At 41.1% G+C, this 72,089-nt stretch overlaps 3 protein-coding genes across 4 annotated transcripts; 1 reads left to right on the plus strand and 2 right to left on the minus strand.

Moving 5' to 3' along the window:
- Positions 1 to 13,573: 13,573 nt before the first annotated feature.
- Positions 13,574 to 33,953, minus strand: vstm4b (V-set and transmembrane domain containing 4b). 2 transcript variants are annotated; one of them, XM_075457896.1, is made up of 8 exons: positions 33,809 to 33,953; positions 28,099 to 28,506; positions 18,603 to 18,656; positions 18,298 to 18,405; positions 18,128 to 18,161; positions 17,893 to 18,017; positions 17,586 to 17,650; positions 13,574 to 17,109 (listed from the first exon to the last, which is right to left on the minus strand). In XM_075457896.1, the coding sequence occupies exons 1-8, from the start codon at positions 33,855 to 33,857 to the stop codon at positions 16,984 to 16,986; spliced, it is 969 nt and encodes a 322-aa protein (XP_075314011.1). In that variant the 5' UTR covers positions 33,858 to 33,953; the 3' UTR covers positions 13,574 to 16,983. The 2 variants fall into 2 exon arrangements, with proteins under 2 accessions (XP_075314011.1, XP_075314012.1); XM_075457897.1 differs by lacking the exon at positions 18,298 to 18,405.
- Positions 33,954 to 58,153: 24,200 nt separating this feature from the next.
- LOC142374205 (uncharacterized) lies at positions 58,154 to 67,297 on the plus strand. The gene is made up of 3 exons (XM_075457750.1): positions 58,154 to 58,317; positions 58,397 to 58,497; positions 59,973 to 67,297. The coding sequence occupies exon 3, from the start codon at positions 60,096 to 60,098 to the stop codon at positions 66,321 to 66,323; it is 6,228 nt and encodes a 2,075-aa protein (XP_075313865.1). The 5' UTR covers positions 58,154 to 58,317; positions 58,397 to 58,497; positions 59,973 to 60,095; the 3' UTR covers positions 66,324 to 67,297.
- Positions 67,298 to 68,706: 1,409 nt separating this feature from the next.
- On the minus strand, positions 68,707 to 70,796 carry LOC142373504 (bone morphogenetic protein 2). The gene is made up of 5 exons (XM_075456794.1): positions 70,496 to 70,796; positions 70,133 to 70,272; positions 69,805 to 69,921; positions 69,432 to 69,618; positions 68,707 to 69,119 (listed from the first exon to the last, which is right to left on the minus strand). Exons 1-5 carry the CDS (start codon positions 70,794 to 70,796, stop codon positions 68,707 to 68,709), a joined length of 1,158 nt encoding a protein of 385 aa, XP_075312909.1.
- Between the last annotated feature and the right edge of the window lie 1,293 nt (positions 70,797 to 72,089).

Below are 72,089 nucleotides of genomic sequence, written 5' to 3' on the forward strand. Positions count from 1 at the left end.
TGTTTAGCGTTGAGGTGATATTTGAGGCTTGATACGCAAATTCCTTGTTGCATAATCTGCACACAACCACGCTCTTGTCGACGCTTCCATCCGTCTGTATTTAAAAAAAAATAAAATAAATTATAGTGTGCGATTAAAATGCGTTATTTTTTTTAATGCGCTAATATGTGTGTAGTTAATTAATCGAAATGAACGCGCTAAAGTCCCAGCACTAATATTAATAGTGATTTGACCTGCGACACATGTGACCGGCTTCAGCCTTTAACTTCCACATGTAAACAGTTTTCAGTCTGACCTATTTCCCAAGCTTTGACATGATACACATACACGCAGACCTCTGTCAGCTGTGGGTTTAATGTATCACATGCTGTGGCTGCAACACTCATTACTCAGCTGTGGCTAAATTTAGTCTCAGTTGATGCACTTTTACTTGACATGAATACCATCAGGACCTGTCCAGGGTGTACCTCGCCTCTCTCCCAATGACAGCTAGGATAGGCTCCATCACCCGCGCGACCCCCGAGTTGGATTAAGTGGGTCTAGTAACAAAGCCCCAGGACCAGATGGTTTTCCAGCTGAGTTCTACAAAGGATTTTGGACTGTTTTGGAACCTACATTTCACAAAATGGTTTTACAAGTCAAGGAGAATCAAATCAAATCAAATTTATTTGTATAGCACATTTCATGTACAAAACAATTCAAAGTGCTTTACATGAAATAAAAGCATTGCAGCAGGAAGTGGAAGAAGCATTAAAAATGCATAAAAGAATATAAAGAGAAACAAATAAAATCATTTAAATTAATTTAAAAACAAGCAACAGTCAAGATAAGTTAAAAGATATTGTTCAGATTTCATGCATAGACACATGAGAAAAGAAATGTTTTTAACCTGGATTTAAAAATGTCTCCATTTGGTGAAAGTTTAATCTCCACTGGCAGTTTGTTCCACTTGTTTGCAGCATAACAGCTAAATGCTGCTTCTCCATGTTTAGTCTGGACTCTGGACTGGACCAGCTGACCTGAGTCCTTGGATCTAAGAGCTCTGCTGGGTTTATATTCTCTGAACATATCACAGGTGTATTTTGGGCCTAAACCGTTCTGGGATTTGTAAACCATCAGCAGGCTTTTAAAGGATAAGACCGGTTTTTTGACATTGGGCCCTTGATTTCACATTATAACATGATGTTCTACTCACCCCTGCTTGTTGTTGGTCATTTGGAGCTGTTCCGAAGATATTCGCGAGGCGTCTGGCGGCTCTCTTGAGATATTCGGCCATGAAACGGTTTCCTATGGGCAAGCTTATACAGGCACAAACTATGCTGTTTATAATTTATTAATTACTCTACACTAGCACTGATAACGTGGAGGTGCGTCGCTTACTTAAAAAAATTCGGGTTACTAATTTTGAATTTTAGCCGAAGGAATAAATAGGCAGCAGGTCTGTGGGCTGTCTGTGGTAGTAGCACGACGAGGACGTCAGTAACACCCACTTTACGACAAAAAAAAAAATCAAAATTACAGTAACCCGGATTTTTTTAAGTAAGCGACGCACCTCCACGTTATCAGTGCTAATGTACAGTAATTAATAAATTATAAACAGCATAGTTTGTGCCTGTATAAGCTTGCCCATAGGAAACCGTTTCATGGCCGAATATCTCAAGAGAGCAGCCAGACGCCTCTCGAATATCTTCGGAACAGCTCCAAATGTTCAACAACAAGCAGGGGTGAGTAGAACATCATGTTATAATGTGAAATCAAGGGCCCAATGTCAAAAAACCGGTCTTATCCTTTAAAATCTATTCTGTGACTGACTGGAAGCCAGTGTAAAGATTTTAAAACTGGTGTGATGATGTGTTCAGATCTCTTAGTCCGGGTTAAAACTCTAGCAGCAGCGTTCTGGATGAGCTGCAGATGTTTAATGCACTTTTTGGGAAGTCCAGTTAAAAGAGCATTACAGTAATGGAGTCTACTAGAGATGAATGCATGGATGAGTTTCTCCTGGTCTTTTTGGGAGAGGAAACCTTTAATTCTGTTGATGTTTCTGAGATGGTAAAAAGTTGCCTTGGTGACAGCTTTGATGTGGCTGCTGAAAGTCAGATCTGAGTCTATCAACACTCCGAGGTTACGAACTTGGTCAGTCTGTGGCAGGTCCCAGGAAACAGGGGTGCCTATTGCAGCCATTATATGGCTGCCCTCTCCGGGGGATCCTCTTCCCCCCGGTCTTCTAGATCCCCATACCCCTCTCCCTTCTGGCTCCTGTAAACAGCACACATTCACACACGTAGGGTTTTCAGGGCGGGTGTGTTCTGTGGGGTGCAGCGGATGGGTCCACGTAGGTGGTCCCCTTTGCTGCACTCTGCAGCCCCCGTCCTTGTTTTAATTACACCTTAGACATCACTACTCATGAGACACACACACACACATTAGGTCTTGGGGAGTGGTATCACTGAGTGGTATCTGGTGGGCGGGGCTCTTTGGGTATGTAAGCTGCCCGGAGGGCCACGCTCCCAGTTCCACAAGGTTGCCTGCCCCTCAATTTTAAATGCTCACTATTAGAAAATATCAAAGAGCCAGAGGGGCGAGGGGAGGGGTCTTCCCGCACCCCTGTTGCCTGGTTGCTGCCTGGGGTGGGAGGGGCCAGGAGGAGGAGTTGTCCTGCTGGTTCGGGGTCTGTGGTGGCTGGGGAGCTGCTGGTCCCTGGATGTGCCCGCTGCGCCACACTCCAGCGGAGTTGGGGGATGGATGCATGTGCTGTGCGAGTGTGTGTGGATGTGTGTTTATTCATTTTTGTATTTTTTTTTTATTATTGTCAGTTTTTTTTTTTTCCTTATACTATTTATGGGGTGACTGGGTCTGGGTCTTGCTGTCCTCTGGCCTACTTGTGCTGTTCCTGATGGGGGGTGGGCATTGCCTCTCCCCGCTGCTCGTGGCTTCACCCACCGGTGGGCACGTCTTGACTCCCGGGCGCTTGCCCCAGTGCCCTGGGGCGCCTGGACCTCTCGGGTGTTGAGCGGGGCCTCTGCCGGGGGGTTTGGTGGCGCTCTGGCTTGCGGGGACCGGTTCCAGCGCACGGCCCATGTCTGGGTGGCAGGGGCCTGGCGGGGCTGGTAGGCTGCCACCCGGGGGGCCTCTGCCCTATGCTTGTGGAGGCCCTGTCCGGAGGCTTCCTCTGCTGTCTTCTGGGTGGATGCGTGGTTGTCCCTACGGTGGGCTTCCTGGGTTCTGTGCTCCTTGGGGGCTGTTGGTGGCCTGGGTCTGGGGGCCCTCTCGGCCTGCTTCTGATTGCTGGGGGGGGGGGAGATTGTGGCCCTATACACTTATACACTCATAATTAAGCATGGTTATTATGTGGGATCTATGTTGGACCATCTATGTGTATTGCATGTTCATGCACACACACACACACACATTCATTAGCCCAGTAGCATGCTCCCTAAGCAGTTGTTGTGTTGTCCTGTGGTTTAAGGCAGGGGTTCTCAACCTTTTGCAAACGGGCCCCCCCTAAGATGGTTCATTGCAGTTGGGGCCCCCCCTCCTCCCGACACGACCCCTCCCCCTTCACGGCCCCACCCCCACGACACGTTGCGTGACGTGACGTTACGTTACGTGACGTGACGTGACGTGACGTGACGTGACGTGACGTGACGTGACGTGACGTGACGTGACGTGACGTGATGTGACGTGACGTGACGTGACGTTACGTGACGTCGCAGGCTCAAAATACTACCCCCTGGTAAATTTGAAATGAAACTAGTCAAACAATAGTCCAACTTCTTGCATTTTCGAGGAGGGAATTTTTGTGATTTTCTTTTTTTTCCGATTTTTTTCCGATTTTTTTTTTTTTGTTTTGTTTTGTTTCCGATTTTTTATTTTTTATTTTTCCTCATCCTGTAGTCTACTTGCGCCCCCCCGGGAGAGTGTCCGCGCCCCCCAGGGGGGCGGGCCCCACCGGTTGAGAACCACTGGTTTAAGGTAATCTGTAATCTGTATTATATGAGATTGCTGCTTGTGTTTTTTTTGTTGGTTTGTTTGTGTGTTAGTTCTCTGCTTGCCTGCTTACAGGTGCTCCTGGTTCCTCTAAGGCTGGATTCCCTACAAAAGCCGTGAATTGTCTTCAGTTTCGTTTTTACAGGTGTAGCAGCTGGTTGTCTGATTTTTCATTGTTTTCTATGTTTGTCTCTTCATATTTCTGTTCCTTTTTTTTCCTTCTTCGCTCTCCCTCTCTCTCTGTCCCCCGGTCCGGTTCGGTACTATCACATGTTAAGTATTGTAACAAAAATAAATAAATAAATAAGGAGTTCATGGGCATCGAGGGGAGCTTTACATTCATAAAGCTTCCCTTGGCATAGCAAATGTGTTTGGCATGAACGGTATTCAGATTACAATTCTGCTGCCATAATGCTGGACAGGACAAGGGGTTAAAAAAAAAAAAAAAAGGATTAAGCAGGTATAGAAAATGGGTGGCTGGATGGTTGGATAAATATCAGCAGTAACTTCCTTTGGCCAGCAGGTGGTGCTGTGCGATTGGACCATTGAAAAAGATCCTCCAAGGCGAAAATGTCTCTACATTTGATGTTTGCAACAGTAATGCAAAGGTACTGTACACTAACAACTACACAGAAAAGGGGGTAGAAAAAAAAGGCTCAAGTGCCTTTTAAGTAGAAAAATTGATTAGACCACCAGCGTGAGCAACTTTTTGTATTCAAAAGATATTGCTGATGGTCAGTCAGAGCAAATTATTAAGTAGAATTATGCCATTAACATGCGGTGAGGAGCTTCTCACTTGTCAAACAACCATGTCAGGGCTCAGGCAGATAGACAGACATATATCTTGTAGTTGTGGAAAAGATGCCACTCTGTTAGTCTTCATCAAGTAAACAAAACTAAGGTGTTTTGCTGAAACGACTAAAACTGGGTGAAGAACTTTCCAGTGCGTTGGTAAACCCTCGAAGGATGTGGTGAACCATCAACTTTGAGAAAGAAATGGGGTCGGAAAAAATGTTGAACGATGGAGCGAACCCGAGGTACGGGGGGGGGACAAAGGGACAAAACTGTTCCGTAGACGCAAGCGAACTGATAGTCAGAAAATCAGGGTTAGAAAAATCACCCGCATTCATAGTCGGGTCATTTATTTATGGGGTTTACAACCATCCAGAGGAAAGAGGGAAAATCTGCTTCGGCTTCATTCTGCTGCTGTTGCAGACTGCGGAAACACACCAAGCATTTGTTAGTAATTTTAAACCACAGAGAAACCCATTTTTTTTTCACCTTTGCCTTTTGAATTTGTTTATTTTAAAATCTGCTGAGACAGCAGTGGAATACGAGTCATTTCCTCGTCCAGTGTGAAATTCAGGTCAAGAGACCTGTTGCTCACAGGGGAGAGAAATGGTGCGGACCTGACTGAGTGAGGTAGCGCACGAAAGCTTAGATTACGTCCAGTGATTACAAATATAAATATAAAACTGCTATAAATACTGCTTTTTTTCACTCATCATTTAACTTCCAAGAACAGCCTATAAACACATTCAGTGATGACAATGTCGATGTGGCTTTGCCTCAGAAAGGAGGGAATTTAAATCTCTAGCTCTAAAGACGGTCACGATGGCAGACTGAGTCAATGGTTTTCCTGGTTTTTAAGACGGTCGAGTTGAACTTTTCACAATGGTTGAACATAGTTACTCCGCCTCATCCACCTCATCCACCTTTAACAATTCTCACCCAAGAGCTGAACTCAGAAGTGGGCCGCTCTGTCAAGCAAAGTAAGCATCAAGTTCTAATATAAATGGGATAAGCTGCTTTATCTAAGAAGCGAAGAAGCGTCAGTGTCAGGGCTGAAAAGTTTCCACCAACAACTTTATAAAGACACATTCGTTTTGCACTGCACGGAATCCATTAGTAACCACCATAGTTGTCATTTAACAGGTGTTTGTTAAATGCATTTGGCAACAATGCTAACTGTTAGCTAACATGCTGGAGGTCGGAGCTCTGGTGCCAACAGATAATGAAATATGAAATGTACCAAAATGTGTGAGATATATCATTTTTTTTACTAATATACACTTGCTAATTTACTTGGCTCCAAACATTTTCTGAATGTTTATATGCCGCCCATAAATTCTAAAAGGGAGTTACTCTTAACATGAAAGAAGAGGAAAACACTTTAAAGCACAGAGGAGTGTCACCATGAACCATCGGGAAGGCGAAAGAGAAAATTAAACACATAATGACACAAACAGCTGCAGGTGATTAAGTGAGCTAAAGGCTCAGCAGTGAAGCCAGGCATGTCATCATAACTTATGTTTAAGCTTTCCAGCAAGGATTTCCTTTCTTTCTGTCACAAATTTCCCTCTTTCCTGTCTTCTTCTGCCGTTTAACAGCAACTTTTCCTGTTTTCCTGTTGGTTGCCGCCATGGCTTTAAGCACAACGTTATCATTAAAGTGTCTGGGTTTCAGTAACTGATTCATTTTTCATTAACAACTACTCAACTTTTACAGGACCCAACCTTCTTTAATCTTCTTAATGCTGCCTGAAGGATGTGGTATCTTTCTACTGATCAGATGGAGAATTCGTTGTGAAGACTTTGTGCGTCTACATTATTTGCCTTCTTTGCTATCCTTCAAACCTTCTGATTCAAAACAAAAGTGAAGCTGCTTTTGTGCAGAGATAAGTGATGGCTTGTTCGACATGTTTGGGAAAGCTGGCACCGCGGGGGCAGAGGCATTTGTGTGTTTATTTACACTTTGAATGAACGTGGGTTTCCTTTCCTTAAAACTGTGTGACTGTTGTGCTGTCCGTGCCGCATGGCTGCAAGTTCAAAGGGCTCCTTTTTTGTTCACGTCTCGCTCGGGGAAGCTGAACAAAGACTTGACAAAATGTTCACTGGGGCTTGAGAATGTGTTTTTGAGTGGTCGCATGGAATCCTGAGGTCAGTATTAGTTCGCTGGCACTGTGTACACTAATATCTTACAGTGATCCATATCCTTAGTTATTAGACATTATCAGTTTATAGAAAAAAGGGCCCGTCTCCTTTTAATTGATGTCATTTATTTGGGGGTATTGCAGCAAGCTGTAAACACTGTTGAGATCAGCCTAATAGGGGGTATGCTTTTAAGTCACTTCCGCCAAGTCAGAAGATGACTAAGATGGAAAAACGAGTTTATGTGTGTGTGCTTTTTTCCTCGACAACCATTCATCCAGTGTACTTCAAACTTGGCATTTTTATTGCTGAGTTGCTGGAGATGTGAGGAAGCACTTTGCAGAGGGAGCGTGAATGAATTGATCCCAAGAAACACAGCACTTTAAAGGACAGTTGTTGACCACATTAGTGACGAGGAGAGTCATCATAATTAAGGTTATCAATTTTGACAGCTGTGACTGTTGAAAATATGAATTCCCACTGAAAACAATTTTCTGAGTTCTTGAGTTTCTAGGTTGCTAATTTTGTCCCATTTTCATGCTAAAACAGATGATTGATGTAGCTGGACCTGACGAACAATATCCCGTTGATGTGTATCTACTGTATAAGCATGGACAGATTATTGGACAATGGCTCCCTGGGTACAGACACGTTAAAAGATCCCAAAGGAAAGACACACAACTGGCAGCAGGAGTGTCATGACATTTATTGCTCAGTTCTGAGTCATTTTCTGGCCCATGAAGCTCCTTAACTCCGTAGACTGGGCAGCTGCCAGTAGCACTGTTCAGCATTCCTTCTGATCATTTGATCCATAAATAGATGATACGCAGTCCAATGTAAAATAGACTAAATACACATGGACTTGTCCAAACAGAGCAAAATGTTCCAACTCCATGATCAGGCAGCTCTCTTTCTGACTTCACTGGTTTCATCATTTTACAGCTTTCCCTTCTTGCTCTTTCTTCTTTTGACCACCAATCCTGAAAATCATTGTCGTGTGATCTCATCATTCTGTGAAGCCTAAAGAGGGCTACTGGCAGCTGGTAGGCGAGCTGGAGTCTGACGGTCTGTTTCTCATTTGTCCTACTCCCCCTGCAGCTCCGCACAACAGCTGGATGACTCACAGCACCGACAGATGACAGCCGCCCTCACTACAGAGTAATAAATCTCTTTGTGCAAAGTCTCAGTCTGCTGCATGACTGTCAAGCACATACAAGTGCAAGATGAAAGCTGCGGGATCAGAAACAATACGAGCAGATACAAACGGATGTCTTTCCTTCTTTGTGATACAATAACAGAATGAGGGGTATGAGTCCGTCTCCTGATGTTTTCATTCACCGTCATGGACTGAGACCCTGGAAAACAGGCAGCGTCCCTCCAAATTTATGAGCTGACTGACATTGGGTCCTAAGAACGCAGTCCTAAGAACGCAGTTCTAAGAACGGTCCTCCTCGAACTGCGTTCTAATAACTGTCCTTCCCCAGGGGAACTGTTTCAGTTTGCATTCGCACATGAGTCGGGACCCGATAGAGACTGATGCGACGCAACCGTCTGCGACAGTGACGTGTTACTTTAGCGCCACATTCAACAACAAAACAAAACCCGCGAAAAGTAAGGAGAGAAGAAAAAAACACCACCCAGAAGCTAATTTGGAGAGCGGGGAGGTGGTATGATGCATGATGGTGATATTTATCATGGTCGATCACATCGGGCGTCTAACATCGAGGCTGGAAGAGCTCACAGAGAGAGTCAGGAGACGAAGGATCGAGCGCAGGCCATACTTCTTCATTTCATGAAGGAAGGAGAGCAGAGCACCGCAGACAAAGGAAACAACGTGTGAGTTTAACTTATTAAACACGCGCCGGTTGTGTCCGTGTCGCATGAGTAAACATTTCAGCCCTGACAACATGACAAGGGGCGAACACCTCCGTCAGATGTGTTCCTATAGAACCCAGAACAGACCCAGCTGAGGAGAAGGAGCTAAAATGGTTAAAGGAACTGAGGGCCGTGGTCCCGAGTTCCCGTGCCCCGCGGATTAAATGGTTATAGGAACTGCCAAAGGTTCCTACAGTGCGAATGCGGCTAAAGTTTGTATTTTCAAACTGGCTGGACTTGGAGGACAATGAGAAAAATCTGGGTGAACTTGTTAACCTGCAGGCCAGTTTGTTTTAGGGCAGTAGGAGTCCAGCGCTCTGCCAGCGGCGTCCAGTGTCTTTCTATGAAATGCAAACAGTGGGAGGGTTTGGGGTTGAGGTTTGGAGACTGGTTGGTACTGTGACAGAGGACACACTGTCAACATGGACTGACTCTGCCGGAGAGTGGATCGGTAGTCTAGTTCCTCATTCCTGTGATCTCCTCTTGCTGAAGTCTTTCATTATTTTGTTTTTCTGCCCCGAGGCCAGTGTAGCTATGCATTACTGTGACCGCGCAGGATATGTAGGCTGGAGACTGAGTATTTACTATGCATTGTGTTTTTATGGAGCGAAATGATGAGACAGAAAGAGTGCAGAGACATGCAGCCTTTTCAGATTTAACAATAGGTTTTGTTTGGCTGTTCTTGTGGTGACATCATTTTAACTTTTAAAGGCAGCTGGTGAGAAACTAGCATCAATTTGTCCCACACCTCCAAGTCCATCTGCCTCTTTTACCCTTTACCCACTTATTTCTAATCACTCTTTTCCTACTTATGCCTCTGTTGCCATTTCTTTCCTGCAGTCCCACCCACTTAAACAATTTAGAACTTTATTTTTCTCTCTTATTGTATTTTATTGCTGTTGGACCACTTCCCTCCACTGACCAGTTTCTTTCTGTCAACCTCATGTGTTTTCTTTGTGGGTGAGACATTTTCATAAGACCTCTTGGGCTCCATTTGTGCCTCACACGCTGTGAACTTCATCTCTTTTCCTTTTTGAAAACAATTTGGAGGCTACAAGTAAACTAAAACTAACATTTAAGCCTCCTCGTCTCTCATTACGGATCTTTCACCACCACAAGAGGACTGACACCCACAACGGCTGCAGCAATTTCGCAAACACTTTTTTGTAATTGGCACGGAGGAAAAAATCTGAGCAGTAATGAGCTCTTTTACTGACTCCTAACTGTGATTATAAACATAAACAAAGAAGAAGAAGAAAAAAATAAAAAGGATCTAGTTGATCTGTAACATGGTTTGCTTTTCCTGCTTTTCTCTTTGGAAAGGATTTGAATGTGGAGCATGCGCAACTTAATCCTTCATGTATATATCACAGTGCCAGGTTGAAACCATTTGGAAGGCTGCAAACGTCCAAGATTTTGGTGCTGGATTATTAAAAAAATGTACCAAATATTTTCACATAAGAACTTACTTGCATACTAGTCTGAAACAGGGCAGAAGTGGCCAACTTGAGGCTTCATCTGCTTTAACTATAAAGGTTATCGTCACGGCTAGTGCCGAGCTGACTCACAAAAGGACCCAAGAGCAGAAACTGAAACGGCAGACGTTGAGTTATTCAGGGGTTTATTCAATAAGCGGTGGTGTGGAGAGCCAGAGGAGGTATCCAGGTTCGAGTGCGAGATGAATCCAGGTTATTGATCTGGTTAGTTCTTACAGAGTCCAGGAGGGTTTCAGTGCAGAGGAGCATTGCTGGCTGTGGTGCAGAGGTTCTGGGTCCGTGGTGCGGCGAGTGACAGTTAAAGCTTTTGTTCAATCTCTGATAAATAATATTTGGTTTAGCCATGATAAAGAGCACAATAGTAAATGTCTCGATTCTATAAACAATGCTGCAATGCAGCATTTGCATAGAAATAAAAAAAATAAACAAAGGTGTATGAGTTTGACATTTACAACATTCCTTTGAATTATTACTCTGCCATAATTTTTATTGTAAATGTGTCTTTTTTTATCTACTTGTTGCTGTGCGACTTGGTGCCATAAAGTAAAATAGGATGTTGCCAGACCAGAGTTGTAAAGTGTGGTTTGCAGGGCAGGCCTGGGAATGAGCGTAATGAATGTCAGTGTGCCATCAAAAGAAGTCAGGAGCACATAGTTTGAAGGTTTGAAAAGCACAAATTTTACTTCTAACACCTCTAGATGAGAAATTGTATTGTCACGCTAAATCAGTCCCGCGTCGTATATCTGAGTAACAAGGCTATAAAAGGTCGAGTGACACGCGAGCAATGCTTTGAGCTGAATGCTAACATGGGGCATACTAAAATGAAATGAAAGAAAAGATGCTGCTGTAAAGTGGGTTTGACGTTCAGCGGCTTAGCTCAGCTTGTTAGCATATGAGCCTGATGGGAGGGACGTAATTTTGCCGGCATTCAGTCATAAAGTTCAGTGTTAAACTACCAAATAAATCACTAAAGGTTTCTTCCTCTGGCAACCACGGATGCTTGTACAAACAAATTTCCAAATAATAGTTGGGTGCTTGTTATAAGAAATACAAAAAGCAATGACTTCTAAATAGTTGCATGTCTGTGTTTCTTATTTTTTGCATATAATAATATATATATAATAAATCAATTGCATCTCCATTTACTTCATATTTGTCCGTGGTTTGACAGACAACACTCCCAATGAAAAGTAAATACATATGTATATATATATGTATGTATATATATATATATATATATATATATATATATATATATATATGTATTTATGTATTTATATATGTATTTATATATATAAATACATATATGTCTCCCAGTCTTCGCTCAGTCGCCTTCAACTTGTGCAGGACGCTGCTGCCCATCTTTTAACCAACACTAACAGACGTGTGCACATCACTCCTGTTCTTAACTCCCTCCATTGGCTTCCTGTCCTTTATAGAACTGATTTTAAACTTTTAATGTTTGTTTTTAAAGCTCTTAAAGGCCTCGCCCCATCATATTTATCTGAGCTTTTAACAGTCCGCAATCCTGGTAGAACTCTGAGGCCAACAAATAAATTTTTGCTGGAAGTGCCCAGGTCAGAATACAAACCCTGGGGTGAGCGAGCCTTTTCCGTCGCTGCCCCCAGGCTCTGGAATAAGCTCCCCGTCCAGCTGCGTCTTATTTCTGACCTGGGCCTCTTCAAATCTATTCTTAAAACCTACTTATTTAGGATTAATTTTATTGCTTTCACTGTTCTTTTATTGTTTTTATTTGTTTTTACTTATTCTTCTCTTTATTTCTTACCTGCTGTAAAGCACTTTGATACATCGTAATGATTGTCTGGAAAGGGCGGTATAAAAAAAGTACATTTATATTTACATATATATATATATATGTTAAAAAAAGGTTGTGATTTCATCTTGTTTCTTCACTGGATTACCAAACTGGCTGCAAAACCCTCTAGCTCCATCCCAAGCCATCTTGGTGCTACTTCACTAACATAACTAATATTTTTGCTTAGCAATGTTTCATTTATTTAACACCATTTAGATTTCTGCGTATCCCCACAAGTAGGGAGCAGAAGGGAGCCATAGAAGCTTCATTCAACTACAGAGGAACACACAGCAGTAGTGTCAAGCGAGTTGCTATTCCTTCCTAAAACAAGTTGCTCGTTTGAATAAGTACAGCTTCAGTTCACCTCGTGACCTATAAGTTTATGATATTATCATTTCATTTCATTTGCACTGTTAAAATATGTACAAAAACTACTTTTTAACTGCATTTAAGATTGATTATGGTCGCTTGTTTCTTATGTAATGACACCTTCAAGTACACTCAGCGGTCATTTCCTGAAAAGTTGCATTGTTGGACGTGGGAAGGTTTCAGCCCGACAGTGATGATTTATGGATGGAGCGACAAACTGTGTTCAGACTGGTTTCAGAAGTACTCCCGTTTCCACCATTAACTTTTCTGTTTTTAATGCAGATTCCTCTGGATTATCTGGATCAAAACTGGTGTGAACACATCACACCAGTTTTAAAATCTTTACACTGACTTCCAGTCAGTCACAGAATAGATTTTAAAAGCCTGCTGATGGTTTACAAATCCCAGAACGGTTTAGGCCCAAAATACATCTGTGATATGTTCAGAGAATATAAACCCAGCAGAGCTCTTAGATCCAAGGACTCAGGTCAGCTGGTCCAGTCCAGAGTCCAGACTAAACATGGAGAAGCAGCATTTAGCTGTTATGCTGCAAACAAGTGGAACAAACTGCCAGTGGAGATTAAACTTTCACCAAATGGAGACATTTTTAAATCCAGGTTAAAGACATTTCTTTTCTCATGTGTCTATGCATGAAATCTGCACGATATATTTTAACTTATCTAGACTGTTGCTTGTTTTTAAATTCATTTAAATGATTTTATTTGTTTCTCTTTATATTCTTTTATGTATTTTTAATGCTTCTTCCACTCCCTGCTGCAATGCTTTTATTTTATGTAAAGCACTTTGAACTGTTTGTACATGAAATGTGCTATACAAATAAATTTGATTTGATTTGATTTGATCCCTTCATCAGATTATGCACTGTATTCACAATTTTCTGTTGGAGAAACATTTGTCTTAAGTTTCTTAAACAATTTCCCCTCACAATGTTACAGAGTTAAACCTCTCCACATCTTTGCCTGAGTCCTTCTGCTCAGTCATGTTTATCGATTGTGTTGCTGATATGTAGCCGGCATCGCCATCCAAAAGGCCATGGCCGAACCACTTATCTCACACAAGGTACTCTTTAAATCCACCTTTATTTCACTTATCGATACACACAGTGTGCATCTGAAAAACGACATGCACATGAGCAGAAACACTCGAATGTTGATGAATGCAGAGGACAGTGGAGGGCAGAGAGGGAAAAGTGGGAGGAAAAGCACAATTCACATATGGTTTCCATTAGTGGATTCCCAGTAAGGACAATTTGGTCTGGGAGAAAGTTTACATTTCACAGTCTAAAGGCATTTCTAAGACACTTGTACCCACTACAGAAGGTTCACTCGCTTATTTCACTTCGTTTAGGGACGCCGAGCATCTGACACCAACAACCGAGAGCAACGGTGGGAAAATGAATGAACAAATGCAGAGGTTCAGATTGGTTTACTTTGAAATGGAATATACAGTAAAAGGGGAATAAAAAAGAAAGTGCATTTTTCTGACAAGAGATGGTGTCATCATATCAGTCCTATTATAGTGATTACACTCACTCAAACTATTCATCTAAAACTGGAAAAGGATCAACAGCTAGTTTTGCCAACCAAACTGCCACTTTAAGATCAAGTTCACAAGAGTCCCAGCAAGCAGGCAGCAAAAAGTGTGAGCTGCACTCCGCCTGCATGAATAACTCCACATAAGATAGTGAAAGTTACAGGGCAAGGGAGGGTGCCTTTGTGTCTGGGTTTCAAGTTTGCCGTTTTAGAGAAAGCTCCTTTTTGCTTTTCCATGCCCGAGTCCAAAGGATCATTAAATGGAAAAAAAGAGTCCAAAGTGCTTTCACACTCAGAGTCACGGAAAAGGAAAAAACAGGGAGACTGTAGCAAAGGTATTTGGGATGGCGGCCAATGTGGCCTTTGGTTCTTAAGCAACAAAAATCACTCCTGAATTTGAAATAAACTGTGACAGACGTCCACGTAAAATCACTGAAATCAAACAAAGGTCTTGGTCTGTCCCTGTTCGTGGATCAGGTGTCACGGTTGTTTGCAGCTTTTTAGGATTTACGGCATGTGCCTTTCCCTGTGACTGTGTTTAGCCTTCATGTAACTCCACCCTTGTGTGTATGTATGTGTCTGCATTGCTTACAGACTGTTAAAGTTGATGTTGGCGCCAGATGAAAGAGCTTGCATGATCTCACATATTGGCTTTTAAGGGAGGTGGGGGGCTAATTGCCGGTTTTGGTATCAGCTTCGTGGCACTGTGGTCATTATAAACTGCAGCCAGATATACAGTCTGAACTGAGATGATTAGAAGCAGATAATGCTGCTAACACAGTCCAAGTAAATCCCATCTGATAGTACAATAGTTCACATTCATAACAATGGATGTCTTTAATTTGCTTTGACACTCCTTAATAAATCTGCTCACATGACATATGGTTTCCTGCAATGTGAATGAGTTCAGTTTGATAAAGAAATAACAGACGCGAGGTTGAACAGAAGCCCCCTCGTACAAAATGTAATTTGGTGTTCATAGACTTAACTTAAAACTCCTATTCCAGAAATAGGTTGAGATGCTGTGCAAAATGTAAATAAAAACAGAATGCAATGTTTTAGAATTCTTAGAAACCAATATTTCATGACCAAAAGAACATAGTAGACACATCAGATGTTGGAAGTGAGACAATTATTAGATGGAAAATATCATATTCAATTTGAAGGCTGCAATATGTCTCAAAAAGTGCTGGAACGGGGGTGGGAAAAAGCTGGAAAAACAAGTGGTATTCATAAAAAACTGCTGGAGAAACATGTTACAACCAATTGGCTTATCTGGCAACAGATCCGTAAAAAAAGAGCACCTTAAGAGAGGCAGAGTCTCTTAGAAGTAAGATTGGCAAAGGTTCAGCAATCTGCAAAAAACTATACCTTCACAATGTTACATGAGGAACATTACTATGGAATTGCTCTTCAAATATTCTACACTACTCAATGTGATCAAAAGATTCAGAGAATCAGGAGATATTTCTGTGATCTTCAGGCCCTCAGGAGGCATTGCATCAAAAATGGACCCCATTCCATCTGTCTGTGAACACAGTTCACCGTGCTAGCTGCACATGCAGGTTAAAGCTCGACCGGACAAAGAAGAGGCCATATGCGAACGTGATCCAGAAACACTGCTGTTTCCTCCGGGCGAAAGCTTTTTGAGAATGGACTGAGACAAAGTGGAAAATAGTTCTGTTGTCAGATAAATTGAGATTTTTCTTTTTCATGTTCTCGTGAAAAGTTCAAAAGCCTGCATCTCTGTTGGAATGGGGGTTGCATTAATACCTATGAAACTGCCGAATTACACATCCAGACACATATGCAAAAAAAATTTTATGAAATTGTGAAGGGTCTTAATTTCAATCTGTGATATGTTTTATTGTGAAACAAATCCTGGTGTATTCTTTTTCATTTCCACAGTGCCCCAACTTTCCTGGAATTAGGGGCGTAACTTTAAAATGAAAGCGTTTAGAATTGTACGTTTATGAATCTGAAGGAAAAGTTCAACATTTTCCCTATTTTTAACAAAAGTAAAGTTCTTAAAAAGCATCTTGTCTAAAATAACAACAACAACAACCAAGAGCCATATATCAACAATATGGGTCCAACCGTAAAATATAACAAGTTGGTTGGTTAAGGAAAAAAAAAATCAAGTGTATGTGGGATGTTGACTTTCTGAAAAATCAATAATGAAATGCTATGGCAGATGATCCTATGGACCATCACCAGAGCAATTGCATGTAATTTCAGTTTGATTGATGGCTTTTAAAGGTTTCAGAGGTTTGGATATTTGGAAAAGACTTGAAGGAAGTAAACAGAAGCCGAATGGCATCCGGGTGTGCAAAAGATCTGCTGGTGCTCTTTCGCTGACTTTTTTGCTACAAGCTGAAGAGGAAGATTTTGCTGTCAAAGGTTGTACCTTTTGATGCCAGACATTAAAAAAAAAAAAAAGCTGTGAAACTACAAGGATGGTGTTTCTTCTCCCAACAGTCTGATGATACCAGAACCAGTGGCATTGTTAAAAATCTCCCTTTACTGCCAGAGTTTTCCTCACTGTCACTTGGCCTCAGCAAAGTCAAACAGTATTTCCTCCCGCTGAAATCGAACAAATAAAAATACCACAAAAATACACTTCCCTTCCGATTGTCATAATGGACAAATCCGGTCTAAAACGGCACAAAAGTCATCCGTTATGTTCTCTGCTATGGGCTGTACAGTTTTCAAGCATGGCTGCAAAAAGAAACCCAAAACAAATCTCATGTATGTATAGAACATGTTCTTTTGTATGTTTAGTAAAATGAAGTGGCACTAAAACTCATATAAAACACACATGTACAATTTTCTAATACTTTGGAGAATTTACACACTCTCCTCCTTGCACACAGTTTGGATACAAAACAGTACAACGCAGACTATAAATAGAGAATACTATTTACATAAGGCACAGTTTTTAGTGGTATGTGTTTCTCTCATAGCTGTTGCTCCCCAAACAGTATCTGAGCGTACACGGTTCCGCTCCGCGATGCCTTCGTCTCTGGAACTGGCCTCACCAGATCCAGCTCTGCGTACGTCAGATTCTCCTCCACTATCCTCGGCTAAAAGGGAGGCGAGAGAGAAGATTTAAACATAGTGGCAAGACAAGAAAGCTTGAGAAAAAAAAAATAAATAAAGTTTCTGAAAAACCCCATTAAGCTAATGACAAGGCTGAAGATGCCGTGGATTTACTGTTTGCATAAACCTCTGGCTTTGGTAAACGTACGCAGGCTGTGCACACAGGCCACCTAAGAAGAGTTCTGAGTTAAAAGGGAAAAAAACTGCATTTTGTATCATTAAAATACCAAATATCTGTTAAATTTCGGACAACATTTGGTCTTTTTCCTTTGTATTTGGGCAGCAGAAAAGGTAGAGTGTGACAATGAATGCCTTGCAAGATACAGTAATACATGTTCCAGACATGAAAAGGTATGAGCACAAGAAAAGTCAGAGGTTTACTCCAGTTAAACACATTCAATTTATAGAGAATAACCTGCGAAAAGAGGCTAAAAATGTAAAAGAACACTATTGTACTCACCAATACTACTTTCCTTGGTTGAGGTTTTAAAAGTTTGGGTTTGCGTGATTTGTCTCCAATGGGAGCTGCATGTGCGAAACGCAAACAAGTGATTTTACAAAGGTTTAGTAGCCAGGTGAATGTACATATGTTTTAATGTGTACAGCAAGTAGCAGTCCTTTCCATCACAGCCACAAACATCGTCTTTATGAAGGCCATTCTACATGTAATGGGTTTAAGGAATTATCTGTAGATTTGGGAAAAATTGCAACAGAGAGAACTTTACCCACAAGTTTTACAGCATATGAATGCACGGCAGAGTGTTTACCCTTTGCTGGTATCTCTGGCGGTATCTCCTCCTGGTAGTCTCTGCTCCTTTTCTTTCTGTACCTCCTCTCCTTCTTTGGAAGAGCAGGAGAGACGCTGACCACACTGGTGACTGTCTCTCCTGAGCTGGAGTTGGACCAGATTAGCAGAGCTTCAGTGCATTTGAATGCTTGTATTGAAGCTACTAACAAAAAGGGTTGTTCGGGATTAAGCTGCCCTGCCCAAAAAAATCTTACCAGTTCTGAGGACTTTTGACCAAATGGTAATTATCTGTAGAGACACAACACATTTTTGAAGTTAAGTACTCGTAGAAAAAGGGAGAGGGCATAGTAAGAAATGTGGATAAAAGAGGAGAGTAGGTTGGAGACGTGTAATACAGTGTTGATAAAGACCACGATGAGCTTACCTTTTAGCCTCTGCTTCCTCTGTATGAACTGGCAGGTTACCGTCACAGTGAACATGCACATGCACAGCAGACCCACGGAGCAGATCAGCACTGCACACAGGTACACATCTGAAATACAGCACAACATCCACATGCCTAAACATTACTTCATTGTGTGCTAAAATTGGAAGAAGAAGAAAAAAAAAACACGTGTCTTGCCATGAGCTATTTTAAGCCACGTTAGTATATTGTTTGGGTTGGGCTATTTTTGTCAAGTCCACCGCAAATGTGCACACACAAAAACTAAAAATATCCTGACGACTTACCTTCAAACAAACTCCACAGCCTTTCTTTGGCCTTGGAGGCCGGTAGAACATGCACTGCACAGGAAAAAGGAGAGAAGACAAACACGTGAAGGCCATAGTCATCACTGTGGCGTCCCTGCTGCCTGATTACACACTGTCGAGAGTTTAAAGAAAGCTAATTGTAGGAAGACAGGCCCCCAAAGCTGGTCTCCTCCCTGCATGATTAAGTCTCTGATTCACAATCCACATGGCTTAAACTTTGCTGGATGAAAAGAGTAAATATCTCATTAACTTTGACATCATTGTAAACTTTTAACCCACACCCAGCCATACTCATCCTTCTCTTTTTGGCGTTGATAAACTGCTGTTGAAGTAAATCTCTGAAAATGTTGCACCTTTGAATTGTTTGTTTTACCACTTGATTTATTTTCAGAGTGGTTTAAACATAAAAATATTGCAGTTGCTTCAGTTCTGGCCCTACTTTTATTAAATTTATGACTAGAAACATTCTTTCTCACAGATTTATTGCGTAAACAAACGTTGTAATTTATCAACCTATTGCTAGCAACTTTAGAATAACAGTTAAGCTATACAGTTTAGTTTTACGGGTTGCATCCCGCCATTCCGACAAGGCTTTCCATATAAGGAAATGAGCGTTACTCAACAGGTGAGTCCCTTCTTTCAGTTCATGCATTTTACATGTTTTAAGACATGTGTACAGATGTGATACAGTCTTTAAAAGCGTAATTAAAGCCTCTCCCTCTCTCTCTCTGCCTGTTATTCTTCAAAGCGTGTGATGTTTGAATGATATTAAATTGATACTGAATGATGATTTAAGGGTCACATCTACAGTCAGAGGGGAGGATCAGGTGGATGTGGGCTTATTTCGGATTTTAAAAATAAAAATAAAAGATGATGGCACTCAGGATCCATCCATAAGGGCTGTGTTGTTGTTACTATTTCACTATAAATCTGGTGTGTGTGTGTAACAGCTGTCATGTAGGTGTGTCGGATACCGTCAGATCCTGACAATGTCATGAGTCTGTGGTCATTTTCAAAACGCACTCCAAAAGCAAATCAATGATATTCAGATAGTTAATAACATAAAAAGGAGCGACAAACACGGTTCACTTATTGATTTAAAACTAAAAAAACTACTAAAAATAATAATAATAAAACATTTTGGGGAGCCTAATATATGAAATTGGTTTTATTTACAGCACCAAGACGTCCGACACAGGTGAGCTGCCATTGATATCTGCGATTGCAATTATTATTGTTGCATATGATGACAGCGTGCTAAAGACGCATTGGCTCTGTGGAGAGCTCCGCTCCAGCTGGCTGCTGTGACAGGTCACTGACACTGTTTCTGCTTCATCTAACATGTTTCAGACTCGCCCCATTTACATTAATACCTGTATTTTGATATTTGAAATTTCAGGGGATTTTGATAATAATTTATGATAGTTGGTTTGCGAGGTTGTGGAGTTCCTCTAAAAAAGAAAAAAGGCTTCAATAGGCTATTAAAGGAACTATTGGAATGGCAGGATGTTTATAAAAAATAAAACATCCCGCATTTCCGACAATGGGAGGAAAAAGGTGTCGGAATGAAATAAACAGCATAATCGAGATTTAAGATGAGAAGTAATGCCTTAAATCTACATTAATGTTCCTAATTTGGACCATCACTGGCAGATTTGACCGGAAGCAGCTAACGGGATAATTTACGTTAGCATTACAGTAGCTGGTGAGAAAATCAGTCTGTAGCTAACATTTTATTTTTTGTCAAAGCCAGTTCATAGAAGAATAAAACTCTAAAATGTACTGTATTTCCACAAAGATTTTTATCCTACATGCTTGATAGGCTATTCATGAAATGAGACAAATCAAGACTGTTCTCCAGTGTTAGCTTAGGCCTTTTTCAAAGTGCATTTTAATGTCTAGCGATTTATTACTAAAATAGATTTTAGTGGAATAAATAAAGTCACCTCTTCAATTTCCTATATTGGCTTTTTTGTTTTGGCATTTATCATTTTTTACCATGAAAATTATGAGTTCTATGAATTATATATGGGTTACTTGACATCATGGGATACAGCAAGCAGGTAGGAACTTAAATTTAATACCCTAAAAAAAAAAAATCAAAAATCCAATACTGTGTGATGAAAATCCCAGTTATGTGCTGTCAGTGTCCAAGTGACAGTGAAAATGTGTTTCCCATGCTCACTCATTTCTCCACCCTCTCTGACCACAGGAGTCTTAACACCGCTGTACTCTTGCTGAGGTGGTAGCATGAAGCTTGTGAAGTGACACCCACCAGGACATCTTTAAATACCCAAAACCACCACCAGCTGACGACGGGCAGGCTCGCCTCTACGCCCACTGGAGTCTTTCCCACAGGCTGACTGGCTGACTGACAAACCAACAAGTATGCCAGCAGTCATGCCTCCCATGATGCATAAGCTACCATATCTGAAGGTGGATGGATGGCGGAAGAGTTTGTTTCTGCTGGTTTGGGAGGAAATGTGTATACTTTTAAAGAAACCGACACACCCCGAATGGTAAGAAACAAGTTGAACATAGCCTCCCAATCGCAATTCCCATCGCTGAAAAGGAAATTAGATTTGTAGCCAATCTCGTAAAGTAGAGCGTCACAGCCTAAGTAAGAATTAGAGGGCGTCAAACATCACATAAGGCAGTGGGATGTTTATTGAAAAGCCTCGTTCTGAGAGAGCTAAGAATGAATCCGAGGAAAAATGTTGATGCAAAATGCAACGTTGTGCTTTGGAATAAAATAATTCATTTAAAATAAGTCTCACTTTGAATTTGTAAGCGTGTGTGAAACCAAAACCCTCCACTGTCTGTCTGTGACACTACATTCTACTTTTTGGGAACACTGGTACTCATTTTTAAAGAAAAGACTAAGTAACTATGGGGTTTTGAAGTATAATCTGCGAACCCGTAAGTAGATTTGCAGGTTAAAATGTTTAAAACTGAAGCCTAGACGTAATTACATGTCAATCTAAACCTGGAATGAAAACAAATTAGATTTACTTTCCGGATTACATACTACTTCAGTTCAAAAATGGTTTAGACTCATTTATTGTTTATTGACAACAAATGTAGTCACATAAATAGTTTAGTGGCTGCTCCCAAGGGTTGCAGTGAGCTGCACATCCCCACCTTCAGGACAGAATTGATAACAAATCACAATGAACTGTACGGTTAGTTATAAATAAGAAAAATGTGTCAGTGATAGAGCAGCAGATGCAGCAGTGAGCATAATAACTGTATCTTAATAGTTTCTTCAGCTGTTTCAAATGGCAGACGGTCGGATATATATTTCTTTGAATGATTGACAGTGTAAATCACGACAACATCTTTGACATTTATGTGTTGCTTTTGCTTCGGGTTCAGTGTAGCTCTGTCAGTGCAGCAGCTGTACATGCTGGAAAACTTACAAAGTGGATAAATCTGCTGTGCTGTTTGCCATGAAACTGTCTTTTATCCTCATGTGGAAAAAAAATGTCTCCTTCCGACTGCAGCTTTTGAAAGGCTGAAGAGGACACAGGGCTACTGTGGACGGATTCATTAAACTCCGTTTTGTGCTACAGAGGCACAGAGTTGTCTTCAGTTTCGCACTGTGTTTTTCACTTGTGGTTTTCACTCTTTTTTTTCTTTTTTTCTTGCCCCAACAAACCCAAGACAGTAAACATCAGTACACAGATGAGGTCTGGAATGAATAGTGATCCTCTGTGACTGTATTGTAAATGACTGCAAATGAATGCAAGCACACAGCGACATTAACAAAGCTTTTAAGAATCAACCCTCTAACTTCCTGTTGCGTCTCTGAATCATTTCTTCTGGGAATCGGCATCTTATTAAATGAGCAATTGTTCGAAATGTCTCTTTGATGCATTTACCCACAAACGAATCCATTTTGTTGAACTGTAAGTCAGTTGTTGCCACTTTCTTAAAGGGGAAAAAAACTCAAAAGAGACACGTATAGTTCAATTTCCCTTTTAGTGTCCTTTCTATACTTAAACCCACGCCACATGCGGCACACGGATGTGGCGTGTGCGTCTTGCCCACGTGGGTCAGTTTGCTTATGCCAACAGGAGGCTATATTTTCCACACTGCCCTCTGTCTCCAGTGAACCTCTTTGTTGAAGTGTTTATTGTTGTAGTAGTAAGAGGAGTGAGAGGTTTTTGTGAATGAGATGGAAACACCTCCTCACCTGATGCCGCCCCGCCCCCCAGCACAAGAATTCCATTAGTTTGATGTCCAAAAAACACACACAAAAACAAATGTGCACGTAAAGTTTTGGTTACACGGTGTGTCTCATCTGAAGTTGAGACCAGAAGCAAAGGTCTCCTGGGTGGGTTTAACCCCTTAAAAGCCCAGCTGAAGTTTGTCCTTGCTGTCAGAGTGTGTAGGGCAGATGGTGGGTAGAAATCCCCCTCCCTCCAGGCCAGAAGGAGGGCAGTTTTCCTGTGTTTACACATCAGAATTACAGTAACCCAAGATGGATGTGGTGCTGCTTATTTGTTCTCCAAAGCTACTAATAGGTCTTTAGTCAAGTGATAGTTTGCCAGAGTTTCTGTTTAGTAGAGATGGGACCAAGTCACACATGTGCAAGTCTCAAGTAAGTCCCAAGTCATTTTTTCTTGGGCAAGTCAAGTCAAAGTCAAGTCAAAGTCAAGTCAAGTCACCTTATTATTGCAATTTTACTTGCAGAATATGATCTTAATAAAGTGCAAAGACAAGATATAAGTAACTGTCAGTAAACATTAATGGCCAATGTGTCCAACCTGTCCACCCCGTATCATATCAAGCTAACGTTAGCTAACTACCGACTAGGCTAACAGGATAATATTAGCTAATTTGACAAGCACTCACTGGTCAGAATGGATCTTCAAATGACGAACAAAGTTGGAAGTTGTCGTCTGGCTGTCCGAGATGTTGATGCCGCATGTCTTTGACTGTGCTGTTCGTCTTTTGCCGTCAAAATGCTAATTACGAAAGCCGAAGACAACGACTCTCGGTCCTCCTCCCGCTGACATGTTGATGCATATCTGATATAAGTTTATTCTCTCCAATAAACACGTAAGGTATGTAGAGAGGGCATGGCTGATTGACAGGGTAGGGATCCAATCATGACGCCATTCTCAGCCTACCGGGTAATCGATATAATTTTTTTTATTAATTTATTAATTTTATATTCAAACTGAAAACATGAACTGAATAACACTCAAGTCATTCAAGTCATCGTGTCTCAAGTCAAGTTGTGCCGAGTCTTTAACTTCCAAGTCGAGTCTCGAGTCTTTTATTTTTTGTCAAGTCAAGTCACAAGTCATCAAAACAGCAACTCGAGTCGACTCGAATCCAAGTCACAGTGACTTGAGTCCCCATCTCTGCTGTTTAGTAAAGTGTTACTTTGTTTAGTTTTGAAGCTGAAAAATTGGTTCAACTGTTAAAGAACGTAGCTACATCTGACGCTGCTCTCTGCTTTCGTACATAAACAAGAACCTCGTGAAATAATAAATGAATAAGAAATGGAAACAAAACATCAGCCACCAGCTAATAATGTGGCGTATTAGTTCTTCTAATTAGGATAAATCCAACCAGGCAAAGTGCATATTGGCATTGCACTGGAACATTCCGGTCAAAATCTCTCTCTTTTTATCTTTAAAACCTAGGTAATAAACCAAGGACAGTTTTAGTTCATTAACAGCTCCACAGCAGGGTTCTATCGATAAGATGCCGCTGGGAACATTTGTCATCACAAGGCCCAAAAGTTAGATCTGAAAAACGTGAGCGACAATGACATTTTTCTCTGCTTACTCGAAACTGTGCATCAGTAGGCAAATCCCAGACATATAACAAAGTCAAAGGATAAGGTTACCAGCCCTGATCTAACAGGAAGTAAATGAGGGTTAAACAGAAAAGACAACAGTGCTACACCCACTGAAGTCTGCACAACAAAGTAAACGAGATTAGTTTTCCCAAAGACACTTTGTAATTCAAAAAAGAGCCCTTATTTATGGCTACAAACATTCAGATTGATGCAGTGCTTGTTCATTGTGTTTTGACTACTAAAAAATTGGAGTTCCCTGCCAGCTATTGTGGGATGTGACAGAGGAAAGACTTGAGGAAGGAAAACTGCAGGCAGATGTGCATGGTTAATGGTAACAAGGCTAAATGCAGAAGACACGATGTGCAGGGTCTGTTGTGTGACGGATGTGATGCTCGTCAGCTCTGATTCTGCTGGTGCTTTAGTCTTCGAGTTTGGAGTTTCGACCATTAGTCGCGTATTGACTGCAGAGTTTTTGCTAGTCTCCCACAACAATTTGCTTCACAAGGCATTAATCAACATGAGGCTTTGCCTCTTGTCAGCTTTCTATACATATTGTACTTTTGTATGACCTGAAAATGTGTCCATTGGAATCCATTGGACACATTTGCCCAATTTGTACAGTTGGATGAGGCCTTCTCTTGTCAGCCCTCTATACATAGTGTACATTATTCTTTGTGGCCTTATTTCAGTATCCATCCAAAAATGCTGCAGTAGGCTTTTTTTATTATTAACACTGAAACCATAATGGACCGGCGCTTCCTTGGATGAAAATAGCTTCCCACTTCCTCGACCACAGTGTGTTAAGAGCCACCACGACACAACTTCCCACTCAACTGTCACTGCAGACAAACGTTCCAGCTTTACCCTCCTGAGCACAACTATCTCTTGTTCCTTTTCTGCTGAGTCTCTCTAAACTTTTTCTGTTCTACTTTTGGGAGGAAAGCTCCACATTGGGGCCAGTGTTAGCAGTTCTTTGTGGGGACCGCGTGAGGGCTCTGGCCCATACTCAGGTGGGCTCGACACCCTGAAAGTTGCAGCCTGTAAGGAAGCTGTGAGGAAGCATTTATGTAAGGATTTAGGAAGGATTTACATCAAGTTGATGCAACAATGTAAATATGCTTTATCTTCAAATGTATGTGAAGATGTCCTCATATTATTATTTCTAAAATGTTTTTAAAGGTGTTACTTAGGGGTGGGACGATATGCTTTGGTCACGATTCGATTGTATCCCGATTGTTGATAATTGCGATTCTACAAGTATCGCGATTCGATATAATCAGTAATTGCAATTTTCTTCCTCCTTAAAAAAACAAACAAGTTGAATCATACACTTCTAGAATGAATGTCGTTCCCATAAACGATGCACATCAGTATGTGTCAGTCAGTCCAGCAGCTGACATTTATTTAAACTCAGACAAAAAGAGGTACTTAACATGTACAGCATTTTTTAAAGTTTACAGTTACAAAATGAATTCAAATGTCCACACAACACAAATGTGGGCTAGTTTTAACATAACTTAATGTAATGAATTGATGAAGTTTTTCTGTACACGGATATGACGTAATAGAATCGATTCTGGGGAGAAAAATCCATTTTTAAAATCATCCCATTAACAATCGCGATATGTACATGAATCGATTTTTTGCCCACCCCTCGTGTTACTGCTTTTTATCTCTGTGCAGTATCTGGTACCAGTAAATGTCATCAGTTCCATTCTGCGAATGTTTCTGGTGCCAGAGGTGCCAATGAAACCTCAAACACTTTGCTCGCTTTCCAAGATCACCTTCGGTTAGAGCCGCAAACTTACTGAGACGCAGGACCCTTTCATCTCCAGGCTTGTCTCTAACCGATGACATTTCCCTCCTCAAATGAAAAGCAGGACAGTGCTTTTGCTCACTGAAGCCACTCAGCAGCTTCTGGAGCCATCTGAATTACATCACCCAGTTGTGGTTAGCAACTGCAGCTCCCGGAGACACATAATTGCTCCACTGAGACAAATAGTTTTCACAGTTTGAGTTTATTTGGCCTTCTTTATTCCTTTAATACCATGCGCATATGAGCATCTCCCCATATACTTTAAATTCCTACATGAGAGCATGTGACCAAATGAAATGAAAACGTGGCGGCAGAAGAGCTCAACATGCCCATTCCCTCTTCAGTCGAACACAGTCCTTTATTTTGAGGTATAAAATACTGCGGAGAGCTCTTTTTTTCTGTCTGGAAAAAAAAACTAAAAGTTGGAAACTGCTTACCATCAGCTAAAGTTTTCTGTCTAGAATATCCTTGCAGACAAAATCATGTACTTAAGGCCTGTTTGCAGTCTTACTATTGTCAAAAGTGTTTCCGTCCTACCCATTAAAAGAAATCCCATCATTCTGTCACACACAGTGGAAAATACAATATTCCCAACTTCTTTTTTTTCAGTACAGTTTCTTTCAAGCCAGTAAATTAAAACGACTACTAGTTTAATCCTAAATGATCGATGAGTCATCCTATCGACACGACCAGATAGGCCATCTTTTGATACCCATCAAACCCATGACGACTTGAACCAATTGTGGGGTGGATGCATCTTTTCTGTGTCATCTAGATTGTAACAGCGGTTTGATTTCTAGCTTCAAACAAGTAAGGGGTGTCATGGAACAGTGCTGCATGAAAAAACAAGATGTCACCCAAGTGGACAAGGTGCTGTGGACTAACATGGCTTGTCCACATTTTAAGGTGAGACAGGGTCGTCTAATGCACTTATTGTCCACTTAAGCAACTACCTCCTTTTCTACAGCTTATTTCAACTTGGTTATAAGATTCGAGGCAATGCTTTACTTTTGTGTGACCTGAAAATGTGTCCATTGGAATCCATTGTAACTCAAATGAAGTTGACCTCGGCCTCTTTCTGTGGAGGCCATTGATCCATCAAATCTATAAGCACAAGTATGGAAGTTTTTCTGTGCCATCAGAGTTTGAATACGAATTTCTAATATTGAATTTTTACAGCATCAAAATCAGACTTTGAATTTGAAAAACCAACAGTCTAAAAAAAAAATCTCTATTCTATTGGGCATCAGCCATGTCCACCAACGCAGGTGATGGTGCTTCGGTGAGTGAGGTTACTTTATTTGCCTTTTGTGTTAGTAAAATTGAGTAATAGATATTACTAATATCTATTGAGTCGATCTGTCCAATGGAGCATAACTTGTTTGGTTGCCGTTGGATGAATTGAGAAGGGGATCGATTGCTTCTCCCTGTTTACCCGGATGTTGAGTCTGGTTCTTTTTCCACTGAATTTTTGAAGTTGAATTTTTTTCCATTGAATTTTTAGATGTAGAATTTTTTTTTTTAGATGTTGAATTTTTTTTACACTGTTGGTTTTTCAAATTCAAAGTCTGATTTTGATGCTGTGAAAATGCAATATTAGAAATTCGTATTCAAACTCTGATGGCACAGAAAAACTTCCCTACACAAGGCTCACGGGGATGAGGGCTTGTATGTTGTCCCTTGCATTGCTTCAAAGGAAACAGGGAATTGAAACTGCTAAAGGGATCTTGGCCTCGAAAGCCCCTTTTCCAAATCAAACATGAAGCATGGTGAAAACAAAGCGTTGGCTTGGCAAAGAAAAGAAAAGGACAGGGAAAAGACCAGACAATGCATGGGGCTCTCACCTCTGAGCTCAGTAGCAGCAGTGCAGTTGGATGAGGCCTTCCAGCGGTCCTGGTTCTTTTTAAACTCCTGCACCCGACACATGTAGAGCCCACGGTCCCCTTCAGACACACTCAAGATCAGCAGCTCAAAAATCTTCCCCTGCTTTACCACCGTCAGCTTCAACTTGGGCCACGGGAAACTCTTTGTGTAGTTGCCGTAGAAACGAGCTTTCCTCATGTTGACACGGGCAATGAGGAGTTCGTCCTCTGGCCGATCGGTGCCCGCAGGCAGGAAGGTCCACTTAACAACCGGTAAGGCTGCGTTGCGCCGTCGCTGGGACACGACACAAGTGAGTGTGATGTTTTGACCCTCCTCTGCAACCGTGAATGGGGACGGAGTGATGGTGGCGTTGATGGCCAAGCATAAATCTGGAGAAACAAGTTATGGTTTGGACAATTGATGTTCTCCGTCATACATCCGTATCAGACGTTCTTAACAGAACATGTGAAATCACAGTCACAAATCACTGTTTTTTTTGTCTTTACTTTAATCCTCAATATGTTTTTCTCACAGTTGTCAACAAGGAAGACGCAGAGGATTTTTTTTTATAATGAAAACGTCACTGGATCAAACATACCAGGGGCTATTTGTGTGTTAGACTGCTTCTAAAGACTGATTACATGACAGCCCCCCCAGAGATGAAACCAAAATATATCTGCCGTCCCGTACTGGGTGATTGGGCTATAAGTCCCTGTGGATGGGACAAATGTAAATGTAAATGTACTTTATTTATGCAGCCCTTTACAGACACACCTTACGGTGTACCAAAGTGCTTTACAGCAGGTAATAAATAAAGAGAAGAAGAAGTAAACAATAAAAGAACAGTGAAAGCAATGAAATACAACAAAATCAAATAAGATAAAATGAGATAAAAGTGTCATCATACTACTGGGTATTAAAGCTGCAGTCTGCAGGATTTGTTGTTGTCATACGTAAAGTCCTAATTTTTGGCATTTTAAGAGTTTACATGATCTATCAGAACGCTTGAAGTTGAAAACGGTGACCTCCGTAGTCGCAAAATGCAAGAAATGCTTAATTTTTTAACCGAAAAATAAAAAGTTATTCAACTTCCTGTCCCGCCCCATCAAAACACATGAGAACTCGTGCACGTCTACGTGCACGCCAGATTCGCGTACACGGCTCCTCATTCATCAACTCACCTGTCATTTGCGATCATGGAAGACACAGTAAGTAGACTAGCCCGTAATGAAGTTCAATAGTCCAGATAAATAAGCGTGGGGACAGCCTACCTTGTATCGCGCGTGCACAATCGGTGATTGACAGGCAGCAGAGCCCAGCTCGTAAACCTGATTGGTTGCCTTTTACCGGTCCGGTCTGCAATTTTGTAAACAAACCTGCTGGCTTTGGAGGGACCTAGCGGGACATATAGGGGACCTAGAGAACTAATTTTTTTTTGTATTGGGGTATTTAATGTACAACTTTCAGAATCCCCGGACAGTTCCAGGCATTATACTTGAAAAAGAGTTGCAGACTGCAGCTTTAAATGCCATACTAAATAAGGAGGTTTTTAGCCTAGATTTGAAGAGGCCCGGGTCAGAAATAAGACGCAGCTGGACGGGGAACTTATTCCAGAGCCTGGGGGCAGCTTTGGGAAAAGGCTCGCTCACCCCAGGGTTTGTATTCTGACCTGGGCACTTCCAGCAGAAACTGATCTGTTGACCTCAGAGCTCTACCAGGATTGCGGACTGTTAAAAGCTCAGATAAATACGATGAGGCGAGGCCGTTAAGAGCTTTAAAAACAAACATTATTATTACAAATGTCTGGGAATTACTCATAAGAACATGTGTACGTGTATTATAAAGGGACAGAAGGGTTGACATGTAGCTAGCTGGCATTGCAACAAGCTATCACAAAATTACAGGCATACACATCCATTCACAACAGCTCGAGAAAAAAAAACTGTGACCGCCCAAAGGTTCAAGGTGTTTCCTCACATAAATGTAGTTCAATCCATTTCTGTTGTGAAATGAACTGAAATGTCATATTTTCATCTCTATTTCCCACCATTTCCTTCCCTTTCGTTTGAGGGGAGTTTTAGGCCCAGGAATGTGCATGACACATGTCACTTCAAAACGAGTCAGACGCACACAGACTCTTTACAAAAGCAAAAGGTTCACAAACTTCTCTCGTGTTGCTTTAAGGGTCAGAAATGAACTGGTCATTAAAACTGTCGGTTCGAGGCAACGTGGCCGAGAGGCCCGTATCACTTTTATCGCTTGCGTTCGGTATCAAATCCGGTACAGAGCAACAGAAAAAGAACAAACTCCCTTTGTTAAAAATTTAAAAAATAATAGGGACACGAGGAAACTTTTAGGTCGTATTTTTCTTGAGTTGAGAGTAAGATAAAAGGGTTTAGAGCCTTTTTGGTTCCACATCTGACTTTAGCCGCTTTCGGACAGACCGTTCTAAGAAAGTAGTTATCAGAACTACCCTCCTCGAATTTCGTTCTGATAACTATCCTTCCCCAGCGGAACTGTTTCAGTCTGCATTCGCACATGAGTCGGGACCTGATAGGGACTGATGCGCCGCGCGCAGCCGTCTGCTTCAGTGACGTGTTAGCCGTTAGCCGTTTAGCGCTACATTCAAACACAAAACAAAACGGTAAAAGTAAGGAGAGTAGAAAAAACACCACCAAGAAGCTAATATGGAGAGCGGGGAGGCCACTGTGTTTATGGTCTGCATGATGGTGATATTAATCATGGACAATCACATCAGGCGTCTAATATCGAGGCTGGAAAAGCTCACAGAGAGAGTCAGGAGACATACCTTTCCATTTCATGAAGGAAGAAAGGAGAGCAGAGCGCTGCAGACAAATGAGACCAGTGTAAGTTTAACTTATTGAACAGGCGCCTGTTCTGTCTGTGTTGTATGAGTAAACATTTCAGCCGTGATAGCATGACATGGGGCGCAGCTACCGACCACCACACACCTCCGTCAGATTAGTTCTATAAGAACTATGAAAAGACCCGACCTCGGAGAAGGAGCTAAATAGTTATAGGAACTAAGGGAGAAAGCCCCGAGTTCCTGTATGTCCGAACACGGGAGAAAACGGCCCCGCGGGTTAAAAGGTTATTAGAACTGCCAAAGGTTCCTACAGTCCGAAAGCGGCTTTTCACAATAGCCGCAACGGTCCTCCTCGAATTTTGTTCTGATAACTGTCCTTCCCCAGGGGAACCGGGACCAGGTCGGGACTGATGCGACGCAACCGTCTGCGACAGCGACGTGTTACTTTAGCGCCACATTCAACAACAAAACAAAACCTGCGAAAAGTGAGGAGAGTAGAAAAAAACACCACCCAGAAGCTAATATGGACAGCGGGGAGGCCACCGTGTTCATGGTCTGCATGATGGTGATATTAATCATGGACGATCACATCGGGCGTCTAACATCGAGGCTGGAAGAGCACACAGAGAGAGTCATGAGACGAAGGATCGAGCGCAGGCGATACTTCTTCATTTCATGAAGGAAGGAGAGCAGAGCACCGCAGACAAAGGAGACAACGTGTGAGTTTAACTTATTAAACACGCACCGGTTGTGTCCGTGTCGTATGATGAAACATTTCAGCCTTGATAGCATGACAAGGGGCGTAGCTACCAACCACCAAACACCTCCGTCAGATGTGTTCCTATGGAACCCAGAACAGACCCAGCCTCGGAGAAGGAGCTAAAATGGTTATAGGAACTGAGGGCCGTGGTCCTGAGTTCCTGTATGTGCGAATGAGGGGAAAAACGGCCCGTGTAGGGCTGTCGCGATAACCGCAAAATGCAATCACCGCGGTGCTGAGAGGACCTCCGCGGTGCGTGTCCAGGCCACCGCCACCACCGCCCACGCAAGCAAGCTTGCACGCGCAGAACAACTCGAGAAACTGAACGAGTTTTTAAGACTGCACAGTAGATACAAAGCGACTGACAGAACTGATACTTTTTAAAGCCAGCACAGTAATAATGATACATTGTATATTCCCCTCAAGGCAGGAGAAACACATTAACACAGCTTGGTGCCGCGTTTCTGTCGTCACCTTTGCATATAGGCACCGCACACGCACACACGTCTGCAGGCCACTCGTTGTGGTCTCATTCTCCCTCGGCAGCTGACATTACAAGAATATGCCTACTCAGTGTCGTAGCAATAGAAGTTAAAATAAAATGCAGTGGCCTACCTTTATCTCGGCTTTACTCCTCTGCCTAGTCCGGACACTTTATGGCTTTGAATCTTCCCTTATTATCCATGTTTACCGTTGTAAATGCGACCGTCTAATATCAACAATAAACTAGCTTCCACAGAACCACAGCTTGGTGTGCACATTTGCTGTTGGGAAATACCTGATCATTTCAACAAAACTGTGTAGGTGAAACTATTAAATAAAAAAAATAAAAAAAAAAAGTTTAAAAAATGTGCCGGGGTTGGTTGGTCGTCGGCAGTCTGTTTAAAAAAAACTGTATCCCGGACACCTGAGCTCAACTGCTGCCCTAATCTGCTTCGTTTTTCTCCGTCATTACTAAACGAAACGTGCCCAGGTCTGCAACAATGTTGATATTTGCCATGTGGCACTGGCAACAATGTTGCAGAACTGGGGTATGCGCTGCTTGATCTCCGCTATGTTGGTCTGTGAGCGAGTAAATGACAGGCAAAGCAAAGTGAAATGTCAGAATCGCTGGGAAAAAAGCCGGATTATGCGCTCGATTTTCATCTAACATTGCATGTCGTGGAAAGTAGCCTAATGAAAAAAAATGCGATATCACCGCATACCGCGCTGTTTAGCGGCTATGAGTCACCGCGGTGGGAATTCCCTCACCGCGACAGCCCTAGGCCCGTGGATTAAAAGGTTATAGGAACTGCCAAAGGTTCCTACAGTGGGAATGCGGCTATAGATGATGAGCGCGTTTCTGACTGACTTGTCTCTCTATAAGCCAGTCACTGTGACAGAAAGGGAGCCAGTGTTACTAAATCAAAGTCACTAATTATGTGTGAAATCCCTGAAAGTCCAGGACCCGGAGTGAGTCTGCTGTTGCCCGACAGTCGTCTTCCCTCTCACACCGACGGCCGTGTTGTTTTTGGCAGTTTTTGACGACATACTCGGATGAGCACAGAGGGACAAACCTAACTGCTGTGGCTGCACATTTATTACGCATCTGCTTCTCCAAGGTTAGGCAGCATCACAATGCGCTCCTTCCGTGACGCGCCGTCATTTCACTGTCACCAAAGTTAGACGCTGTGAGCACAGCTGACTCTTGTGCAGATTAATCTTTTATTTGTTCTCCAGTGACAGAATAAAATGAGCAAATAGTGACAAGTTGGAAGTGTTGCTGCTGTAACAAATGACTGAACTAATTCTCGAGAACTGCGGCCACTGTTTTACTTTAGAACACTCACAGAACAACACAGTTTTACTGTAGAATCCCCACGAGTGCAAACACGTGCCACTTGGATAAACTTGCAATCTCCCGAAGCTCAATTTTTTTGGGCAGACTCATAAGTTCCGGGTCTCCAAACATTCTTCATCGATCTACAATGTGTTTTTCTCCATCTCTTCAGCCCTCTCCCCAACATCCTCTCCGATTCTCAGATGTTTTCCCTGAGGACCGCTGGGAAACATTTTAGCCTCCGACACATCCACCTTTTTGCGAAGCAAAATAAGCTTTTCATACCTCCAAACAGTGCTCGGGTCAGAAGAGCGAAGACCAGAGAGATCTTCATTTTCCGCAGCTGCAGCCCCCATAAACTCCAAGTTAACTGTGCCTGAAGAAAAGTGGCTGTAGGTTTCCTCCCCCTCTTCTTCTACTCTATTTTTTTTTCGTTTTGCCAGCTGAGAAGTGTAATATGAAACATTGGATGCTCTGTTTCTACTCAGAACCTCCCTCCGCCCCTCCTCCTCCTCCTCCTCCTCCTCCTCCTCCCCACTCACGCAGTCAAAGCACATTTGGCAAGCTCCTGTGCGCGCGCGCGCGCATTCTTATGCACATGCATGGAGCAGACTGAAGCAGACAGGTGAGCAGAGTGAGGGCACACACACAGACACACACACACACACACACACAACCTCTGATTCTGGTGAGGGAGTGGGAAATGTAATTTCCTGTGCAGGATAGAGGATGCGGAGGGTTGTGTTGTTGAGATTGACGCCCAGCAAATCACACTTCCAGCTGTGGGAGACAGCGGGCGCAGACCTCAGTCAGGGCTGTTATTTTGGAACACACACATAGGCTGACACGAAAAAGGAGGGTTACAGTCTGCGCATTTATCACTCTTAGCCAATGGTAACCAGTCAAAACTAGCCAACTATTATGTCTTTGTGGGTCTGTGTGTCACCCATCGTGTTTTTATGTCATGTAACAAGATCCCACAGTGAATCTTTGTACAGCAGTCTTTCCACTCAGGGTTTTTGGGACACTTTGTGGTCTTTTTATCAAACCTCAGACAAGAGTGCTGTGGAGTTTTGGGACACTTTTGATCTAGAGATAAAGGAGACTGTCTGCAGAGGCCTCTTAAGTGCTTCTCGTCTGGCAACAGTTTGACAAACATGGATGTTTCCTTCACAAAGAAGTCCCCACATTACGGAAGATCTATAACCTTTAGCTTTTCTTAATGTCTTACATCAAAGAAACTTGTTTTTTTCTGTACTAGTTTGGCCGGAAAGTGATTAAAAGATAAAAGAGGCACCTTGAAGCGACATAAAGAGATTTTTCTAGAAGACAAATTCCACACAAACTCTGCTTTGTCCTCCTTCAGTTCCTAAGAGAAAATGCCCAGCTTGGCCCACTCTCTGAAAACTCATCATATGAAAGATTATCGCATATATAAGAAAGGTCTGGCGCCCTTGGAGTCACATTTCAACTCAGGGGACCCGTTTCGTCCTGTTTTTCAGCACGCTTGGGAGCCTAATAGACTTCAATACTTTCCTCAACAGGAAATCTGCACAATGAAATTGTTGCCAAATGTTCTCTGCTCAGCCATCGAATGCAGAAAAAGGAGAAATTCTTTGTAAAAAGGGACGTGCGCTCTTAGTGTGTTGTAAGCTAAACCGTCATGATGTTTTCCTAAACCTAACCACATCATTTTGTTTCCTAAATCTAATCATGTAGTCTTAGTTTCTAAACTTCACCAGAAACTGAGAATGAAACAGCAAATAAAAGTTCAATGTAAGTCTAGAGGTAAAGTTTCGTACAAGAGTTCCGTATTTAGTCCCCCCGACCTCATCTCCAAATGTGTTTCTTCACAGTAAAACATAGAAAATATGTTTGAGAATGGAGTTTTTCCAGCAGTTAAATCACAACAATTAACTCCTGGTCTGGAGGTGATAGAGATGAGAGGAACTAAAGAGTTCCTGAGTTCCTCTTTACAACCTCTTTAGCACCTCCCAATGTGTCCTGTTTCTTCAGCTACTGAATTCTCACCTGAGTAGACCAGGTGATCTCATGTGTCTATGCAAATTTCATGCATAGACACATGAGAAAAGAAATGTTTTTAACCTGGATTTAAAAATGTCTACATTTGGTGAAAGTTTAATCTCCACTGGCAGTTTGTTCCACTTGTTTGCAGCATAACAGCTAAATGCTGCTTCTCCATGTTTAGTCTGGACTCTGGACTGGACCAGCTGACCTGAGTCCTTGGATCTAAGAGCTCTGCTGGGTTTATATTCTCTGAACATAATCACAGATGTATTTTGGGCCTAAACCGTTCTGGGATTTGTAAACCATCAGCAGGCTTTTAAAATCTATCCTGTGACTGACTGGAAGCCAGTGTAAAGATTTTAAAACTGATGTGATGTGTTCAGATCTCTTAGTCCGGGTTAAAACTCCAGCAGCAGCGTTCTGGATGAGCTGCAGATGTTTAATGCTATTTTTGGGAAGTCCAGTTAAAAGAGCATTACAGTAATCGAGTCTACTGGAGATGAATGCATGGATGAGTTTCTCCTGGTCTTTCTGGGAGAGGAAACCTTTAATTCTGTTGATGTTTCTGAGATGGTAAAAAGCTGCCTTGGTGACAGCTTTGATGTGGCTGCTGAAAGTCAGATCTGAGTCTATCAACACTCCGAGGTTACCAACTTGGTCAGTGATTGTAAGGTTCAGAGTCTCAAGATATTTACCAACGCTGACCCTCTTCTCTTTGCTACCAAACAGAATGATCTCAGTTTTGTCTTCATTTAATTGTAGAAAATTCTCTCTCATCCAGGTGTTTACTTCCTGACACTGACACAGTACGTCTGCTGGGCTGCAGTCGTCTGGTGACAGAGACACATAAAGTTGTGTATCGTCTGCATAAGTGTGATAATTGATGTTAAAGTTCTGTAATATCTGACCCAAAGGGAGCATATACAAGTTAAACAGAAGAGGTCCAAGAATTGACCCCTGGGGGACTCCACAAGTCATGGCCACTCGCTCAGATTCATAGCTGCCAATTGTAACAAAATAACTCCGGCCTTCTATGTAGGACCTGAACCAGTTAAGGACCGCTCCAGAAAGTCCAACCCAGTTTTCCAGCCTGTGCAACAGGATTCTGTGATCTACAGTATCAAACGCAGCGCTGAGGTCCAACAGAACCAGGACTGAAACATTACCAGAATCAGTATTCAACCTGATATCGTTTAACACTTTGACCAGAGCTGTTTCAGTGCTGTGATGACGTCTGAAGCCTGATTGAAAGTTATCAAGACTTCCATTTTCATTCAGAATGTCGTTGAGCTGGTTAAATACAACTTTCTCAATAATCTTGGATATAAAAGAGAGGTTAGAGACAGGTCTGTAGTTGTTCATCATAGAGGCGTCTAGAGTTCTCTTCTTTAGGAGTGGCTTAATGGCAGCTGTCTTTAGTGACTCACTGATGCCAGTGAGCTGTTAACTATTTGTAGGAGATCACTTTCTACTGAGGTAAAAACAGTTTTTAAAAAGGCGGATGGTATTATGTCCAGACTGCAAGTTGTTGATTTCAGATGCCGAACTGTTTCTTCTAAGATTTTTAAATATTTTAATATATAGATAGCAACAAGATAATTGCAGGTTTTTTTTCTTCTTTTTTTAAATGGCGCTGTGGTTGTGTTAAATTATGTTATTTAGGGCATTGTGACTGTACCTAAAGTTGAGGGGGAAGTAAAACCATATAAAAAATGCCAGTGGAGCTGACAGAATATAAAAGTTCTCTGTGAATTCATGATTAAAACCATTTTCACATTCCAAAAAAATGTATCCATTGTCAGTTGTAGAAATTGTGAGATGTGTCAGGTCACATGATTAAAGCTGTAAACAGTAAGTATTAAACTGTGTAGTATTAGCAAGTATTTAGTTTTTAACAATGAAAACTAGCCATGTACATCATTTCTAGCCCTAACCAGCAGCTGTCAACATCACATCCTACACCTCACTGAGTGATACTGCTCCTCGCTCTACCACAATTCAGCCGTGTTCTTCTCCTAGCATAGCGTCACCTCAGCTTCCTAGCTTTTCATTAAAAAAAAATCTTTATTTTTTATTTTTATGTTTTGTATTAAAAAAAGTCCAACTTTACAGAATTGTTGTCTTGGCACCTTTTGCCACTGTCAGGGTGGAAAATCAGTTTCGAAAGGAGCCAATCCAGTAACACCATGCTCTAACACAGCATCCTGACAAGCATACACATGACAGCACTACACTACCCAATATGACTTGGGGTCATTTAAAAAAAAAAAATCATGAAATTCAAATTCTATGTTAACATTTTTGGTTTGAAGATCTTACCAAGCAAGCTCTGCTCTCTCTTCTAACCGCGATGATGGTCGCTGATGTTGGAGTGATTCAAATAAGACTTGGAAATACTTTGGTGGAATCTGATTCTCAGATAGAATTCAGCATCTTAACTCTGTGAACTTTGTTAAATTTATATATGTAAGATTGAGATTCTGTGAAGTGTCAATTTGCTTAAAAAAGCCAACCAGCTTCATTCGATCCTGAGGAGAGTTGCAAAGAATCAGGCACGTTAAACAAATTTTAAAGTTTTTTCTTCTAAGTCTATTTGGTCTCTCCTTAGTTCACATAAACCTTGCAGTCTATTCCCATGCATCTTCTGAGAATGAGTATTTTATTAATGTAACAAAATGTGTGGAATATGATGATAGCAGGTTTAAGATTTTAGAGCTTGTGAGCTTAAAGGATAAGACCGGTTTTTTGACATTGGGCCCTTGATTTCACATTATAACATGATGTTCTACTCACCCCTGCTTGTTGTTGAACATTTGGAGCTGTTCCAAAGATATTCGAGAGGCGTCTGGCTGCTCTCTTGAGATATTCGGCCATGAAACGGTTTCCTATGGGCAAGTTTATACAGTCACAAACTATGCTGTTTATAATTTATTAATTACTCTACACTAGCACTGATAACGTGGAGGTGCGTCGCTTACTTAAAAAAATCCGGGTTACTAATTTTGAATTTTAGCCGAATGAATAAATAGGCAGCAGGTCTGTGGGCTGTCTGTGGTAGTAGCACGACGATGACGTCAGTAACACCCACTTTACGACAGAAAAATCAAAATTACAATAACCCGGATTTTTTTAAGTAAGCGACGCACCTCCACGTTATCAGTGCTAGTGTACAGTAATTAATAAATTATAAACAGCATAGTTTGTGCCTGTATAAGCTTGCCCAAAGGAAACCGTTTCATGGCCGAATATCTCAAGAGAGCAGCCAGACGCCTCTCGAATATCTTCGGAACAGCTCCAAATGTTCAACAACACGCAGGGGTGAGTAGAACATCATGTTATAATGTGAAATCAAGGGCCCAATGTCAAAAAACCGGTCTTATCCTTTAAGTCAGTCATTTTCTTATAAAATTCCATATTTCTCTATAGTTTTTATGTGAAGTAAAGTTCTGAAGGAGTTCAGCGAATGCAATAAACAGTAAAGCTTTGAAAATGACTACATCTGTTAGTTATTCTTCTACTAACAGATGTAGTCTGTATGGGGTCCCCCGGATAGCAGTGAGGATTTTCCTTGGATCGTCTTGATCGGTCTCTAGCATGGAAAAGGCGGTCTCATTAACTTGGCCCAGGGCTCAAACTCCCAATGTGGATGATATAGATCGTATGGTGTGGAGGTAGAACAGCACCAAAAAACTGCATCTACTCTGAGTTTTATCGCAGCACAATTGACACCAGTGGTCTTGTCATATCAAGTCAAATGGATGTATGAACATGTTTAATAACTGTGTATGAACACAATCCAGATATGGTATATAAGACAGAGAATTGTACAAATATAGTTTACCTATTTAAAAAAAAAAAAAAAAACAAAAAAAAACACATGTTGTTAATGCCATGGTTACACTGCCCCAAATAAATCATGTTGTTAGGGACTATTTTCAACATTGGATAAACCCTGTTTGCTGCTCTGTTGTCTCTTTACAGGACCAAGATGGAGAATGTGGGAAACAAGAGTGTGTACTCATGAAATGTTGAATCTGAAAATGAGTACATACAGTACTTTCGCTACAGTCTTGAGTCTTTATTTCTTTATGCATTGCCAGGAAAACAGAAAATAGATGCAACTATTTATTAAAACATTTGCAAACGTACAGAAATATAGCATGTATGACAAAAGTAGTTTATACAATTCTAATGACTTTGAAAGTTATTTGGTATGACGGCATACACAGATATACAGTGTGCCATATTAACATTTAACTATACATTTCTACACTCACTTCACTCTAATAATGGGAAACTGAGACACACTGCCATTATTCTGTAGCGATTAATTGTTCCACAAGTCATTTTTGTTTATGTTCCGGCATAGTTCCAACTAATGAGAGGGCAAAGAATTTTTTTCAAGGCTTTTCTTGCTCTTTAAACAAAAGGGTAAGTCAAAGGTAAATGCCGCCCTCTTGTGGAACAAGAATCAATGACTCCCTGTGTGTCAGTAAAATGGTTGGTTTTACCAGGGAAAGAGTGAAAGAAAGCACAAATACAATCACATATTTCAAGCTCTTTTTCTTTTTCATCCATTTTTAAACAGGATAACCGTCCACAGCCAATTTTCGATGCATTATAACAGATCCTCTTCAGACATTTCCTATCAACCTCCATTGCGACACATGTTATTGAAGAGGTAGAAAATGTGAAACAGTTAATTGTTGATGTTTGTGCAAGGAACAAGAGGAGACATGGGCCCACACGACTGACCCTTCACCCAGATGCCAAGTTTGCACTCTGCCTGACCTTTAACACCGCACGTCATTGGACACTGCCGCCATCGGCCATCAAATGTTCTGGTTGGTTGAGATGATTCAAAACGACCAAGTTAGGCTGTGGTTGAGAATAAATAAAGGTTAGGGGAGAGTGTGTCTTTTGATAGGTTTCCTGTAATCATTATAAATTCATACTGGCCCATGATTGTCATTTATAAAAAGAGACAGAGCTCAAAAACATGTAACTCTGAGTAACATTTTGTGATAATGACAAAGGAAAAAAAGGTATAAAAACATATTTTTAAACAAGTACATGGAAGAGGAAGTATGTTAACGGATGACGATGAGGGATAAATATATGAATAGAATAGGGTTAATTGTTATATTGTAATTTAATTAGTATATGGTATATATGGTATATATTTATTTATGGGGATAGTTATATATATATATATATTCATATTTACATTTATTTTTACAAGGATATGTGTGTATTTATTTTTTTGATTATATATTTATTTAGATATTTAGGAAGTGTATATATGGCATGTATTTATATAGGTGTATTGTAGTTAGGATATTTACAAACTGAAGAGTAGTTAAAAAGGGGTGGGAAACTAAAAAAGTATTGTACTTCTTCTCATTCCTTTTTCGAACAATGCGCAGTGTTTTGTTATGCATTAGCACTTTATGTGATTGAATTTTTTTTTTAATTTATCTATCTATCTATCTATCTATCTAACAATTAACAGCCTTTTCAAAAGTTTAACAGCTTACCTCTGATGGTCTCTTCGTGCTATAATCTGAAGTGAAGAACAATTAGATATTAGATAAACCATGGGGTTTATATTTCATGAAAATGCTTATTTTGTTGGGGAAGAACGTTTTAAGTTCATACAGTAAACTGTGTAAGTATGAGCTCACGGTCGATCATCTCACCTGTCCTGATTTCACACACTTGCTTCCTCATGATGCAGATATTGGTGATAATGAACATGGCGGCTAAAAACAGGCCGATCCCACCGCCGATCAAGATGTACTTAATTTCTGAAAGGAAAACAACAAGCTGCCAGTAACAAACACGAGGCAATGCAACACTTGTGACAGAACATCAGTTTGGGGACAGCCAGCTCATGTTTATCCCTCCTGAAATGCCAGGCGGTATGTGTGTGAGTGTGTATAAGAAGAGGGGGAAGGAAGAAAGAAGACGTTTGATTTCACAACTTGTTTACTCTGCTGAGGATGCAAGTCCGAGTCATGGTGTCATGCTCCTTTCCGCAAAATATGTTTGCAATCTGAATCCGGGAATCATCGAGGGCAGGAAGTTACTTCAGGTCAGTCAGTATGTAGGACTGAAATACAAAATAAATACTAAAATCTATAAAGGATTTGATAAAATAAAGTGATATGCCTATAAATCCAAGAGAAATAAAACCTTGAAAAGAATTACTGCAGTAACTGATGTATAGTGTAACCTAAATTCATATTTCTGCTGTTATTTAATTTGTCATTTATTTCTCTTTTGTTGTTATTTCATTAGATATATTTACTCTTTTATCCCCAAATTTATTGTTCCATTACTTTTTGTTTGTATTTTTGCTCCATTTCCCTGAATTTATCCATGTATTTCGTGTCAATTTACACAACATTTTTTAATTAAATCGTTTTTATTTTAAAATCAGTTCTAGATTTTTTTTAGTTATCAATTATTTCCCTTTTGCATTTCCTCCCTCTATTTATATTGGAATGCCACAAGAATTCAGAAGTTGGATTTACTGTTTCGTAAGGTTTGCCAAACACTACTCCTGCACATTACAACATTCACCAGAAAGGCATCTTACAGAGAATAAATTGGTTGATCTTGATCTAATAAAGTATCAGACAATTATTTATTCACAAATTTTAAGTTCTTCAACCACCTAATTGTTTTCCATTTTTTACACATGCACTGGACTCCTGAAATGTTCTACAGGTGTCCCGGAGCGGTGACTCAAATGTCCAGAACATTCGCTCTGAATTTTCCAGCCATTTTTCAGTCCAGAAACCCCCAGAACATCAGTCGGTAAGACAAGTACTTACTGCTATTGAGCAAGTTGAGTTTGTCAGAGTTGCTGATAATACTCCTTTCTGCTGATCTGTTTCCTGCTCCCCACACACACACAGGCTTTCATTTTATGTACAGCCCTCGTTCCTCCTTGGCTTTGTATTAACACACACCTGAATGCTCCAGATCAGCGAAATGACCACACTTCTGCTTTTAAAGATGTGCTCACACCTACAGATGATCAGCTAATCAAGTCTATTTGATTGGTGGAGCCCATCCCAGCAGTCATTGGGTGAGAGGCAGGATACACCCTGGACAGGTCGCCAATCCATCACAGGGTCACACCGAGACAAACGAGACACACAACCATGCACACTCACACTCACTCCAAGGGACAATTTAGAGTCACCAATTAGCCTGACATACATGTTTTTGGACGTTGGGAAGAAGCCAGAGTACCCACAGAGAATCCACACATACACGGAAACATGCAAAGTCCACACAGAAAGGTCCCAGTCGGGATTTGAACCTGAAACCCTTTTTGAGGCGACGGTGCTAACCACCACAACAGCCCATGACTGAGGTCAAATAATTAATTATCAATTGCAAAGAAACAAAGCAAACTTGGAGTGTGAATGATACGCATCTTGAGTCACTATGCAGAAGGTGAACATATCTAATGTATCTAAATGCCTGGTTTCCTCTGACTTGTATAAAAAAGCTCTGATGGTTTGTGGGTTCCACATGTTACTGATTTATTCAGATTTCATTGCAATTTTTAACCAGCAAGACTACTACATATTTCCGCAGTGACACGCCATCCCATCTGGTTTGAACTTACATCAACAAAAACAAAAGGACAATGAGCCAAACCACACCTAGTTAGAGTAATGAAGGGTTGCATTAGATGACCTGATCCCAACAATCACCTGACCTTTACCCAACTGAGATGTTTAGGATACGTTGGAAGCTCAGAATGACGTTCTAATGAAAATAGTTGATGCAATGAAGAATGTGCAAGATTGTTTGGAAGGCAACTTATGACTTAGTGTGTGTTCCATTCAACAGGGCACATGAACACTACTCCCTCCACCCCGCTTACGCAAAAGTCTGCGAATTTGATCAAATTCCTCTATTTGGAACACCCTACAATGTGGCTGACGTGAAGAACATTCATGCATTGGTCAACCAATCACCTAAGATGCACTGTAATGCCAAAAGCATTTGCTCATCTGTCTTTACACTCATATGGACTTAAGTGACATCTCATTCTTAATCCATAGGGTTTAATATGACGTTGTCCCACCCTTTGCAGCGAGAACAGCTTAAACTCTTGTGGGAAAGCTTTCCACCAGGTTTAGGAGTGTGTTTATGGGAATTTTTGACCATTCTTCCAGAAGCATTTGTGAGGTCAGACAAAAAAGTCACAGTCTCTGCTCTAATTTATCCCTAAGGTGTTCTGTCAGCTTGAGGTCAGGACTCTTTGTAGGCCAGTCAAGTTGTTCCACACCAAACTTGTTCATCCATGTCTTTATGGACCTTGCTTTTGCAATTCTTTTATGCTTTTAATGGACAGGATAGTTGAAGAGAGACAGGGGGAATGACATGCAGCAAAGGGCTGTCCAATGTGGGACTCGAACTGGGGCCAGCTGTAGCGAGGACTGTAGCCTCTGTACATGGGGTGCCTGCTTAACCCACTACGCCACCGACCACCCCTTATGGACCTTGCTTTGTGCACTGGTGCGCACTCCTGTTGGAACAGGAAGGGGCCATCATAAAAAACTGTTTGCACAAAGTTGGGAGCATGAAAAATCTCTTGGTTCCATTCACTGGAACTAAGGGACCAAGCATCTTCAGCTGTTGTAGTAAAAAAAAGTTGTAGCACTGAAAGCTAACATTAATATTTAGCTGCACAGTTAAGCTAGCCAAACAATGTTACCTTTGCTTTCTTATAGTGAAGTATCAATATCAGCAGTAGATTGTTTTCCTAAAGGAATTGTATTTACGAGTTTTTAAATATTTTAACCTCTTAAATAACTTCAATAACAATAACTAATACTATGACAAGACATATGTAAACAGTTTACCAAAGTTTATTTTCCTTTTCCTGTTTTGTTTGAAATTCAGGCAAGCTACACTGACTCATGGGAAATCTTACTAATCAACTTATTGTGACAGTTCTTCCTAGCACGATTTAGTTTTCCTTTCAGCTTAGTATTTCTGTTCTCTGTAGGTCAGAATCTTATTTAACATGGCTGAAATACTGCTTGCTGGAGGGCTGTGGAATCACACACAAACTTATGGTTAGTGTGCCGTTTTAACATTGCGGCTTGAATACTTTGCTAGCCTGAACCACAATGCTGGAATCAAGTAATGAAGTTGAGAAGAGGAAGAGAAGGCAGGGCTTTACAGTAAAAATGTGAAGTTAGGTGAAGCTGTCAGAAGGAGGAGAAACAAAAGTTTGAGGGTTTTTTCCACCCATTCAGGTATGTGTAATATGCTAGAGTAGGCCTACTAGGCGGGACATGATGCAAATCTTGTTGAATTAGATAAACAGTCCTGAAAAGTGCTGTACCCTACGCAGTCCACTTTACGGGACATAATGGGAAATTGGAATGCACCCATAATTTGTTTGACCTCAGTATTTTCCACCGTAGATAAACAAAATAAAGGAAAAATCCTTCATCGGGAAAGTTGTTCACCTACTTTTATGTGATGTCGTAAACCCAAACCCATATGTATGATTAGAGCAGGTAAAAAAAAAATGTCCTGAAGCTTTAAAATGTTTGGCTCTAGAGTTGAAAAAAAAAGGAAAAAGAAAAAAATGCACAAATGTTGAAACATCTAAAATTCAACTTCGTACAGGATGTGGTGTGTTTTTGCTGACCCACCTGTAGTTTCTTCAGAATCTGATCCATCTCCCCTCGCACCTAGTAGCAGACACTCTGAAACACATATCCAGCTCATTATTATGTGATAAAAGCATGCTGTGTTGATAGACAGGAAGGATATGACCAACAATGTTCTCAGTATCTTCCATCAGATAAGACCTAACCTTGCATTACTATTCTGTTGCACAACATTCTGCACAGCATTCATTAGCACAAGGCTTTTTCATGCACTTGCATCCCTTTTAAACACATTGTTAAAACAATGTCATGCTCTTTAATCTTTAATCTTTACTTAAAAAACCTACTCTTGATTCAGAAGTGTTGGCTCATTATAGACCTATATCCTATCTCCCTTTTATGTCTAAAGTTCTTGAAAAAATAGTTGCAGCTGAACTTTGTGATCACTTACACAGAAATAATCTGTTTGAAGAGTTTCAGTCAGGATTCAGAGTGCATCATAGCACAGAAACTGCACTGCTGAAAGTTACCAATGATCTCCTCTTAGCCTCTGATAGCGGACTTGTGTCTGTGCTTGTCCTGTTGGATCTCAGTGCTGCATTTGATACGGTCGATCACAGTATTTTATTAAAGAGACTTGAACATGTTATTGGGATTAAAGGAACTGCATTAGGCTGGTTTAAGTCATATTTATCTGATAGATTTCAGTTTGTTCTTGTAAATGAAGAATCTTCCTCACACACCAGAGTAAGTCATGGAGTTCCTCAGGGTTCTGTGCTTGGACCGATTCTTTTCACTTTATACATGCTTCCATTAGGTAACATTATTAGACAGCATGGCATACATTTCCATTGCTATGCTGATGATACCCAGTTGTACTTATCTATGAAACCAGATGAACCCAATAGGTTGGTCAGACTACAAGCATGTCTTAAAGACATAAAGACCTGGATGACTCAGAACTGTCTGCTTCTAAATTCAGACAAAACTGAAGCGTTTCAGGGAGAGATTGTCTAGCCATATAGTTACTCTAGATGGTGTATCCTTTGCTTCTAGTTCTACAGTGAGGAACCTTGGAGTTATTTTTGACCAGAATTTATCATTTCACTCGCATATAAAACAGGTTTCTAGGACTGCCTTCTTTCATCTTCGTAATATTGTTAAAATCAGGAACATCTTGTCTCAGAGTGATGCAGAAAAACTAGTCCATGCATTTGTTACTTCAGGATTGGACTACTGTAATTCTTTACTTATGGGCTGTCCCACATATTCTCTGAAAAGCCTTCAGTTGATCCAATATGCTGCAGCCAGAGTTTTGATGAGAACTAACAGGAGAGATCATATTTCTCCAGTTTTAGCTTCTCTTCATTGGCTCCCTGTTAAATTCAGAATAGAATTTAAGATTCTTCTCCTCACATATAAAGCTCTTAATGACCGAGCTCCATCATATCTTAAAGATCTCATTGTAAGATATTTTCCTAACAGAGCACTTCGTTCCCAAACTGCAGGTTTACTTGAGGTTCCCAGAGTTTCTAAAAGTAGAATGGGAGGCAGAGCCTTCAGTTATCAGGCCCCTCTCTTGTGGAATAAGCTGCCAGTAAATGTCCGGGAAGCAGACACCCTTTCCACTTTTAAGACTAAGCTTAAAACTTTCCTTTTTGATAAAGCTTATAGTTAGGGATGGCTCAGGTGATCCTGAAACATCCCATAGTTAAGCTGCTATAGGCCTAGACTCCTGGGGGAGCTCATCTGTCACACCTTTCCTCACTTTACTCTCTTTTCCCCACGTTTAATTTCTCAAATGATATTATGTACATGTGACATTATTGTGGTCATTAACTCGTGTTTCCCTGTTCCAACAGGTATCCTTTGAATGGTGTTACAGTGTTTTTTTCCCCTCTTTTCTGTCTTCTCAAACCCCAGCTGGTCGAGGCGGATGGCCACCCTTCCTGTGTCTGGTTCTGCCAGAGGTTTCTTCCTGTTAAAAGGGAGTCGTTCCTCTCCACAGTCGCCTCAGGCACGCTCAGGATGGTAGATTGGACTGAAGACAAGTTTTGGTGCAATCTGTTGGTTTCTTTAGCTAGGAAATTGCTTTTGAATTGGCTCTGTATGAATGAACTGGATTATTTTGAAATGAATTATGATTACAATGAATTACAATTAATTGTAATCATAATTCAAGTGCCTTGAGGTGACATTTGTTGTAATTTGGCGCTATATAAATAAACTGAATTGAATTGAATTTGATCTGTTTTCAGCTTATTGCAACACACTTTAGTCAAGTAACAGCAAGGGCTCCCTCCACCCCTCCATTTGATCCCTAAAATCTTCTTCTTCTTAGGACCAAATGGAGACGGTGGATGGAGCTTATCCCTTTCTCAGGTCACCTTTCCTTCTTGTTTGGTTTTGTGTTGAGAAAATCTCATAGCTTGCTTTTAAAGCCTTAAATTCATCTCAGACTCATTGACCTAGTATATATGCGCTTGACAACTGAGATCTATGTATCTATGTAGGTCAAAGTTCATACCAAAGGGAGATTATGTTATCTTTTTTTTTTTTCTCATGCTGTAACAAGCCAATTGGTTAGACAGTTAAGGGCTTACCCTCTGAGTCTTACCTCAGATTACATACAGTACCAAAACACACATGTGCATGCAGGTTAAAAAGGATAAAAATCAAACCCAGATAGGAAAACACATACAGTACATTTTACATGCTTATTTTAGACCAAGTTTGACAAGTGCATGCTGTGTGACGGTAACCACACGTTTCACAACTATGTAGTTACTGCAGTTTCAAATGGATATACTTCTCTAAACTAATTTGAAAAGATTTTATATTTGCAGAAACACACGTACACACATATATATATGTACGTAAGATCATATTCTGGTCAATTTTTAGAGGTGCGTTTATATAACTGAGGACATGGCAGCGCAATGGGACATAGGAAGAAATCACAAAAATTTACGACACTCGTGAGCCAAGCACTCAGTCCCCAGCTGCTCTTTCAGGAGCCAAAATAAGGAGAGTGGGGCTGTGGGAGGTGAGGTATGACTGTAGAAGAGTGTTGCTGAAATAGTGCATACATGCTCAGCAAGTGGATATCTTAAAATTTATGCCTGATTGCATTTCTGTGGTAGTTCTGACACCTGCTCTGTTGTTACTGTATATAAATGAGAATGAAACCATGTGCAAGTCTTCAGAAAGCTTCAACAGCTTCAGCAGAAATTGGTAGGTATAGGTTAAGCCCTGCTACCAGTGTTGAACATATTCCTATGTCTACAAATGCACGTACTGTATATGTCTTTAGTAACAACAGCTTAACACGTCCTAGGTGCTGGCAGAGTAAGTCAGATAAAGTTTCAAGTGACCAAAGTGTGACCCCTTACATAATGTGTCATGCCCAGCAAGTAAAGCATGGTGAGTCTGGTAGATCACTGAGGCTTTAACTTGCAGGATAAGCCAGGGTACGACAAAGGTTCTGCTAATTGACCGCAAAAACACCCACTTTTACATACTTTGACACTACATAACTGTCAGTATATGAAAAAAAAACAAGGTAAAATAAAAAAATCTATGCATGTATATGTCAAATTAAGTTCATACAAAGAAGCAGTGATATTATGCAAAATGTTTTCAGAATAGACAATAAGCAATGTCCATAATAGTTGTGTCTTTATTTGATAGCTTTTATAATTATTTGAAGAAAATATTGTCCCTCGAAAAAGCAGACATTGTGCTGTCCTCTACCCTCTAAGGGGAAAAAAAGCTACATCTTAGCAAACTGAGCTTTTCAGTTTTTCTTTTTCCGAAGACTTTTTATTGTTTAACTTCATCAAATTTGAATTTATCATAATTTATCGATCACAAAGCTTTTCAAATTTACATCCAAATTATTTTAACAGAATATAATTAACAAGGTGAATGTCTTATCTAAAGGTAGCTGAACCATGAGTGAAAAGCTAAGATAAACGCTAGCTCATCTACGTTAACTAGTTGGCTTTAGCAGGACTTAAGCTAGGGTGCTGCTGTGCAACACGATTAGTTTTTAACACCTGCATCATTGGCCTTGTACAATTTTGACCACTGCAAATGTTGCCACATGTCGATGCCTATCATCCACATGCAAACACAGTTTTGGACACTGAAACAAAGTTTCTTTGAAAAATGCATTTCGGGGTGAAGATTTTCCCTTGAACTCGACCATATTGAGGAATGGAGGCGTCAGAGTTATGGAGTACACAGCTCCATAAAACAACGTGGCACAGAACCTAATGGTAGCATCACCAGTTTTGGACCAGATCCAGTCATATCTTGAGTAGATGGGACAACTTTGAGAATTAGGTCTTTTTTGTTAAAGAATGCTGGGATAATTTTGTCCAGATGTCCAAATAATTAATGCTGCATTTGACTGAGCTGGTTCAGCCATACACTGAGGGTCAGGAAACTCTAAAGAGATGATCTGTCAATCCAGTATCTTAAGTAATTTTAGCTATATTTTAAGCTAAAGCTAAACTAAAGCTAGCTAAGCTATTTCATTAGCTAGCTTGTTTTAGATTAGTTGTCTGCAGTTTCTGGAGCACTGTATAAACAGAGAACCAGTATGACAGTATAACCTGTAAAAGATGTTCCACAGAGGAAAACGTAACAGTCTCACAATGTACAAGACTCAAACCTGCAAAATGACATTTTCAACAATGTAAAATCATTACATACCAATGTTTGTTATAAAAAAAAGAAGTGACATAGCTAAACTAAAAGAAAGCCACTATTTTAAAAGGTGAGTGTACATGTTTTGTAATGTGTGAAATCATCACAAATATAGTATTTTCCATTTTTTATAACCACACTTCAACACTTGGAAAAAGATTGAAGGGGGTGCATGGTGGTGTTATTTGGTGACCATAAAAACTCACACAAATCACCCAAAAGATCTGTATTCAGGTCTGTTGTATGAGCTTTTATTTTTAAAAAAAGTCTTCTTTCCTGTAACTTGTGATAGGTCAAAATTAACCATTTAAAGGAATATGGTTAGGGCTGGCAATAAAAAATGATTTGATTTAGAATTGAAATATGACATGTTTGGGGTTTGCCATCACGTCACCTTAACCACACACAAAACAATAGGCAATATAAAATGTTGCCATCTCATAAGCTTCAAGCCTTTATTGTATCAATATGTCTTTGCAGTGTGAGCAATCAGCTATTACATTATCTAGAGCGAGACACTAGCCAGGTCGCTAATTTGTTCAAATTTGCCATTTGCTTAAAAAGTTATCAGCTGCCCTCACAGATATAATTATTCAATTTATGGACAGATTACTTTTTTATATCATAAAACAAAAGAGTTTGCAAAAATGTCTTTTTTGCTGTATTATCAATAATTATTACTAACAAAAAGAGATGTTTTTTGAATGTCTGCTATGTCTACTATGTGAGTACAAATGCTGTACTCAAACAAATTTAACAAGATGCATGAACAGCAATGTTTATTTTATATAATAATAAAGGATTTATTACAACACACAGATATCCATTGTACTCACCAATGGTAAGGATGGCCCTGATAACAACTGACAAGCGAACATGCATTTGAATTACTCTCATCTCTCTTGGTGTTTCTGTGGTGTTTACTGACTTCTTGAAGCGCTCTCAGTCTTTCATACAAAGGACAAACAGTTTCCTGTGTTTGTGGGTTTCAGTCACGTTACTCTCTGACTTTTCTTGAATATCTATTTCAGTCAACTCATGGATGATAGTTACAGTGGTGTGCAACTCAAGTATTTACTTTTTCCTCAAATTAACTGCACAGAAAGGACTTTGGTGTTTTATTGATTAGTTTAAGCTTTAACGGAAGTGAATGTGCATCCCTAAACTATTGCAACAAGTTTTATGATTTGTGTCTTTTGTATCATGAATTATTATCAATCTATAATTTATAGCTATAGTTGGGTTATGCTCCTTATTTGAGCAAGGGTAATCATCCTTGGATATATGGCGGTGAATGAATCGAATCAGAGGCACAAAGCATGTCATACTCCGATACGATAGGTGGCGCTGTACCCGTTTCAACTATTGCTAATAGAGCCACTTCCGGTTGACCGCTTCACCACCACGAACAACAACAACAAACTCAGGCATTCGAGAAAACGGCGAACGAAGAGCAAGATGAAGCTACGTCCCTCTACATTTTGTTTGTGATGAGCTGCTTGTTGCACAAACGCGATGCACAACGGAGCATTCTCCATCGTGTTGTTTGTTTCTTTCTGACGGCGGCGACAACAACAATAATATCGTCTCTTCCGACTTCCGGTTCACGACCCCGGGAAAAAAGCTCGAGCATGTGCAAAGCGCAAAGTCTAATTCACCACGTGCTTCACCGTCAACAAGCACGTTTAATTTGACTTTCAACCGAGTTATCTCGGGGTCTTAATCCGATCGTGAGTAATCCGATCTGATCCAATATCTTGTCTGATTAAGGTGTCTACATGAACTTAATAACTCAGTCTTATTGTAACTTAGCCAATAATCCGATCCTTTCAGTGCCATGTAACCCTACTGACTGATGAGCAGGATTAAGTGGTTGGTATTGATATTTATTAACTAGACTGTCCTCCCCAAACCGTGACCATGGGTCATATGTTCATACCAGCAGATATGACTCATAATTATGTTCAAAGAATGTAAGTGGTCATGGGAATACCTGCATGTCAAGAGAAAAAAATGGGGTCCATGGGGGTGATAGTCTCATTTTAAAAACAATGAAACTAGCTTTTACCATGACAATTTCTTTTTTAAATATTTTTTGGGGCTTTTTATGCCTTTAATGATAGGACAGTTGGAAAGATGCAGGAAGCAGGGGAAGACATGCAGCAAAGGGCTGTCCGGTGCAGGACTTGAACCGGGGCCCACTGTAGCTGCTGAAAATAAAATCCTAATCTACTGTGAAAATTAGATGACATTTGTGTTATTTCTTCCGAAAGATCTCAATCGCAAGGTTTCACTTCAGCTGTGACCTACTTGACATTTCCTCCACCTAGAGAGTCTTTCATTTGATAAGATCCATCATAGTATATACTGTCATGGTTGATCTGTCAGTAATTTATCTGTTAGTAGTTTATAATTGAAATACAAATATTTTTTTTTCTTTTATGGCACTTATTACCATCACTGCCCCATAACTGTATATAATCGGACTCAGGTGGCTTGTTTAGCCTGAAAGGCATTTATGCCCTCTGCCTGCCTCTCCCAGTTCTCAGTGGGCATGAAGAGACATGAGCCAGGCTGCTTGTTAGTTCCCAGCAATTTAACAGCCAGCCAAAGCACATGTGGGTGTCAGTCATAACAGCACAAACAAAGACTAGATGAGGTGTAATAAACAAGGCCTCTTGGTTGTCTGTCGTCTAGCTCTTTTTTTACGTGTTGTATGGTCTATTGCTTTAAAGCAATTTTTTTTCTGTGTATGATATATCTGAAAACAAAGTACAAATATTTGAACTCAAGGAAAAAGAGCTTTTTAAATCATCTGAACCTGAATAATACAACCATATGTTAAAATAAAAAAATAAAAAAAACACACCATCTATCAGTTTTAAGGTTTTATGTATCAGAACATAAAGATAAATTCAGTTAATTAAATTCAATTTAGTTTTATTTAGCACCAAATCGCAACAAAAGCCATCTCTTGGCACTTCAAAGATACAATCCAATTCAAGCAAATTAGAATCCAATTAATTGTAATCCAATCCTAATCCAATCCAATCAAATCCAATTCAGTACCTTTCAATTCATACATAGAGAGCCAATTCAAAGAAAGTAGACTAGCTAAGGAAACCAACAGATTGCTCTGAACCTTCTCTTTGATCCATTCTTTGAGCCATCTTTGAATGTGTATATATACGATATATATACAATAATGTTATATTTACATAAAGGGAAAAAAAAGAACAGAGGAAGGTGTATCATGGGAGTGTAAGCCTACACTGCTTAAAGGCCTACACTGCTTAACAAAGCTTGTAGTTGCTTATAGTCGCTTTGGATAAAAGCGTCTGCTAAATGCATAAACATAAACATAGTTAAGGGTGGCTCAGGGTCACCTGAAAAAGTTTTAAGGCTAATCTTAAAGTTTGAGAGGGTGTCTGCTTCCTGGACATATACTGGCAGCTGGTTCCTCAAGAGTGGGGCTTGATAACTGAAGGCTCTGCCTCCCGTTCTGCTTTTAGAAACTTGAGGAACCACAAGTAAATCTGTATCTAACTATGAGATCCTTAAGGTAGGATGGACCTTGGTCATCAAGAGCTTTATATGTGAGGAGAAGAATTCTATTCTGAATTTGAACAGGGGGCCAATGCAGAGAAGCTAAACCTGGAGAAATATGATTTCTCCTGTTTGTTTTAATCAGAATTCTTGTTGCAGCATTTTGGATCAGCTGAAGGCTTTTCAGAGAATATGTGGGACAGCCCAATAATAAAGAATTACAGCAGTCCAATTTTGAAGTAACAAATGCATGGACTAGTTTTTCTGCATCACAAGATGTTCCTGATTTGGGCAAAGTTATTTAAGGTGAAAAAAGACAGTTCTAGAAACCTTTTTAGATGTGCATCAAATGATAGACTCTGGTCAAAGATAGCTCCAAGGTTCCTCATTGTAACACTGGAAGCCAAGGAAATTCCATCTAGAGTACAAAATACATCTGTGATATGTTCAGAGAATATAAACCTAGCAGAGCTCTTAGATCCAAGGACTCAGGTCAGCTGGTCCAGTCCAGAGTCCAGACTAAACATGGAGAAGCAGCATTTAGCTGTTATGCTGCAAACAAGTGGAACAAACTACCAGTGGAGATTAAACTTTCACCAAATGTAGACATTTTTAAATCCAGGTTAAAGACATTTCTTTTCTCATGTGTCTATGCATGAAATATCTTTTAACTTATCTAGACTGTTGCCTGTTTTTAAATTCATTTAAATGATTTTATTTGTTTCTCTTTATATTCTTTTATGTATTTTTAATGCTTCCTGCATTCCCTGCTGCAATGCTTTTATTTTATGTAAAGCACTTTGAACTGTTTGTACATGAAATGTGCTATACAAATAAATTTGATTTGATTTGATTTGATTTGATTTGATTTAGAGTATACAGCTAGAAAACTTCTCCCACTCGGTTATAAAGGTAACAACCTCAGTTTTGTCTGAGTTTCGAAGCAAACAATTCTGAGTCATCCAGGTCTTTATGTCTTTAAGATACGCTTGTAGTCTAACCAACTGATTGGTTTCATCTGGTTTTATAGATAAGTACAGCTGAGTATCATCAACATAGCAATGGAAATTTATGCCATGCTGTCTAATAATGTTACCAAAGGGAAGCATGTTTAAAGTGAAAAGAATCGGTCCAAGCACAGAACCCTGAGGAACTCCATGACTTATTCTGGTGTGCACGGAACATTCTTCGTTTACAAGAACAAACTGGAATCTATCAGATAAATATGACTTAAACCAGCCTAATGCAGTTCCTTTAATTCCAATAACATGTTCAAGTCTCTGTAATAGAATGTGGTGATCTATTACATAGCCCTTTCCAGGACATACATTTTGGTAAAACAACATCAGATTAACAACACATGACATGTGTCATTTTGTTAACAAAAACAAAACACAGGAGCATTCATTCACTTATTCCAATTCAGAGTTGTGGGGGAGCTGGAGCCTATCCCAGCTGTCATTGGGCAAGAGGCAGTGTACACCCCAGACAGGTTACCAGTCCATCACAGGGCCACATAGAGACAAATGAGACACACAACCATGCACACTCACTACTAAGGACAATTTCGAATCATCAATTAACCTAACTTGTATATTTTTGGACAGTGAGAGGAAGCCAGAGTACCTGGAGAGAACCCACACATACACAGGGAGAACATGCAAACTCTACACAGAAGGGCCCCAGCTAGGAATTGAAGATCAAACCCTCTTGTTACAGTGCTAACCACCACACCACCGTGCAGCCAAAATATGGCAGTTTGTAAATTGGAGCTGTTTGTAAACAGCTCCAGTTTACAAACTGTCATCCGACCATGACAAAGATTATTCGTAAGTGGGAAACATTCAAGACAGTTAACAATCCTCCAAGGAGTTTACCTGACTCCACTTCAGCCACTCCCAATGACTCAACCCGTGCTTCATTTGTAAAGTGGGAGGTCCCGGAGCGCAGAGGATGAGTGGCTCCAGTGCGAAAAAAAAAGCGTGTGGGGGGGCGCTTTCGAGCAACCCTGTGCGCCACACCGAAAATAATCTGGGCATGTATTTTAGGACTAATAACGATAGTCACATCAAACCCGGCGCCGCTTTACAAACTCTCTGGCTAACTGTCCAATAGAACGGAAGTGTGCACCCTCCTTTTTTGTAATATAGATATTTTCAGTATCTTGTTTCATGACTCCGCCCATTCATCCAAAGTCCCACCCAGCGATTAATGATTGGCTCTGATTATTTTCTAATCGGACGAAACACATAAGACTCCAAGGCTCCTCAGATGGTTGTGTGAGGAAAGGGAACGCCCCCGTGTGTAGTTGGTGAATGCAGCCAGATGACGTGAGTCAGGTTACCAAGGAGTGGCTGTCCCAAGAAATTCTCCTTAAGGAGCTACATCTCAGACTCTAAAAGCCTCAATTAGCATGGTAAGTGTTTAATTTGAAAAAGACTTGGAAGAATAGTCTCATCTCTCTAAAAAATCATGGTAACATGGCTTACAATTGTAAAGTTGAATCTGGAAAACCCACAAAACGTTTTGAAAAATGAAACCAAAGTGGAGATGTTTCATTATGCAACGCATAATTACATAATGTCTGCCTAGTGGCTAGTTTTGTACACCCCAAAGAATATGTGAGCAGTGGCAGTAGTGAGAAGGGTCTTAAAGAGACAAGAGCAAAAAAGAACAGGGAAGTTCAAGAGGTGCTGCAAAAGTGTACAGTATGAGAAAAACAATGTTTTCCCTTTTCTTTTTTTTAACACAAAAGGATGTAAAACTCTTCTGGTACTCCCTTGAAAGTTAAATTGGTAAAATTGTACAACATTGGACACTGACCTTGATAATTAACACTACACTCTGTGTATTTTGATATCTTTAGCTCCTGATATTCAAAACATTCAGGCAAACAAAATTCTCTGTTTGAATGAGTAATGTTGAGGCACATGGCAATGTTTTCATTCGCATGATTTTGACATGTCTTGACAAACTGAACAGCAAAAGTTACAGAACTTGCAAGATTATATTTCCATTACTCAACTTTTCTCAACCAAGAGCACTTCCAAAGACCTCCAAGGCTGCGCACACATTCACGTGGGTGTTTTCAGGTCACAAACAGCTGTCTTAACATTAAATCCCTCAAAACACATGTTCTCACTGTGAAGACTTTCAACCTTTTAACAAACCCTGGTCTGCAGCAAGCTGGTTCGAATAATACAACCTTATTAATGTTTATTTGGTGGAAGCTAGCCACCAACATCCAACTTCCAGCCACCAAAATTGGTAATCTTGAAGAAGTCTCTTCACATCGACAAGAAACAAAGTCCAGCAGCCTTATATTCAAGCTCAGAAGATTACCATAAATTTCCGATAAGATAGGAATCTTCCCTTATTTTTTTTCTTAATTTTTTTTTTTACAGTGTTTAGATTTTAGTCGTCATTTAGCATGCATTCTGTTTTTTTTAGACTACAGCCTTGTAGACTTTCTAGCAATGTTTCACAGACACGAATATGCTCTTGGATCCAAACAGAAATAGGTGTTAAAGGGGAAGGAGGCCCATAAGAGGACTTATTTAGGGCGTGAGCACAGACAGTAAAAAAGGGAAATGCTCTGACACACAGGATTCCTGCTCACACCATGACATTCCCACATTGATGAGCAAGTGAGACCTCAGACGGACGGGGGGCAGGAATGCCCCATTGTTTGGATGAACCAAATCACCACATTTGAAGATGAAACACTTCCACGTACAGGTGCATATTCTGTAGGAGCAGTTCAAGTTGACAGTGTAAGGTCTGACTGTGTGAAAGGTTCATCAAAAATAGACTGGCTTATACATGGCATCCTGATGCACTTTGATGCCGAGGCAAAAAGCTAGTCATAAATGGTCATTTCATTTAAAGATATTTTTGGAAGCTCATTTTTTTTCCCGGACACTTTATTGAAACTGTGGGAAACAGACAATGGTGTTGCCAGCACATGAATAGTTTAAAACGGTAACTCATAACAGCTGAACATCAAATATTTCTATTAAAGGTAAATAAAAGGGGTAGTAGGTAATCGCTCTTATGCTTACACTGAGCAAAACATTATTCCTCAAACACAAAGCTTTCTTAATCTTGGAGATTCGTGGGGTCGGCTCTCACATGAAAGATCATGTATTGACTTCATCTGAATCCCAGAGAGTAAATAAAATGCCCCTTCCAGTTCAGCATAATCTTACAGCAACAGCTGCATCGGTCCTTAAACTAGTATACCCTGCCACACATGTCCACAACATGGCCTTGTAAACAGAGCTTGAACAACAAGAATGAGCCCAACCCTGCCAAATATGCCGCTCAGTAGATGTCTGCGTCCAGCGACCAATCTCCCCCTCAGGGACTGTCACGCTTATCTGGACCTATGTGAGGCAAGGGGCTATATCAGAGAGCTTGTTTCGCTGGGTGACAGAGGCAAAATGAGTTTGTTGCTAAATACTGGCCAATGATGTAACCAGGTAAGTGCACCCCACTCACTCTTGCATTGCCTAAACTGATCAATGCATGCTCTTCACTGACAAGAGGGCCTTGTCATGTTTCTAAAGGTGCCAGACAGTGAAGAGAAGGTCCATGCCAGGGCCTATCAGTGCTTACTGCTTAGCTACAAAAATAACCAATGACAGTGTCCATTTCATCCTGCTGGCCTGTCTTTCCCTGCCACTCGACACCCACTGGTTATTCCAATGTGAGCTAGCTAGCTGGGTCCTGTGTTGCTGCTCAGTTTGGCCACACAGACTTGTGTGTCTATTTTGGTATCTTTTGAGCTGGTGCTCAGGAGCCTGGCCACACCAGTGCATTCGAACATGGATCCAAGGACTTGACTCACTTTGGGTGAGTTTTCTTTGTTTTAAGCAGAAAACCTCAGAGAAAGTTTGTGAATGACAACTGCTAACTGGAGTATTCTCGGCAGGTGATACCACACTGCGTTCTTGGATTCTACAGTCAGGATTGTGTTGATACCAGAGTCTGTATTGGACGCTTGCACTCAGCATTGAAGGACCCATCAAGAAGGTGAGAGAGCAGTGTGTTATCATAAAGGTTTAGAAAGACATGAGAGGCCCCAAGCAAAAGAATATGAGAGTGCCAAAGTTCTTTTTAGAATTTTGAGCAAAAGCCTCATGTCCAAAAGGACAGAAAGAAGGTGTCTTTGCATTTCTGTGTTTTTCAGTTTTTTCATTTTCAATTCAGTTTATTTATATAGCGCCAAATTACAACAAATGTCATCTCAAGGCACTTAAATAATAGGGTCCAATTCAAGCCAATTGCAGTTCAATTCATTGTAATCATAATTCATTTAAAAATAAAACATTTCATTCATATAGAGCCAATTTTCCCACTTTAAGACAATTATATTATTATGATGCCATATCGTTTCCCCTCGTATTAACAACTCTACAGGGAATATGTATCCAATGATTGAGCCTATATACAGTGTAGTTAACCATCAAGGTTCATTCCTTGGGTATAAATAAACAAGCAGATGCTGGGAAAGTACCGTGGTTGCTAACTGATCTCTGGTCACAAGAGCTAGAAGACTGTTGGCGACCAAAGTGTCCCGGAAAGCCAAAGCATTCAGTAAGTCTGACTTAAGATACAGTAAAGTCATGAAGTTCTATTGAGTTTATTTGCCGTGTTCAAATAATGATCAAAAAAGTCATTTCAATGACTACACAGGTCATTGTGTTATTGGTGAATCTTTTATCTGGTTATCTTTGGCTTTGAATGTGAATGCTTTTTGACACTTAAATACTAATGATACTTATCATCAAACACTCTTATCCCTGAAATGTCTCAATAAATCTCAATTTTATTACAAGGTGAGTGATGGCTGTGTGGGAAGTTGAAGCCTTGAGTTACATGTCAGTGGCTATGCTCGCAGGTCAGGCCACATAAATGGGTAAATGAGCTATTCTGAGAACTCACCCAGTTAGCTAAAGTAAGCTACAGTAGAGCAGCTGCTGCCGAGGTGGACTGTGACACGTGTGATTGATTGACTTGTATTTCCTGCGCTCTGAGATGTAAACTTGCTGGTGAGAACATTATTTCTACAGTTTTTGCACATGAATTGTCTTCATGTTAGTCTACTACATTCACTACATTTGGAAAAGAGGATAGGATTTGAGGGATATGATTGTGATGGGTGGAAAATGCACACACATGAATAATTTTCACAGTATTTATCCTTTAGTGAACGCAGGTCGTAGCCACCAACACTGTGGTTAGAGCTAAAAGCATGCACTGCTTAAAATAACCAAGAGTATGGTCTGAAGTGTTTGTCTACTCCCTGCATAGTTCCAACACAGCCCAAGCCACCACATGTTGTGTACATAAAGGTCATCAGTACAGCTACAGTTCAAAACCGTTTATAGTAACTGTTTCAATTAAACCACTATTTTGTGAATCTCTGAACTAATAACTGTTTTTGTTGTTTCACTCAGTGGGCTGGTTTATTAAATATCGACACCAATTTTGATGCTTCTTTGCAGATGATTTGCAGTTCCTGACCCAACCCTGAGCTGACGCAAAAAAACAAAGGATCTGCAGAGCTGCTCCAGCTATATAGAAGGCAAGACGAGTGATGACAACGCAGAACGACATCTGATGACATCATGAGCTGTGTGGAAAAGCGACACATGAGCCATCGGATGGGAAGCATGCTCCACCATCGCTTCCCCAATGGCTTCACTGACTTGTTCATGGATGAGACGGATCGTGAGGTCAGCATCCTCACCGATAGAGCCTTCCGTAGTCTCTGTGTTGGAGACGATGCGGTTTACAATGACGAGTTCTTGTATGGATACTCACCTTTCAGCTGCCACAAACCTTTGGTGGGGGAACGCCTTAAAAAGAATCATAAGGAATCTAAAAAGGCAGGGCAACACAAACATGACAGAAGCGACGCTCAGAAGAACATATCCCACATGTCATCGTTCCTCAAGGCATTAAGTGTTGCCGAGGGAAGTTGTGAGGGGATGTTAATCAGAAATGGAATGACAGACTCTAATGGGGAATCATGGGATAAGTCTGCACTTCGCAGCATCCAGAGAGAGTTATCAGAATTCTCTTCAGATTATCACTCCGGGCTTGCTGATAGACATTACAAGAGCCATCAGTCTGGTGATGGTTTATCAAACAAAACAGGCAAAGATGTCAGCCTTCCCTCTGGGAAATCGTCAAAAATGAAAAATGGGAAATCCACGGTCAAACTAAGAAAGCTTAACATTAAAAACTTTTTCCTCCACAGTGAGTTAAGTCCTTTCCAAACATGGAGAGACTTTAACCAGTACCCCTTCTGCCAAGAGGACACAGTCACCACTCTTCTCTCCGCAGATAATACCCCGAAATGGTACGACTTGCCATTTTACAAGGAGCTAACTGAGGCCCACAGAAAAGAGACACACACATGCCACAAAGAAGCAATTGAGCCCTCTCCCCCCACTGTTCCCCAACCCATCCTTCCCCCTCCTCCCCCAAAGGTTCTGCCAAAGCCCTCAATTACACTGGCTGAGAAGAGATGCTCTTCAGACGGAGGGGATGGGACTGCTGCCCCCTGGAGGCGTAACAGGTCCAGGGCAAAAAGTGCTATTCCAGCCAATCAGCCTGGGATACAACCTCGAGAGAGCAACACAAAAGCAGTGGATGAAAGTCTTTTGTTGGTTAAAAAGGAAGTTAAATCTGTGGAAGTAAAAGCAGTCGAGGAGGTCAGCTCTTTGGCCTCTACTCCATTCAGCATCTGCCAACTGATGACTCCCCTCATTCCCTCCAGACAGCCGACAGAAACATCAGAAATCCTCCAAGCAGTCCTCTCACCGTCTGCCTTTGATCTTCCAGGTAGGCCTCACTCTGAGGCCAAAGTGACCCCTGAACCGGTCAAACGAGAGAGCTACAAATCCCTCGCCTCCAGCATCCTCTTTAACCTGAAAGACAACAGGAAAAGGGTGAAGAGCCGTTACAGCCCACCGAAATTCAAAACTGTTGAGCTGCCTGAGGATGGTGCCCAGTCTCCACAATTAGATCATATGAAGCAGGTTGGTTCTGATGGCAATGCATCAGGCTTAAGCACGCCTGCCATTTTGAGAGATGGACAGACAGTTTGCAGTCCGATTTTGGAACCAATAGGATCCCCAAATACTGACAAGCCTCCGTCGGATGATTATTTGTTAGCAAATCTGCTGCACACTAAACGGGACGCTGTTGATAAGAGCAGTCATGGAGAAGAGAACCTAATTTCTCCATTTAAAAACTCAAAAACAACCAAAAGCCCCATGGTCAAAAAGCAGAACTACCCTTCTCTGAATTTGTACAAGAGAGCTAGTACTGTTGACAGTGATATGAAATATCTCCAAGTCCCCCTGAGCACCATTACTTCTGCACACGCCAATCCAACAAATGAGACAAAAGACAGACAGCTTTCTCCAATAGATCTTCCAACAAACGCAGGGCTTTCACCATGTGCTTTAAATGCCATCAAAGACTATTCACCCATAATTTCACCCCGCACGGGTGAGAAAGAAAGACTGTCATCAGAGGGTAAAAGACTCCCAAATGTCCCAGAGAAAGCAAAAAGCCTGGTGAAAAACACAAAAGGGCAGCCTACTTCTACAGAAAAGGAGTTGGGTGGCCAGACCATGAGTACAATGGAAGTGATCAGAGCAGCAAGGGAAGCAATTAATGCCGCCAAAAATAAAGCTCGATCAGCAAGTCATTCAGATAGCATTAGCAAGGAGACGTTAGAAACTGAAGAGCTGAGGCAGAAAGAGATGGACGACAAAGTTTCAACAGAAACGCTTAGAAGCAAGAGAGAAAATTTAGAGCCAGACAGCAGCGTTTTTTCTCGAAATAGTAATCACGCAGCAAGTGCAACACTTGCTGGCAAAATTAACAACGTTAACAAGGAGCCTCCGCCCGTTCCAAAGAGAAACTTTGCCAAATCAGACATTCAGCTGTCTCTTGACAAACAGCAAACAAATAACTTTGGCAAAGCCCCTGATGGCGATTCACTGGACGCGCAACCAGATTTACCGTCAAAAGAAAAGAAACAAGGCAAGCTCAAACATGTATTCTCAGCCAGGCAGAACAATTACATAAAAAATCAAAGATATGTAGTGATGGATGATAAGCAAGCAGAGGAGTGTGAGGAAGACAATCTGAAAGTCAACACAAGAACGGAGACGGATAAGGAGATGACGTCATGTGGAGAAATGAAAGATGGCGGCCATATAATAAATGATTTGCAGGCTTTGAAAGAGCTGGAGAGAGCAAGACTTGGCGATCGCATACTTGAGAATGCAAAGAGCAAACTCGAGGTTGTTAACATAGATGAAGAAGCGAAGGCTAAGAATGATTTGATATCTAGGGAGCTTCGGAATATAAAGAGAGGCATGCTGTCGATGAGAGGGAACACTTCGGCCAAGAGAGAAATATTTTCAAAGAAAGAGAAGGAGCAGAACAAGCAAGAGGCTTTAGCAAAGTTGGACAGTAACGTCATCGTAAACAAGACACTAATGAATGACAATTACGACAAAGCCAAAATGGCACTTGAAGAGATCATCTCAGAACGGGAGAGAAGAAGGTATAAATTTACTGAACAGGATGCAAATTTATCATCTGAAGAAAATGTTACTGATAGAAATTTGGACACGTGGCTACAGCAAGGCACAGAAGCTGTTAAAGATTGCATTGCATCAGTCGGAGAGAAACAGAATGGCAGCAATTCCACACTTAAAGACACGGACCTAAAAGAGAGATTAGGTGATTTAAGAGACCATAATCAACTCAGACAGATTTTATCACAAACTGAACCGAGACCTGGTGAGACGCACAGATCAGGTGCAAGGATAGCACTTCCTGGCATGGATAAGATTGGCAGTGAGTTAAACACTAAAGCTAAAGCTAAACATATGAAAGATAGTTCAACTGATGATTCTGCTCATAATTCAGAGGTCAGCTTGGGAGAAATGGCAAGACAGGTGTCTGAAGAGAGTGGAGAGTACTTGAATGAAAGTGAAGACAAAAAAATAGAAACTCCTCCTGTTCCTCCCAGGAGCAAAAAGGGAGGCAACAAGAGGGATGGAGGTTCAAATAAAGTGAAAGATAGGGTAGGCGAAATTGTCTTTACCAAAGAAGGGAAATCTGAAAACCATGTGAAGTCACTAAGTGATAGGATAGGCTCAGAAATGCAAGAAGAAGACAGCGAAGAAGCCGTGCCAAGTCCAAGCAAAACTTATTCCTCCAAAGACAGACAGGGTGAGGAAAATCAAGCCAATTTAGAGTCCAATATGGCAACAAATGAAGTTACATGCAATCCTGTTTTAATTTCAAACAACACACAATCTGAAAATACACAGTGCATGTCACCAAAGCTGACAGCAAACCAAACTAAGACAAACAACTTGCACCCCACAAAAGAAGGCGCAACTAAAACAACCAATGATAAGGCACAGGAGACATGCAAGATAAAGCGAAAGGCCCCTTTAAAACCAGACCATTTAATCCCAGCAGATGACAGTATGACCAAGAGTCTCAAAGCACAAGAAGAGCCTGACAACGCAAGTGGTAATAATGTGCATGTGGATACTGAGGCTCTTGGTGAAACCCCTAGAAGTATAGTGTCACCCTTACTACTAGTAAATGGCATCAGTGTCCCTCAGAGCCCACCCGATCAAGCCAGCTTGTCCTCAAAATCCTCCTACTTTTCTGCGGACAGTGCATTCCACAGAAACACTGAGACTGAGTCAAACATATACCATTCCTTGGATAACTTGACTGGAGAGATGGAAGAGGTTGATGGTGCTGGACTTAGCGATTCACGAAAGGATTTGGATAGATCTGAGGTGGAATATTATTCTTTAAGTGATCAGGAGAGTGAGCTGGATGGTGTGAAGCGGCACATGAAATCTCCTCAAAAAGAGCCGGAGTTACAGCACAAGAACAGCGCAGACAGAGAGAACGTCTCTACAGATCAAAGAGCAACTAGTGTAGAAAAGGATTCAGCAACGCCGCCCACAAACACTTTCTCACCAACTTTTGAGATCCCAGCTTTGTTTAAAGTGAAAGATAACACTTTCAGTAATAAGCTTAAGAAAGCTGTACCACCGTGGTCACCAAGAGTGGGTCTGGATGGTTCAGAGAGGGTAGAGGAGGAGGTAAATCGAGCAAAGGAAAACCCAGAACGAACACTGGCTGAAGAAACTCCCACGGCCGATATCACAGTAACTTCAGCAGAAATGTTTGGAGCTGAGGAGATTCTATCGAACCAATCATCGCTCTCGCCTTCAAATCTGGGAAGTGAAAACCCAAAGAGACCCCAAGTTGGAGATTTTCTCACCGTCCCACAGGAGGAAGACAGATCTTCCAGGGTGACTCCATCATCTGAAGGCATGGAGAGCGTAACAACCAGCACAGCTGACACAGCTGATGAGGTGGCAATAAATGGTGGGGTTCCTGTTGGGCATGAAGGGACAAGGGTTCTCAGCGAACTATCGGGGTCCACCTGTAGTGGTAATGACAGCCAAACAGGGCTGCCCAAGCCACCTGCTGTATTACCCAAATCTGAAAAGGCTGTTCTAAAAGCCATTAAACTGGCAAATAGAAGGATGAAGAAGGAGGAGGCCCAGAAATCGTCCCATAAGTCCTCTCAAAGTAGCAGCAAACACAGAGCAGACGGACAAAAAAGTGATCAATCAGAGCAGAAAGGCAGCAACGGTGCTAAAACCGGCAGGAACAGTGAGAGAAAACACAGAGCAAAAACTGAAGACGGCAGTCATCACAATGACAAACATCATAGCAATAAAAGCAATGCCCGGAGTGAGCAACTATCGAGCGACAATGAAAACCACCATCAGAACGCAGCAGAAAGGAACTACGAGGCTCGGAGAGAAAGCCACGATTCAGTGGAAAACAATAACCAGAGAACAGACGCTCGACCCGGTGTGGCGTCAGAAAGACAAGGCCGCAGCAGCAACAGACACGTTCGAGATAAGCCAGAGCAAAGACAGTACAGCAGTGACAGAGTAATCAGTAACGTGCCTGTGTACAAAGCTCAAGTCGATGAGAGGCCCACGTCAGACAGGCCATTCCATCGATCGCAAAGCATTGATAGGTACTTGGGAAGTAAAGTAGAGCGTAGGCTCAGTGCTGATGCGGTGGCCAGTGAAAAGCTTGATCCCAGGACTCAGCGCATTGAGAAATCCATCATGAATGAGCTTAAGCAAAGAGGTCGACCCAGAGAGATGACCAGCAGAGACAACCCACAGAGGAGAAGTCACAGCATTGATGCGCACTGCATGGAAGTACCTCACCCTTCCTCCCTGTCTCGCCAGTCAAGCCACACCAGCCACACCAGCCACACCAGCCACACCAGCCACACCAGCCAGCTTTCTCGCCAGTCTAGCATTGAGCACACTATTATTACACAGTCGTTCCCTATGACCCAACGAAAGCTCCTCCAGGATCCTGACTCGGGGCAGTACTTCTTTGTCGACTTGCCTGTTCAAGTCAAGACGAAAACCTTCTTTGATCCTGAGACAGGAAGCTACGTACAGCTGCCAGTCCAGCCACCAGATGGTGCTGTTCCCCAGGCTTCCCCGATGGAGGTCCTCACTCCACCACTAGTTGTTTATCACAGCTTTGTCCCCGTCCCTCTGTCTCCCATGGCTCAGAAAACTACCATCCAAAAGGCTCACATGGAACAGGAGGAGTTTGAGCAAAGGCATTTGGAAAGGGCAAGGCAAATGCACTGTAAGGAGGGACATCCATATTTAGAGCCTGCCTATGGACAACATGATCACATGTTAGGGGAGTTCATGGGAACCGAGGAGCTAGACTGTCCCAGCTGATTGTTTCATCAAATTGTGCTGTTTGCTGCATTCCAGTAGTTATGTTTGTGAAGCAGTTGCGATGGAATATCCTTTTCAATTTGCTTTACCTTCTGTTACTTTAACAAGATTATCTACATTTTCCTTAAAGAGCGCGTTCGTGATGGATTAAATCCACAACTGATGGCTGGTCACTTGTGCAAAATCGAAATATTTTCTAATATTAAACACCAAATCAGCTGTGATGCAAACATATTTTGCCCGTTATGGAGAGAATAAGAAGAAGGCACCTAAAAATAACACTAAAATGGTCCTACAAATGCCAATGCATGTTCATTTTTACTAATGTTACAGGTTTAAAATATGGAGTTTCTTTTTTCCCCCGGAAGGCTCCTTATTTGTTTTCACTGTAGACGTCTTTGGTTGTGGTTTTGCTTTACTTTAAACTTTGATGACACAAGCTGTGTCGGTCTTGTGAAGCCACCGAGGCCTCCGCTGGGTTGTTGAGGAAGAAAGACAATGGGTTGAGTATAAACTCACAAGGGATGATCCATTTGTGGATGACTGATAGCTTTTGAATGTGGCTGACAGATTTGTGTAAGAATGTGTGCAATTTTCGAGAAAGAACACGAGAACATGGATTATCCATGTACATAATGTACTTAAGTGTAAACAGAGAAGGTATGCCTGAATGTAAAATGTTTATAATTTGTAAATGCTCATAGTTTGTAAAATACTTCAGTGGTATTTGGATCTCTACTATTTTTCAGGTTTTGTTGCTTTTGTTTTCTTACTTATTGCCTTGAGATTTTTATTTTCAGCATACAGTTACAAGTAACTCACCGTTAGATATACTTGAAACTAATCAGATTCACTTAAAGAAAAAAAAAACCCTGTTTGTTACTGATTCTGACTGATTATGTCGACACAGCGGAATTTCTGAAATACTTTGCATGCTGACGTTAAAACTGCACCTGCTGAATGTGTTTCAAGCATCACAAGAAAATCTTGAACTGGTATGAATGCAATCCCTGTGTTGTTTTCTTTTTTCTTTTCTTTTTTTGTAATATAGGAAACATGGAGGAGAGTTGGTGTTGCAGGTTTGTTGCATCGGTATTTTTCTAAGCTAGAACTAAGCAGGGCTGTTTTGTGTCTGTGATCCATTCCAAATAAAAATGACTGTTCTCAACAGATTTTTGTGTATTATTACCTATTTTCCTCCAGTGCCAATGTCCATTTAGGAATAGTGGCTCAACAAAACCCACTCAACAGGGTTACATATGTAATGACTGGTAATTATCATTTTCAGCAGTTACCCCCTGTGCCTGCCAATGACTTTTCTTTTACCCATCTGTAATTAAATTGGTGATAAATCAGATATTGAAAGGTTTTAGAAGTGTACAGTTACTTTACAGGGATGCTTTATATTATTTATTTATTATTATTATTATTTATTATTTATTGAGTAAATATGTGATATTCCTCTTCTGTTTGACTTAATTTGGGTCTTTCTGAATTGAAGCCACAGCAGGTTTGCATATTTCAGCTGCAACTCTATCCTGCCACCTGCTGATCGAAACGTGTAAAGACGAGAACTTTCAAACAGCTTGTTTACCGCTTTCATTTACTTATCTGCTCTACAAAACATACAATGTACATAGAAAACATGTACAAGAACACAAACATTCAAGCTGGGTTTTCTATAATTACCCTGCAGGCTTTAAATATTCTTTGCTCGATTTATGTTACATACTGTACTTAAAGTTCTCTGTCTTATATAATCATTTTTAATCATTAAGATCCTTCCATCAAACATTTTGTAATCCCTGTACTTGTGTATTAAAAAGAGCAAAAAACGTATTAAAGACGGATGAATCGGTTCAGATTCCAAAACATTTGTTGGAGCTTGAACAGTGATCAGCTTTTCCACCATTTTAATCTACTTTAAAGTTAAAACAGTTTTTCAGATTATCACAAAAATCTACAAATCAGTCATCAAAGAGAGGGAAGTGTTAGTCTTTCTTGCGGGTCAGTAATCAACATAATCAGTGCAACTGAAGTGAGTCTTTAAATCACAGGACCCTGAAGTGGACATTTGTGGCCGCTACCGCAGTAAAATATTGAAAAAAACAATCTGTAGCCCATAGTTCATTATTAATAAATGACTGAGAACAAGAAAATATTTGTTCAAACATCATGTCGTGGACATTTCTGTGTTCAAGAAAATTTTTTTAGCAATCCTTGAACAACATTAGGCATCAGTGATTAATACTTGAAGAATTGTTCATTTAATTTAAAAACTAAAATAATATTCAAACATATGCATGAAGATACAGTGTTTAAACAATTCTTGGAACCTCCTCCAACCTTTGTCCCAGTCTTAAACAGAGCAGGACCTGCACAGTCAATGACATCCGCAGCTTAAAGCGACCATGTCGTCGTACTGCTTCAAGACCACATTCTCTTCATCGTCAAAGTATAACAAACTGATGGACTGGAGCCTGTCGGGCACACAGCAGGGCGCTTCTACTTCATCACTAGAGAGCTTGAGCGCGTGCATGATGGAGCGCACCGTGGCGTGGTTGGTGGCTCTGAGGCCGACCCCCAACGGAAATGGGCAGGAACCCTTGCAGTGGTAGGCGTTGTATCCGCGGGGAGAGATGATCCAGCCAGACCAGCCGATCTCATCAAAGTCAACAAAGAGTGGGAGCCTCTGGCAGGATTGGACGCGGCTGCGGGGGGAGAAACCTAAGGGCGCGCGTCGCCTTCTGCTCCGGCGGTCACGGGGCTCGGGTGCTGCTCCAGGTTGGGCTTGTCCTGCAGGAAGACAAAGACGCAGTCATGAACTATTTCTCTTTGGGCCAAAACAAAACTTCAAAACGTCTTATGCAGACTGTACTTCTTCATCCTTATGAGAATGCCGTAGCTTTTTAGAGGAAACACCTGAGAATGACGTGTGCTACGATATGGAAACGCACATATGAGTCGTGTGCCCCTCATCCCACCTGTGCGGAACACCATTATGATTCACATTTAGCAAAGGACAATCTGTTTGTTTGTTTCGATTGGAGGATTTGTTTGAGGACGAGCATCTGATACACACACACACACTACTCCCTACCACCTTACCCAGGTATGACTGGTTTGCTGCTGTCCTGCCATCGTCTGAGAATATGACCAGATAGGCGTTTGTGTCTGTCAACTCTCCAGCCTGCTTAGATGAAGACACCCCTGACTCCATCCAATTACCAGAAGGAAAGGTGGTCACCACCAGGATGCCATTGTTCTCCTGACTGTTCCGGATCCACTTGTATATCTGAGATTGTTGGACCAATCCGTTGTTAATGTCACCAAAATGACAAATCAAACACAAAAATCTGCATTGGGAATGGTAATACTGAAATCTTTATGTGTAATTAACCAACATTTGTGCAGTGATGGGAAAACGACGAAATGCTAAACTCCTGTTTGAAGAACATGAATTATGGAAGGAAGGCGTTACCATTTGAGTGACATTAAAGACTTCCCATCCTTGTGTGTACAGGGGCACCAGCCTGGAGGTGATGAGGTTTCCTCTCCATGGCTTTACTCTGCTGTCCAGCACCTCATATAGATCCACCTGGGCAGTTAAAAAACAGTAACGTTAGTTAACTAAACCAAAACTGTCAAAGTGTCTGTTTAAAGCCCGCAATCATTGGATGTTTTCTGACACTCAGGCAGGATGACCGCTCCTATTAGTGGCCAGTGTGGTTAATTAGACACTGAAGCACTAGACACTAGACATTCTACTTGACAAGACATTAAAGGGAATATTTCCATAGGCGGCTTACCCTATAGAAATGAGGACCATGTGACTTTCCGAGGTAAAACTTCTGTTTCTTTCTGAACCAGCGGAACTCCGCTTTGATTATTTTCTCCTCTCTGCCGAAAGACGACAAATTGAAGAAGTGAAACCTCTCTCCATTATGACCTGCAGACGACAAAATATAGAAGAAACGTCTTTAGAGAAACGTTGTTAAAGAAAGAATCGTTAAACAGACACATATCCGCGCGCAATTGCACCGTCTGCCAGCATTTACGCATTCTCACCCTTACGGTGTAGTTCTGTAGCTTAAATGATGTAGAAATGACATGATTTCTCACAAAACCATCAGACTTTAGCGTACCGTTCAATCTGACAAGCTTCTGCTCACCTTTATCCTCAAAACTGCGCACTATGTTTCCCTCCAGAATGTCCTTCTGACTTTTCGGAGTTCCTTCGGTGACAGTCACCGCGTTAAAAAGATCCAACATAAACTGCGGTGCCTTCTTGTGTGGGGGCACCGCCGGAGCCTGGGGTAAATCTCTCAGGTTGAGCACAGCGTCCAACCTCCGAGTCACTGCATCCGAGCCGTCCTGCTTCCCCATCGTCCCTGAGCCCTGCGGTATCGCCAGCAGGGTGACGCGCCCCAGCTGGAGGAGGCAGAGGCAGAGGCGCACAGCTCCTGCTGCCATTTTTCAGTGAGAGTGGACTGAGCTCTACACCTGTAGGACGATGGGTGATAAGGGTGATCCCGCTGCTTCTGATAACAGGCTGTCCCTGTATTCAGCTAACAGCGGGAGATGATTAGGCCGTGATTGATGATGGGAAAAGAAACACAAAGGAAAGGTGAAAATGACCCGAGAGTCAACTTTAAACATGGAAACAAGGAAACGACTAATATGTTTGTATTTGCATGAAGCTTATAGTTTGGAGGCCAATTTGCCCAGTTTATCAGAAAGTAGAGACATGTTTCTCAATGAAAAAAAAAAACCCGTTACATTTATAGAAAGTTAAACTGATGAACCCATCTGTTAGGCATTTGTTATTACAAAATAACGTGACTAAGTTATACAAATTCGTAATAATGTGGGTTCAATAGTCTACTTAAATACAAAATAAATAACTGCTATATATTGTATTTATAGATTTCAAATATGTTCAACTTCAATTAAAGAAAAGAAGTCGTCTCTTTATTACACTATTCGGGCCCTCTTTACCATCCTCTTATAAAAGGAAGCAAAGCGGTCCATCCATATAAAATGATCCCATGATGATGTTTTGTCGCCGTTGCTCCACATCATGTGTTTCTGGGCCCAGTTGTCTGTTATCAGTATGAGGCCAGTTGCTTGAGAGCAAACTAACAACTGAGCCGTGACGCACATGAGGCGCGTTTTCAAAAGCCACCTGTTGACGCGCACATTTCCACAAAACGCGGGCGGCTCGTCCTCCCCTCCTCCGTTACTATTTGGACAGTGACTCAGAGTGAACACCCAGGTCACAATGACGTGTTTATTCCGCCGTTAAGGTGTGTATTCGAGATGATCTGTGATCAATCAGCTCCAACAAAAGGGATCAAATTCCCAAGATCATCAAGCTGATCAATGACTTCTCTCCCTCTCCTGTGTTGTTCATCAAATTCATGGTGATTTCAGGGGGATGATGATCCCCTCATTTAGGGGCCATTACTCATGTTTAGAGTCTTTTCCTGATCCCCTTTGTATCCCTTCAATAGCCAACCGTGGTGAAGTTGGTTTGATATTGGATATTCGACAGATATTCACAATAAGGAAATAAGGTGTCTTTTTTTTTCCAATACCTCCCAAGCCTTGTGACCTAGTGACCCCAAACCAATGCAGAATAGTTCTCCTATGTAGTACCAACCACACACACCTTTTTTTTTTTTACATCAATTGTATGCACACTCTATTTTATATGATTTTTTTAAGGAGAAGCCATTATTTCCTATAGGGAATGGTCTCTTTTTT

The sequence above is a fragment of the Odontesthes bonariensis genome, chromosome 23 (genome assembly GCF_027942865.1).
Source record: "Odontesthes bonariensis isolate fOdoBon6 chromosome 23, fOdoBon6.hap1, whole genome shotgun sequence".
Classification (NCBI taxonomy): domain Eukaryota; kingdom Metazoa; phylum Chordata; class Actinopteri; order Atheriniformes; family Atherinopsidae; genus Odontesthes; species Odontesthes bonariensis.

Coding starts and splice junctions, on each gene's coding strand:
- vstm4b (XM_075457896.1), bottom strand. CDS start 33,857: ATGAAGATCTCTCTGGTCTTCGCTCTTCTGACCCGAGCACTGTTTGGA. Junction 28,507..33,808: donor GACCCGAGCACTGTTTGGAG/GTATGAAAAGCT, acceptor TTGTTTCTCCAG/ATTTATGCTTGGCCATCAAC. Junction 18,406..18,602: donor GCTGTGGAGTTTGTTTGAAG/GTAAGTCGTCAG, acceptor GCTGTATTTCAG/ATGTGTACCTGTGTGCAGTG.
- LOC142374205 (XM_075457750.1), top strand. CDS start 60,096: ATGAGCTGTGTGGAAAAGCGACACATGAGCCATCGGATGGGAAGCATG.
- LOC142373504 (XM_075456794.1), bottom strand. CDS start 70,796: ATGGCAGCAGGAGCTGTGCGCCTCTGCCTCTGCCTCCTCCAGCTGGGG. Junction 69,922..70,132: donor ATGGTCCTCATTTCTATAGG/GTAAGCCGCCTA, acceptor TTAACTGCCCAG/GTGGATCTATATGAGGTGCT. Junction 69,619..69,804: donor TCTTTAATGTCACTCAAATG/GTAACGCCTTCC, acceptor CAACAATCTCAG/ATATACAAGTGGATCCGGAA.